Here is a 72,089-nt window from a genome sequence, read left to right as displayed (position 1 = left end):
GACAGCAACAGAAGAGGGGAGACAAGAGAGACAGCAACAGAAGAGGGGAGACAAGAGAGACAGCAACAGAAGAGGGGAGACAAGAGAGACAGCAACAGAAGAGGGGAGACAAGAGAGACAGCAACAGAAGAGGGGAGACAAGAGAGACAGCAACAGAAGAGGGGAGACATGTATAGATATTGGTGTATAGATTCTAATTACTGCACAGTGAGTGTGTGTGTGTGTGTGTGGGGGGGGGGATGTGTGTGTGTGTGTGTGTGGGGGGGGGGGGGGGGGGGGGGGGTGGGGGGGGGGGGATATGTGTGTGTGGGGGGGGGGGGGGGATGTGTGTGTGTGTGTCTGTGAGTGTGTGTGTGTGTGAGAGAGAGAGAGTAAATAATGGTAAAACAGCATTATAATGATAGTCATACAATGTCAAATATTTCTTAAGTATAAACATTCTCCATGATGAAATAACCTTAGGCCTACTATAATACAACATTGAAAACATGAAAAACACGACTACATAACACCATTAAATACAGTTGGAATGTAGTAACAACTATCAAACCGTTTCCATCAAACAGATAAACAACAAGAAAGTTGGATCAACATATTTAGATTTCTTGATGCTGCACTTTGCCGTTGCATTACCCATATACTTGTTTAAGGTCATACAAAGGCAGAGTTCAGTATCAGCATTTTAGGGGTCATAGGTCAGATCAGTGGTTATGGTTGATATGCACGGACATTTGCGTAGACTGCTCTTTGCCTTTGTAGGGCAGTAGTTCAGGTGGCTTCCCTTGCCCTTTAGTCTGCCTCCTGTCCCTCCTATCGCCATGGAGACACCTTCCTGAAAACAATGACTCCATACTTCATGTCCTTAAAGATTAGAATGTTCCAATGTGGTTGGCCAAAAAGATGACAAGATAGATCACACATTCATCATTCAGGGTTACTATCAAACAGAAATGTCACATTTCTGGTTTGTCCATACCTTGTTTCCTGCTTGTAGCAGCGTACGTTTACAGGAATCCTTCTCTCTAACTATAAGTCACATGATTTCATGAGAATATTTTTCTGCAGTAAGAGGGTAATGCAAGTGAAGGTGTCCTTGGATCAACGTCTACAAGAGTTATAACCAGTATTGTTAAATTAACTGTTGGAATTGCAAAAAATATATATGTTTTTATTGTCAGATACACCGGATAGGTGCAGTGAAATGTGTTGTGTTACAGGGTAAGGCATAGTAGTACAGCACCCATGAAGCAAGTTAGTGTTAAGTGCCTTGCTTAAGGGCACATCAACAGATATTCACATTGACGGCTCGGGTATTCGAACCAGCGACCTTTCAGTTACTGGCCCAACGTTCTAACCACTAGGCAATGTGACCATACCGTACCAGGTCCCGCCCTAAAAGAAGACAATGTTTAAGTGTTCAAACGTAGTCCATGAAGAGGTATTAGGATTATGTGCACAGCTATTCTGCCATACAATTGCAAACTGCTGCTACACATTTGGTCAAAGATGAGTTCAGACGTAAATCAGGCTTCATATTATCTGTTATATCTTGTGACAAAGTGTCCTGGTTCAATTATCTTCCGTTTCAGAGAAAATGGAGGGTCAAATTTGATGTAACTACAAAATCCCAGTAAAAACCAAGGAAACAGCAGTAAGTGAGGTTAATGCCATCTGGCTTTGTTCCACCATGTTCTACTGCAGTTACTACGGTTTTCCTTGGTATTCTATCAGGCTCTGAGTTCAGGCCATCCCGACCATGACACTCACCCTCACACACTCCATGAGACAGCCAGTGATCCAGTTATCACCAGAATAAACATGGCACAATTCCGCTGAAAAATGTTGGATAATTTTGGTCATAAAGTCAGTCTTGTCCAAAACTGAGTTTAGTGAGACTTGTGGTTGTGACTGCATCACAACGTAAATGAAGGTTGCCCACATGCCCACACCAAGTAATAATCAATTCAGAATGCAACTGCACCCGACCCAATCGTAATGCCTGTGGTAAATTTGGGTTGAATTTGGATATCCCTATGGGGTTAATTAGGGACCATCAGTAAATTACACCATGTACATGGGACAACATGTTACAATTCCAATAGCTCCAAATTTGGATTGCAAAACTAAAGAGAGACATCAGACAAGACATAGAGACAGCAACAGAAGAATATGATATGATGGAGAGAGACACCAGACAAGACACAGAGACAGCAACAGAAGAATAGGATATGATGGAGAGAGACACCAGACAAGACACAGAGACAGCAACAGAAGAATATGATATGATGGAGAGAGAAACCAGACAAGACACAGAGACAGCAACAGAAGAATAGGATATGATGGAGAGAGACACCAGACAAGACACAGAGACAGCAACAGAAGAATAGGATATGATGGAGAGAGACACCAGACAAGACACAGAGACAGCAACAGAAGAATATGATATGATGGAGAGAGAAACCAGACAAGACACAGAGACAGCAACAGAAGAATAGGATATGATGGAGAGAGACACCAGACAAGACACAGAGACAGCAACAGAAGAATAGGATATGATGGAGAGAGACACCAGACAAGACACAGAGACAGCAACAGAAGAATAGGATATGATGGAGAGAGACACCAGACAAGACACAGAGACAGCAACAGGATAATATGATGTAACTGGTTCTGTTTACATTTTAGTCATTTAGCAGACACTCTTATCCAGAGCGACTTACCGTTAGTAAATGCATACTACAGCATACATGTTTTTATTTTTAATTTTTTTATTTTTCATACTGGCCCCCCGTGGGAAACGAACCCACATCCCTGCCGGCCAAACCCTCCCCTACCTTGGACGACGCTGGACCAATTGTGCGCCGCCCATGGGTCTCCCGGTCACGAACCAGGATGTCTAATGGCACAGCTAGAACTGCGATGCAGTGCTTTAAACCACTGCGCCACTCGGGAGTCGATGGAGAGAGACACCAGACAAGATGAAAGACATCACTAGACGACGCAGAGAAAGTGATGGAAAGAGACAGAGGAGGGGAGAACACACAGTAGACTATCACTAAAAGCTGATATAGGGATTCTAATTACTGCAGAGAGAGAGAGAGAGAGAGAGAGAGAAAAGAGAGAGAGAGAGAGAGAGAGAGAGAGAGAGAGAGAGAGAGAGAGAGAGAGAGAGAGAGAGAGAGAGAGAGAGAGAGAGAGAGAGAGTGTGTTTAGGTACTGTGGGATTATTTAATCAGTTTGGCTCATTGGACAGGTCAGAGTCTATATTTGAAGTTCTTGAGTGGTTTTTGGCAATACACTAGTGTTGTATTCATGGATTTAGCTGTTGAAATTCCTTCCCAGACCCTCCTACTGGCTGTGGGCTAAGCCACCGATGTCTTCACATCCTAGGGTAGAGAGGAGCTGTTACCCCTGGGGAGAGAGGAGCTATTACCCCTGGGGAGAGAGGAGCTGTTACCCCTGGGGAGAGAGGAGCTGCTACCCCTGGGGAGAGAGGAGCTGCTACCCCTGGGGAGAGAGGAGCTGATACCCCTGGGGAGAGAGGAGCTGCTACCCCTGGGGAGAGAGGAGCTGATACCCCTGGGGAGAGAGGAGCTGTTACCCCTGGGGAGAGAGGAGCTGCTACCCCTGGGGAGAGAGGAGCTGTTACGAAGAGAGACTGCAACCCTGCTCAGGAAGAGCTTAACGATTGGTGATTGTTGGGGCACGTTTGGCAGGAGCTTCAGTGATGAAGACTGCTGAACTTGCTGATGTTTCACAATATGCCATGGCCGTCTCAGTCACCAGGTCTCAACCCAATTGAAGGCAACCATCAACAAAACACTAAATTATGGAATTTCTTGTGGAAGAATGATGTCACATCCCTCCAATGGAGTTCAAGCCACTTTTTTATATATATATATATATATATATTTTTTTACCTTGACAATAAACATTTTAACCCTCCTGTTATGTTGTGGGTCAATTTGACCCGTTTCCACTTTTGCGTTGTCTAAAATACTAGTTAACCACTCTTTTTCGCCATGAAATTACATGACTTTTCCTCATTTAGGGTCATGAACCTAACTGCAAAATGTGGACACACTGATGTGTTGTGGAATGTCTGTGTACATTTTGTATACAAACATGATGTTGTGGGTCATTTTGACCCGGAGGCTTTCATGTGTATATATATTTGCACAGGTGCAAAACAAAAAAGTGTCTTTGATGTATTTTGTTTTGACTGGTCCTGGTTGCACTTTTAGAATTGTGTTTGGGTTAAAAAGGGCTTTCCCAAGCTTCTCCTCAGTGTGAGAGCAGCAGGTCCCTGACACAGACACTCAAAAATGAGCTCCAAAAGATTTTCAATCAATGAAGTCTTATCACAAATTCTGGACTGTGACAGTGAAAAAGAAGAAGAGGTTTCAGAGACAGAGGATATTTCAGAGATAGAGGACAATGCTGTTGATGATCCAGATTTTGTCTTCATTGAAGAGGATTCAGAGGAGGAGTCTGCCGTACCATCCCCTACATCAGATGAGAGACAGAGCATGCAACAAGCATCATCAAGAGAAGAGAAGACATGGAAGTCTAAAGATGGTCATATTGAATGGTCACCGTCACCACAACGAGGTCAAGGTAGACTCTCAGCTTCCAATGTAATAAAAATGGTTCCAGGACCTACACGATTTGCTGTCACTCGAGTCCATGACATACAATCAGCTTTTGAGCTCTTTTTACCCCAAGCAATAGAGAAGATTGTTCTGGACATGACCAACTTGGAGGGGAGCCGTGTGTTTCAAGAGAACTGGAAGCCACTGGATCGGATTGACTTGCATGCATACATTGGATTGCTCATATTAGCTGGAGTCTACCGGTCAAACGGAGAAGCAACGGCCAGCCTGTGGAATGAAGAGAATGGAAGGCCAATATTTCGGGCAACAATGTCTCTACAAGAATTCCACATAATTTCTCGGGTGATTCGCTTTGATAACCGTGATACCAGACCGGGTCGACGTGAAAGAGACAAACTAGCTGCAATCAGAGATGTATGGGATAAATGGGTGGAAATTCTACCGTTACTGTACAATCCCAGTCCTCATGTTACAGTTGATGAACGCCTTGTTCCATTCAGAGGACGTTGTCCCTTCAGACAGTATATGCCAAACAAGCCTGCAAAATATGGCATCAAAATATGGGCAGCATGTGATGCCACATCAAGCTATGCATGGAATATGCAAGTTTACACTGGGAAGCCACCCGGCGGAGTGCCTGAGAAAAACCAGGGGATGCGGGTGGTGCTGGACATGAGTGAAGGGCTGCAAGGTCATAACATCACGTGTGACAACTTCTTCACATCCTACCGCCTTGGTGTTGAACTACAGAAGAGAAAGCTGACCATGGTTGGAACAATCAGAAAAAACAAACCTGAACTTCCCAGTGAGCTTCTGAAAATGCAGGGCAGAACTGTGCATTCCTCTAAATTTGCTTTCTCTGAAAATGCAACTGTTGTTTCATACTGCCCAAAGAAGAACAAGAATGTTCTTGTAATGAGCACAATGCACAAAGATGCATCGCTGAGTGCAAGAGAGGACATCAAGCCACAAATAATACTGGACTACAATTCCACCAAAGGAGGAGTTGACAATTTGGATAAAGTCACAGCAACATATAGTTGTCAGCGCATGACTGCCCGCTGGCCTTTGGTGATTTTCTACAACATTGTGGATGTGTCTGCTTACAATGCCTATGTCCTGTGGACTGAAATCAACCAGCAATGGAATGGTGGCAAATTGTACCGACGCCGGCTTTTCCTAGAGGAGCTCGGCAAAGCTCTCATCACTCCCAAGATCCAGAGGAGAGTCCGGCCTCCTCGGTCGACAGCAGCTGCATCTGCCGTCCAGAAAATTCAAGCTGGACCATCAACACATGCCTCCAATCAACCAGAAATGGATCCAGTGGATACAGGCAGTGGCAAGAAACGGAAAAGATGCCAGCTCTGCCCCCCTCGACAAGACAGTAAAACAAGCACCACTTGTGTAGAATGCAATAAATACATCTGCAGAAAGCACACACACACATTGTGTTCAACATGTAGAGAGAAAGACTGAAGGGATAATATGGACCAATAGGGGGGGAAAAAACCTACTTGGGGAAACTGAAAAATCTTGTTTGTGAGAAAGGAAATATGTTTAACAAATAGTTCTTAAATATTGTTTAAAAAAAATAAAAAGTATTGTATTTCTTCTTTCTGAAATGTCTGATAAGACAAAATAAAGTTGTTTCTGTTTTTACTTAATTCTTTGACTGTCTTGAGTGTGTTTAAACTGTGCGGGTCAATTTGACCCGTAACATAATGGATGTCATTTTTTTCCAGCAAAGCACAAGGGTTAATGAACCACAAACACTTGATGTTTAGGGATGGCACACACATAGGGAGACAGTTTGCGTTCCTTCTCATATATGCACCTAGGAAGATGCAGTGTTTCTCAACCTGTCATTTTACATAATGTTGCAAGACACATACCATCAAATTAATCCATAGACTTTTGTCCATATTTACAGAAGGCTGTCATTTCACAAATTGTTCCTATATTGAAAGGACATAGGGAAAATAAAGTCAAACATTTCAATACAAAATAATAAAAACAATCACAGCATTACTCAGTCTTAATGTATTTTAACCATATTAACCAGTTTAATCAAATTGTTTTCATTTGGAACACTAAATCAGAACTACATTTGGAGTTCCAGACACTTGTAGAATGTATTCCAAGGCACATTGTAAGAGCTATAAAGAGACAGGGAGTGGGAGAGAGAACAGGTAGAACCTGATATGGAAATGAGCAGAACAAACTAAAGGAACTTTCCACCACCGAATGATCATTCCAGACTCTACTTCTATTGAGAGACATATAAAAGGTAAGACGACGATTGTTATGTGTATTAATATAGTTGATGATATTGTTATGTGTATTAATATAGTTGATGATATTGTTATGTGTATTCATATAGTTGATGATATTGTTATGTGTATTCATATAGTTGATGATATTGTTATGTGTAATAATATAGTTGATGATATTGTTATGTGTATTAATATAGTTGATGATATTGTTATGTGTAATAATATAGTTGATGATATTGTTATGTGTATTAATATAGTTGATGATATTGTTATGTGTATTAATATAGTTGATGATATTGTTATGATATTAATATAGTTGATGATATTGTTATGTGTATTCATATAGTTGATGATATTGTTATGTGTATTAATATAGTTGATGATATTGTTATGTGTATTCATATAGTTGATGATATTGTTATGTGTATTAATATAGTTGATGATATTGTTATGTGTATTCATATAGTTGATGATATTGTTTTGTGTATTCATATAGTTGATGATATTGTTATGTGTATTCATATAGTTTATGATATGTTTTGTGGACTGTGTTATAATAGGCCTACTCTCCTTAAAATGTTTTGGATATAAATTAGATGCGTGTGGTGAATTCGTTCTGTTTCCATCTGTGTGCCCCAGGGTGATCGCTCCTACACTATCTAGAATCTAAAATGTTTCATTGGCTGTCCCCATAGGAGAACCCTTTGTAGAACCCTTTTTGGTCCTAGGTAGAACCCTTTTGGGTTCCATTAAGAACCCTTTTCACAGAGGGTTCTACATGGAAGCCAGAAGAGTTTTACCTGGAACCAGAAAAAGCGTTCTCCTATGGGGACAGCCAGAGGACCCTTTTGGAACTCTTTTTTCTAAGAGTGTACTGTATCATAGGTCTATAGACTTGTCTTCTCAAAACAGGCTTAAAACACAACAAGCAACAAACAAACATTTACTCTTTCTAATCTACTGTTAACTCTTTTCACTCAGGAAGGTATGTTGTGTGAAAGAGAGACAAATGAATATTGTGGAAAGACTAACAACAACTTACACTTCCTCAAAACAGGTTGCGTGTGTTCATTAGTGCCCACCGTAGCAAAACGTTTGGCAACGGAAACCGTTTAGGTCACGTTGTACAGCGTTTGGAGTAAACTGTTTATGCATTGTTGCAAAACTGTTGGCTGCTTTGTAAACGAATGAACACGACCCAGGTAGTAGCCTACAACTCGGCTGTTGATGCCTGCCTGATGCTGTAACCTGAACTTAGCCTGAGGGGTGGACTATGATGATAGCTAGATATACTGGTTTTCTAAAGTTAGCTAGCTTCAGTTATCTTCACATTCCAGCTCAGGCCTCATCTATAGGAATGTACAGAGTGCCAGTCATCAGGAAGGTGCTCTCAGAACGGAAAATATATAATGACTTGACAGTTTAATCATACAAAATGGCGCTAACTGGACGTGGGCAAGTCAAATTCAATCAGTGGAGGTTGCTGAGGGGAGGACGGCTCATATTAATGATACCATTCCACCTATTCCGCTCCAGCCATTACCACAAGCCCGTCCTCCCCAATTAAGGTGCCACCAACCTCCTGTGAATTCAATATATCAATATTCATTCATCCTAGTTCTACATTTCACATTTCCTATGATAAATGTAATTGTATCATAGTTCTACTATAGTGTAGCGATCTGTGCAACTTCCGGCGTGAGTTTACTGTGAACACTGAGGCTGTACCCACTTTAAGTTACAGTTTTAACAGAGACCAAGTAGGCTATTTGATCATAATGTAAAAAAGGCCTCCAATAACATTAAACATGGAACTGGCTGTTCTATCATTCAGCCTACAGTAGCAGCCAATGTGTGGTGTTCAATGTAAGCCTACATTCCATGAGACATTCCAAAAAACATGCAGAGCTTGACATTAACCTGTTTATCTACTTGTCCTTCACACAAGGAGGAGGTGACTGAAAATGTTGTTGTGTTTGATGCAAGAAACCACTTTACTAAATAAAATGCATCATTATTCCCATGTACTATGATGCAATTCCAACCAAGTAACCCAATTGGCACCAATGGCGCGATGCGTAGGTTGTTTGCCTTTTTACAAGTGCAACCTGGGTTCACTTCCCTGCCCCGCTGTTTGCTACATTGGTGTCAGAAGTAGTATGGTGTCTGTGAGGCCATCAGATTGCACGGCCCAGATGTGTGAGGGGTCTGAGTAGTCGAAGCACGAGACTTGCTTTCATAGGGGGCAGTGTGAGACAGGTTACAATTCCCATCGCAGCAATAGGGTTAACCTAGTTTTGGCCAGCGACCTGGGTTCACTGCCCTGCCCCGCTGTTTGATACAATATTAATATCACAGGCTACCCGACGTCCGTTGAACAAAGAGACACAACAATATGAGTGAAAGGATTTTAGGATAATATCAGTAAGTGTTGATTTAAAGTTGTCTTCTGGTTTCAGCCTTCTAGCTTCCTTTATCAATAGGGTGAAATATAACAAATGACATGGTCTCAGAGTTTGGAGATAACCATTCCCAGTTTAAATCACCCATGATTTCCATTTCATTATTTCCCCAGAGCAGCAAGGGAATCTAGAGACTCAACCTTTGCAGAATCAGAATCACCTTTATTCGCCAAGTACATTTGCATGTACATATGTAGGATCTTAATTTGAGTCAGTTTGCTACAGCAGGAAAATATTCCTGCAGCAACAGGAAATGTGAATTATAATTAATGGACATTTTTGTAGCGGTTGATACATTTTTAGTAAGGGAAACTCAAGTCTGCCATTTCTAAGTGGAAATTACAAACTTCAGAAGCCATTAAAACCTCAAATACACTACAAGTTTTACATTTACTGCGTTGAGGGAAAGTTATTCTGCAGTGGGGGGTGATCAAATTAAGATCCTACATCTGTACACATAATTCTACATGGTGATTTTTTACATTTTAGTCATTTAGCAGACGCTCTTATCCAGAGCGACTTACATACATTGCGAGTGCATACATTTGTATTTTTTATACTGGAATCGAACCCACAACCCTGGCGTTGCAAATGCCATGCTCTACCAACTGAGCTACATCCCTGCCGGCCATTCCCATAATAATTAAAATGTCCTGTTGCTGCAGGATGATTTTCCTGCTGTAGCAAACTGGCTAAAATTAAGATCCTACATCTGTAGCAATACACCTCTCTTTGATTGTCACACTCTGGCTCCAGGACTTGTGTATTTGAGCCAGGGTGTATGTTGTTTTGTTGGGTTTTGGGTGATGTTTTATGGTTGCATGTCTGTCACGTTTATTTCTAGGTGGGGAGTTCTGTTGTGTCTATTTCTAGGTTGTGGTTGTGTTTCCTTGTTTGTATTCAATGACTCCCAATCGGAGGTAACGAGTGTCAGCTGTCGGCTCGTTATCTCTGATTGGGAGCCATATTTAAGATGTAGGTTTTCTTGTGTTAGTTGTGGGTTTTTGTTCTATGTTCAGTCGGTGTACTGAGGACGTTACGGATCGTGTTTTGTTTTGTCGTTATTTCAACATTAAAGTCATCATGTTCACTCCCAACGCTGCGCTTTGGTCCTACTTTATTGGCGATCGTGACAGAAAAACCCACCACAACGAGACCAAGCAGCAGTTGGATAACGGGTGGTGGAGCCAGAAGAGCGAAGGTTGGGAGAGGACTATGGAGGCCTGGTCCACCGAGAGGAGAGACCCCCAGAAAATTTTTAGGGGGGGGCTCACGACGTCGGGGCAGAAGGTGTACGGCCCGGAGGAGTGCAAGAGGTTGGCAGATATGGCCGCCAGTTTAAGGGGGCCACTGGTTACGAAGGGGATGGAAAGTGTGGAGGCACGGAGAGAGGTACTGGGGGGTGTTTCCAGTCCGGTCCGGCCCGTTCCTGATCCCCGTGTAGGGCCAGGGGTGTGTGTCCCCAGTGCGGTTCTGCCTGTCCCTGCTCAACGCCCCGAGCCTACGGGGTGCGTCGTCAGCCCTGTCCAGCCAGAGCCGTCCGCCAGACAGGATCAGCCAGAGCCTTCCGCCAGACGGGATCAGCCAGAGCCTTCCGCCAGACGGGATCAGCCAGAGCCTTCCGCCAGACAGGATCAGCCAGAGCCTTCTGCCAGACAGGATCAGCCAGAGCCTTCCGCCAGCCAGGATCCGCCAGAGCCGTCCAGCCATGAGCAGCCAGATCCGTCAGCCGGCCATGAGCAGCCAGATCCGTCAGCCAGCCATGAGCAGCCAGATCCGTCAGCCAGCCATGAGCAGCCAGATCCGTCAGCCAGCCATGAGCAGCCAGATCCGTCAGCCAGCCATGAGCAGCCAGATCCGTCAGCCAGCCATGAGCAGCCAGATCCATCAGCCAGCCATGAGCCGTCCAGCCAGGATCCGCCAGAGCCGTCCAGCCAGGATCCGCCAGAGCCGTCCAGCCGGGATCCGCCAGAGCCGTCCAGCCGGGATCCGCCAGAGCCGTCCAGCCGGGATCCGCCAGAGCCGTCCAGCCGGGATCCGCCAGAGCCGTCCAGCCGGGATCCGCCAGAGCCGTCCAGCCGGGATCCGCCAGAGCCGTCCAGCCGGGATCCGCCAGAGCCGTCCAGCCAGGATCCGCCAGAGCCGACCAGCCAGGAGCCACCAGAGCCGTCCAGCCAGTATCCGCCATTCAGCCTGGTACTGCCCCTTAGTCCGGTACTGCCCCTTAGTCCGGTACTTCCCCGTAGTCCGGTGCTGCCCCTTAGTCCGGTGCCGCCCCTTAACCCAGTGGGGTGTAGTTGGGGGGTGGTAATGTGGAGGAGGCTAGGGAAGCGGGTGGTGACTAAGGTGGGATGGGGACCACGACCAGGGGCAGAACCGCCACCGTGGACAGACGCCCACCCAGACCCTCCCCTAGACTGTATGCTGGTGCGCCCGGAGTTCGCACCTTTAGGGGGGGGTACTGTCACACTCTGGCTCCAGGACTTGTGTATTTGAGCCAGGGTGTATGTTGTTTTGTTGGGTTTTGGGTGATGTTTTATGGTTGCATGTCTGTCACGTTTATTTCTAGGTGGGGAGTTCTGTTGTGTCTATTTCTAGGTTGTGGTTGTGTTTCCTTGTTTGTATTCAATGACTCCCAATCGGAGGTAACGAGTGTCAGCTGTCGGCTCGTTATCTCTGATTGGGAGCCATATTTAAGATGTAGGTTTTCTTGTGTTAGTTGTGGGTTTTTGTTCTATGTTCAGTCGGTGTACTGAGGACGTTACGGATCGTGTTTTGTTTTGTCGTTATTTCAACATTAAAGTCATCATGTTCACTCCCAACGCTGCGCTTTGGTCCTACTTTATTGGCGATCGTGACATTGATGTACATGGCTATATCAGGATTGACTTTTGACCATTTTACATCTTTTATTTACTGTTGTTTAGGCTGGTTGAATGAGTTGCCTATAAAAGCTACTTCATCTGCAAGAGAACAGGCGGCTGCACCAGCGACTGTAAGAAGTTATGTGATTTCCTCATATGAACTTGAAAGTAAGTGTGTAGCCTACGCAGTTACACAATGGCTGTTGAAACTGTGGCACATATTTCTCGGTAACATTAGAAGTTGGATAAATGTGTTGATATGTAGGAAAGACGGGCAGAGTCTCGTAGGTCTAGGCTAAACTACAAACTATTATAAGGTTAGGTCAACATCAGACATTCAATAGTCAGAGTAGGTTTGAGCTATGATCACTTATCATGCTGACCAACCTGATGGTCTCCATTTGAAATGGTGTGTAAAATACCATGCCTAGGCTACAAGCTCTGTCCTGCTACTGTTATAACGTTATGGGAACTGATCTGAACAGGTTTAGGCTGGTCATCTAGGATATGTAGGCTATAGCTGAGGTATAGACCTCCATCTGTATCAGGACTAGGCTCCTGCTACTGTTACTGTTATAACGTTATGGGAACTGATCTGAACAGGTTTAGGCTGGTCATCTAGGCTATAGCTGAGGTCAGTGGTGATTTTAGCATGTCAATGTTGGTGGGGCAAAACATAAATAAAGGGGGATGCATGCCAGCAAAGCCACTCCACAACACAACACTAAAAAATACATTCATTGCACTATAACGGTGAGAAACGGTGGCCACAAACTGTTAGGGCCTACATAAAGCAGAGTCCCAACAGCAGAGTCCCGACAGCAGAGTCCCGACAGCAGAGTCCCGACAGCAGAGTCCCGACAGCAGAGTCCCGACAGCAGAGTCCCAACAGCAGAGTCCCAACAGCTGTCCTATCATAATATCATTCCTCTTATTATTTCTCTTCATATGACAAGGATTAAAAAGGATTTGCCTGTAGATTGTCGACTTGATTCATGATGATGACTGCTGGCTAAGATTTTGAAAGTACGATGTTGACCTGATCAGTCCAGCTGCCTTACTCAAGAAAACAAAAAAGAGACCATGTTTGTATGCGGCTTTATTAACTCAATTATATATATTTATTTTAATTTTTTTGCAAACTGATATGTGACACGTATTAATGCCAAAATAACATGCAAAACAGGAAAGGCCACCTGCCCTGAATGACGGGTCGCTGGTTGAGAGAATGCCAAGAGTGTGCAAAGCTGTCATCAAGGCAAAGGGTGGCTATTTGAAGAATCTCAAATATGAAATATATTTTGATTTGTTTAACACTTTGTTGGTTACTAAATGATTCCATATGTGTTATTTCATAGTTTTGATGTCTTCACTATTATTCTACAATGTAGAAAATAGTAAAAATAAAGAAAAACCCTTGAATGAGTAGGTGGTCTAAAACTTTTGACCGATAGTGTATATATTTTTTACATTGTTAGCAAACTGATGTATTAATGCCACAATAACATGCAAAACTGGAAAGGCCACCTGCCCTGAATGACGGGTCGCCACTTGCTGAGGTATAGACCTTGATCTGCGTTACACAACAACAAAAAAACTGTTATACATTATAACCTAGCCTACTTTAAATAATATAACATCTCTTAATTGTTGCAAAAAACCTTTCTGTATAGATCACTGATCCCCCCCAGATCAATCAAGCCCGTTTTAGCCCTTCTGTCTACATTCTCAGATATGTTTAGAAAAGAACAGATTCCAAGAAAATAAATGGCAACTTTTAATGAATACAAATAAGTGTGTGACATGGCCATGGGGAAGAGATGTCACAACTACATATTCATGTGATTGCATTAAATCGCCTGACTGTTTCGATATGTCTGTTAGTAAATGTTTTGTAAGAGATAATTAATAAATGATAACAATTCACATTCAAGAATTACTGTGTTAACTACAACCAACATGTTGGATCTCTGTTTAGGGGTCAGTGGTCTAAAATGAGTCTCTCTGGGGAGAGAGAGGAAGGGGGCCCTGCCTCTAAAATGAGTCTCTCTGGGGAACATGACACCAAAGCTAAGAGGTGAGATGACAATTTTGTTTAAGAATTATTAAGAGTTTATTTTCTAAATGCTATTTCCACAATAATCAGAAATGGTTGCTTATGGGTACCTTCAATATTACTGTTCTCAGATGTTTAATTAATAGATTTTAGATGTATATCATTATTATTATTTTTATTGCAAAACGCTATATATCCATTGTTTAGCTGAAATTGAATGTTCGTATCCTGTATATTTGACTGTATTATCTGGTTGTCTCACCTAGCTATCTTAAGATGAATGCACTTACATAGCTCCTGAGTGGCGCAGTGGTCTAAGGCACTGCATGGCAGTGCTAACTGTGCCACTAGAGATCCTGGTTCGAATCCAGGCTCTGTCACAGCCGGCCGCGACCGGGAGACTCATGGGCGGCGCACAATTGGCCCAGTGTCGTCCAGGGTAGGGGAGGGAATGGCCGGCAGGGATGTAGCTCAGTTGATAGAGCATAGCGTTTGCAACGCCAGGGTTGTGGGTTTGATTCACACGGGGGGCCAGTATAAAAAATAAATAATGTATTCACTAACTGTAAGTCGCTCTGGATAAGAGCGTCTGCTAAATGACTAAAATGTAAATGTAAAATGTACTGTAAATCGCTCTGGGTAAGAGCATCTGCTAAACAGGTGGGGCTCTGCCCTGAATGACAGGTCACCACTGCTCCAAAGCAATTACATGTTGCACAGGAACCACTGACTCACTGCATGTTTCTATTATCAAGACACCTGCTGGTACCTCTTAACTGGTTAGGACAGCTCATGAGGTGTCCTAAATATCTGCCAACTAGGTGGGACACTTATGAATAAAGAGGCTTCATGCATAGCTTTAATTTATACCCATAAGAGTAGGACTAAAACTGCTTTATTCTCAGCACTTATACGACACATTTTCTACTCTGAGACGCTTTTTGGATATGGGCCCAGATCTCAAAATATTGTAACGACCCAGTATTAAATGAGTCTATCTGGGGAGAGAGAGTACCAATTTTACTACTCTGAGACGCTTTTTGGATACGTGCCCAGATCTCAAAATATTGTTTTAAAAAACGATTTTATTTTGTTTGACATAATAAAAAAAGAATATTACTAATGTACCCGACTTTAAAGACTGCTTTTAGTTTATTGTGTGGCACTGCTCATGTCCGGTGCTGAAACTGTCCGCGTCCCCGTACAGAACTGTCCGCGTCCACGTACGGTTTGGCGCCAAGCATATTGTCCAGTTACGCGCAGAGTGGGCTGAGGTGATGTTGGGGAACAACGATGGAGTTCGTTACAGTGTTGAGACACCGAAGTTTATTGTTCAATTTGCTTTTTTTGCGTAATGGTCAGTGACAGTATGAGTGTAGCCAGATCCTTTTCACTCGCTATCCTTGTTTCATCTTGTGGTTCACCGGATTCGTCATCATCCTCGAGGGACAGACGAACGACCTGCTAGCTAGCCAAGCTAGTCGGTACAGCTAGCTAAGCTAGCTACTCTTTACCAGCAGCATCCTAGTTATCCTAGCTACCACTACATCATCACCGGCTGCCTGCATTTCTTGTGGACCGATGGAGCTCCCTGGTTGTTTCTTCCACCTGTTAAATACCGTGGAGGGCTTCTCCCTCTCTCGTTGACGGATGCTGGCTACCTACCATCCCTCTGTCCGGTTCTCCTCTCTTCACTAGATGGACGGTAACTTTAGTGTTTAACCCCTCTGTGTCCAAGGACTGAACTTTTTGAGTATTATTTTCGGGGCGCCTCAAGTTACATTTTTTACAACGTTTTTTACAACAACATTACCGTATTTTCCGCACTATAAGGCGCACTTAAAAGCCTTTAATTTTCTCCAAAAACGACAGTGCGCCTTATAATCCGGAGCGCCTTATATATGGATCAATTGGTTAATTGGTTGATCCATGCTGGTTTTACACGCCGCTCAAGGCGCTCTGTCAAAATGTTTCAGTATGAAAAACCAATAAAAACAATTTAATAATAATGAAATGTTTCAGTACGACTGGTAAACTACAAAGCCGCACCGCTTGCAGCATTACGGCTACCGTTGTCAGTAAACACTGGTACTGTGCTTACTCACAGTCCCACACCACTTGTCTGTGTATAAAGACCCCAAAATGGCAGCTTTCAAGAGACACGCTTACGACGCAGAGTTCAAGCTCAAGGCTTTCGGTCACGCAGTAGAATATGGGAATAGAGCAGCAGCGAGAGAATTCAACATTAATGAATCAATGGGTTGATATATCAGTCTCAACTGTGGTCCAAGCTTTCACAAAGGCAGGAATAATAATATGCCATTTAAATAATAATCTCAAAAATAATCTCAAAAATAATCTCTAAACTGCCAGGCAACAGCAGCGACACTGACTCGGATAATGACGAGAGGGAGCCGGGCAGGTTGGATGCCGTAGTCGCCCAACTGTTCAATTCGGACACTGAAGAAGAAGAATTCGAGGGATTCGTGGACGGGGAATGAACTGAAAAAGTGAGCTTTACGTGTTATACGTAACTGAACAATGTTGAGTTATGCACTAACGTTTGATTTAGTGGTATCAGACTGTTTCTTTTACTACGTGTTTACTGAATCAGGGAAAAGTTCCCCTCCACGTTTGGGAGAAGAGTGAGCAAGGCTGGGAGATATTGTTAATATGCACATTAACGTTTGAACAACGTTACCATGGGAGTGAACGGTGTTGTCAGAACGCTTAATCCAGGCTCTGTCGTAGCTGGCCGCGACCGGGAGACCCATGGGGCGGCGCACAATTGGCCCAGCGTCGTCCAGGGTAGGGGAGGGAATTGCCGGCAGGGATGTAGCTCAGTTGGTAGAGCATGGTGTTTGCAACACCAGGGCTGTGGGTTCAATTCCCACGGGGGGTATAAAAAATAATGTATGCACTAACTGTAAGTCGCTCTGGATAAGAGCGTCTGCTAAATGACTAAAATGTAAAATGTAAATGTTAATAAAGTTTGACTTTATCTGACTGTTTTGTTGACATTCCCTTTAGCTCAGCTCCATCTAGTGGATGCATAACGCAACCCCAGTCAATCGTTTGACTGTCTTCTATTCTATGCGCCTTATAATCCGGTGCGCCCTATATATGAAAACAGTTCTAAAATAAGCCAGTCATTGAAGGTGCGCCTTATAATCCGGTGCGCCTTATAGTGCGGAAAATACGGTAGTTCATTGCATCCGCCATGGAGCCCAGTTTCATAATATTACCTTCTGTCCCTGGTTATGAAGTAATCGCGAAAAAACAAGCCTTATTTTAGGGCATTTTTCACCCTACCAGCTCCTATTAGTTCTATTGAGCTCCGTGACACCGACTCGCCTTCAGAACGTTCATTCCCAGTCCATTGTTCTGCGTCACAATGCCAGCTTCACTATTGTTATCAATGAGACCTGCCTGCGTTAACCCTGTAGGTTTACCTCAGGTAACTTATTATTAACAAGGTTACGGCTACTTGGTGAGCGTTAACCCTGTAGGTTTACCTCAGGTAACTTATTATTAACAAGGTTACGGTTACTTGGTGAGCGCGCTCACTGTTAACCTGAGTACATGTTGTGGTGAGCCACATTCTAAGAGGTGTTGTCTGGCGCAAAGTGAAGTGAGAAACTGCATAAGAGGCGATGGCTGGCTGATAGCCATCAAACGTTAAACATTTTCTGGTCATGGTTAAACATATTTGTTTTAAGAAAAAAGTATACAATCTAAACAAAACGCATGTCCCTGTCCTCTTTTTCAAGATGTGGCCGATTTTAAACAGCCAGAAGACATTTTTTAATTAAGAAATAACCATTTTTCTGATGACTTGTTGTTTCTAAATGGCTGCTGGGTAATTTGATATGCATCGAAATATTCGTTCATAAGCATCAAATTGAGCGAATGCTGCACAGGTTCACTGAGTTGCAAACCAAATGGATATAATGGGGTGATTGTTGTCTAATCGGGTGGTCTAGCTAATAGATTTGTAGATCTGACACAGTTGCTACCTCAGATTATGAGCCTAGCAAGTGTCATGTAGCTCAGTTGGTACAGCATGGCGCTTGCAACGCCAGGGTTGTGGGTTCGTTTCCCACGGGGGGCCAGTATGATAATGTATGCACTCACTAACTGTAAGTCGCTCTGGATAAGAGCATCTGCTAAATATGTAAAAATGTAAAAAATATAATGAATGAGTTATGTAGTACCCACAGATGGCCAAAGGGAGGCGCAAGAGTGCTATAAACCCATACTGTTTTTTGCCATAAAAACCCTGAACCTAACAATCAATGAAATGTATTTATAAAGCCCTTTTTACACCAGTAGATGTCACAAAGTGCTATACAGAAACTCTTACCCTACTTATAACCTATTTTAGCCATAACCCTAACCCCTAATTCTAGGGTAGGGTAGCCTAGAACACTTTTAGAAATTATTTTAGTAATAATATTATCTTAGTAAATACAATTATACTATTAAATAGTGTTTTGATTATTTTGTTGTTATTTTATTATATGTATAATTGCAAGACAGAACACTTGATAAATAAGACACATTTGTTTTATTTTTAAAATGTGGTTTGAATTGGGTGACCTAGTAAACTCTGTGTGAAAGTCCAGCAATTGGCGTGGGGCAGGATTGAGACTGATCTAATACACTTTATTTCTCAGCTGCCTCACCAACGTCTGTACGTGAATTAATAACTTTTAATAGCTAAATATTTCCAATAGATTGCAGCATAAGACCACGAAGCATCAGTTATAGGCTACAAGCAGCAATATGATTAACATAAAATAGCATGCAACCAAATACTATATGTCCCATGATTTTCTGAAATGGTCACTCATTACTTTAGCTAGCTATATATCTCGTATTAGGCCTGTGATGCTTTTGGAAGAGCAATTAAATTGTGACTATAGCAGGTGTTGAACCCCGGGTAAATAATCACTAGTCAGATGCTCCAACCTCAACCCTAGGATACATGCATTTTTAAATATCTAATATTACGATTAAACAACCTCGGAATAGATAAGACAAGAGTGCGTCTTCCAGCCCGCCAATAAATTAGATCGTGCAACCCTCCCGGTTAGCAAATGTACCTCAACATGCCCCTCACTTGTGCTAGAAGGCAGAGTGCTCGCTGCTGGTTGATGAATCTGACAATGAATGTACTAGGAAAATATGTTTTTCTCAACCAGAGGTGACTAAATTAATGTTCAGGCTTATTGATAATCGTTATAGTAATGAAGAATAATTTCAAAACATGAGCATAAAAACAGGTAATAATAAACATGAATCATCATTATATTATTTCACAGTAATCTGTTAAATGCTTTTTCAGTCGTTCCTCTTGCGTTAGCAGTGTGGAAAGGGACAGTAAAAAGCGTGTGCAGGAGTTTTCCTGTGAGGGGGAGTGGTGGTGTATCCAGGGAGAAAACTAAACGAATCTTCTGAAATGTCATTCGTGGTCTAATGCTTCCATCTATTGGAATTATTTAGCAGCTGCAGTAGTACTGAATAAAGTATATCCTTACTAAAGTAGTAATTACTCAGAATTGCAAAATATGACATTTTCTAGTTCATTTTACCACTTACAACCATAAAATAACCATTTATAGCATAACAAACAATGAAACTGACATAAACCAAAAGCACCATACATTTAGTTAACTATATATATATATATATATATATACTATTTAGATGGGTGACATTATCTGCCAAAGTAACACCACTGTAGATAAAGAAGAGATCTCCAGTAGGTGTACCAAAACTTTGAAAGACCATTTTCTCAAAATTGAGGTTACAAGTTTATCATCTTTCAAAGCAGAATTACTTTCCCATTGTTCCTCAACTGTAGTGTATGATATACCTTTTTCTAGCTGAGTCTCTACTTTTATCCAATGTAAAAAACACAATTTCAAATTTTGCTACATAAGACCTAATCGAGCCGGTCGGCCACATTTGACTGTGTAAAACCTAGCAGTACTACTTATTTCTCTGAGAGTGAGGCAGATATATAGCATTGTGCAAAAAAACATGATTATTTGTCTCTCTGAAATGAAACCATCAAGTGATAGATTTAAACAAATACATGTCTGTCATTGAACAATCCCATGCCATGATTAGATAGTGAAAAAACACACCAATCTCTTTCATAATTTCTTTAAACAATAAAAGCTAATTTACGAACATTTCTGAAAATGGATATATAGCATTTTGGAATGAAACTCTTCTTATGTTACCCCATCTGAGTTCAGAGTAGATGAGAGACGTAATGTTTGTCTCTGTTGTGTTGAAGCCCAATCAAGCAGGAGAGACCAGCCTCCCCTGTACCCAGCTGTGTGTCCATGAAGAGTGACCAGTCTATGGATCATCCTTTAGGGTTTAGAGAGGGAGACTTTTCTACTGAACAAAGGTAAGAAGAACTCATGGGTCATGGTCAGTGAGTTAAACAACACTGTCTCTAGTCATTTCTCCTCTCCCATTTTCCCATTTATTTTGGTTGTTTTCATAATCCATAGGCTAATCCTTTTTTCCATTTTCATAGTCCTAAAACAATATTAAATAAACACAACACTCCCTGTGTGTGTGTGTGTGTGTGTGTGTGTTTTTGTGTGTGTGTGTGTGTGTGTCTGTCAGTGTGTGTGTGTGCACTCCCTGTATGAAGAGATGAAATCTCTGTCCTGATTGCCTAGTCACTTTTACCCCTACCTACATGTACATATTACCTCAATTACCTCAACTTCCTGGTACCCCTGCACATTGTCTCGGTACTCCTTATAGCCTCATTACTACCTCAACTTCCTGGTACCCTGCACGTTGACTCAGTACTGGTACTCCTTGTATATAGTCTAGTTATTACCTCAACTACCTGGTACCCTGCACGTTGACTCAGTACTGGTACTCCTTGTATATAGTCTAGTTATTAACTCAACTACCTGGTACCCCTGGACATTGACTCAGTACTGGTTCTCCTTATAGCCTCATTATTGTTATTTTATTATGTTACTATTTCCTTTTTTTATTTAGCTAATTTTTGTGACTTTTTAACTGCATTGTTGGGGAAGGGCTCATAAGTAAGCATTTCACGGTAAAGTGTACCACTGTTGTATTCGGCGCATGTTAGAAATACAATTTGATTCGATTTTAAGCTCATGCACAGAAATACGTCATTGGGTCTAATGGTCGTCTTGTGCCGAACTGCACAGGTGCAGGCCATCAAATCAAAGGCACTCCTTCGATATAAAGTTGTTTTTGACTAACATGTGTCAGTTTGTTAAACTACTTAAGACAGAACATTTTCCAAATTTAAAACTAAGGAAGTCATTTTTACCTCTCATTGACTTCCAAACCCCAAACCCTGGCCTGGTCTGCTTCATATGCGTTCCCAGAATACATTTTTAACATCAGCAGTTGTCTCCAAGTGCTTATATAGAAACCCAGTCTAAAACCCCAAAGAGCAAGCAATGCAGATGTAGAAGCACGGTGGCTAGGAAAAACTCCCTAGAAAGGCAGGAACCTAGGAAGAAACCTAGAGAAGATGCTAGGGGGAGATTATAAGAGGATATGGCCATTAAGTTCAGATAGTTTTTCAAGATTTTAAAATTTTCATAGATGACTAGCAGGGTCAAACTGTGGTTATTGAGGGTGCAACACGTCAGCACCTCAGGAGTAAATGTCAGTTGGCTTTTCATAGCCGAGCATTCAGAGGTCGAGACAGCAGGTGTGGTAAAGAGAGAGAGGGAGAGAGAGAGAGAGAGGGTCAAAACAGCAGGTTTGGGACAAGGTTGCACGTCTGTTGAACAGGTCAGAGTTCCAGATCCGCAGGCAGACCAGTAGAAACTGGATCAGCAGCACGACAAAGTATCACATCCGGTGGAGCATGTATCAATACTGATAGGATCGAAAGAAAGGGAGCGTTGCTCTTGGATCAGCTTTCTCCATTCAAATCTTTCCTTAACATTATAATTATTTCACAATACTGACCACAGATCAGCTTCTAGAATGATATTACTGCCTACGGCTGCAAATATTGAGGTAGTTTATTCTAATGCTTACACAATAAAAATGCACTAAATCACAGATTCGGCACATCATTGGGCACATGTTAGGCTATATATCATGAAATATATTGAGACAAATTACAGACAGTAGCCTACAAGTAGCAAAATAAAACTCAATTAATTAAACATTAAATGTATTTCAATATGATTGAAATAGGCCTATAGCCTACTGTTTATATTTTAAAGCAGTCATCTCGGTTTTCATTTGAAGCATCATTTTATACGTCCTTGTTTGCATCAATTGCAAAGACATTTGCAACTTTGTATTTGTAGTCAACTTTGTTCTGAATTGATCAGCATCACAGAGAGACAGATAAACTATGTGATTCTATGTTTAGGGGAGATCTTCTGTGTTTAAAGTGAGACAGGAGGGCAAAACAAGTTTCTAACGATTCACATCTCACTTAGTCTTTCTACGAGTGGTCTGAGGCAGGCGTTAGATTATGAGCGTTTTCAAGTGCAACGTTAATAACAATGGTTTTTTGAAACAGCTCAGAGATTTTACAATGCTCCTACGAATGTTCTAACAATACACTATGATGCTCCTACGAATGTTCTATATATACTCTATGATGCTCCTATGAATGTTCTAACAATACACTATGATGCTCCTATGAATATTCTAACAATACACTATGATGCTCCTACGAATGTTCTAACAATACACTATGATGCTCCTATGAATGTTCTAGTAATACACTCCGATGCTCCTATGAATGTTCTAACAATACACTTTGATGCTCCTATGAATGTTCTAACAATACACTATGATTCTCCTATGAATGTTCTAACAATACACTATGATGCTCCTGCGAATGTTCTAACAATACACTTAGCCTTAAGATGCTTTTGTGAGACTGGGCCCTGTATAAGAACATCCGCTAAATGACTAAAATGTAATGTTTTACGTACAGATCTCATATTACTGTATTTAATTTTTTATTTAAAATGTAGTTATTTGTTACATTTGACTGTGTTAAACCTAGCTGTACTATTTCTCTGAGAGTGAGGTAGATATATATATATTATTACTGTGTAAAACCTAGCAGTACTACTTATTTCTCTGAGTGAGACAGATATATATATATATTATTACCGTGTAAAACCTAGCAGTACTACTTATTTCTCTGAGAGTGAGACAGATATATATTATTACTGTGTAGAACCTAGCAGTACTACTTATTTCTCTGAGAGTGAGGCAGATATATTATTACTGTGTAAAACCTAGCAGTACTACTTATTTCTCTGAGAGTGAGACAGATATATACCATTTGGCAAAAGAACAGCATTATCTGAAATAAACCATCAAGTGATTTTAATTTAAAAAAACACACCCATTTCTTTTATAATTTCTTTCAACAATAAAAGCTAATTTACGAACTTTCTGAAAATGGAAATATAGCGATTTGTAAAGAAACTCTTCTTATGTTTCCCCATCTGAGCTCAGAGTAGATGAGAGACGTAATGTTTGTCTCTGTTGTGTTGAAGCCCAATCAAACAGGAGAGACCAGCCTCCCCTGTACCCAGCTGTGTGTCCATGAAGAGTGACCAGTCTATGGATCAACCTTTAGGGTTTAGAGAGGGAGACTTTTCTAGTGAACAAAGGTAAGAAGAACTCATGGGTCATGGTCAGTGAGTTAAACAACACTGTCTCCAGGCATTTCTCCTCTCCCATTTTCCCATTTCTTTTTGTTGTTTTCATAATCCATAGGTTAATCCTTTTTTCCATTTTCATAGTCCTAAAACAATATTAATCAAACACAACATTCCTTGTTTATTTGTTTATTGTGTGTGTGTGTGTGTGTGTGTGTGTGTGTGTGTGTGTGTGTGTGTGTGTGTGTGTGTGTGTGTGTGTGTGTGTGTGTGTGTGAGTGCACTCCCTGGATGAGGAGATGTAATCTCATGTTTTGTCCACAGAAACCAACAGGAGAGATCAGAGTCAGAGATTCTCAGTGGTCAGTCTTCCCAGAGTCATCAAACAGACCTGGCCTCCATATTCAGTGTATGTGGTCCTGTTATGTACATTTGTTTTTGTTTACCTCAAATAAAGTTGATCTGTCAATCATTCATTAATTTGTTAATGAGAAAGCAATTATTATCTTGCTTAACTTATTTACTTGATTTATTTCAGTTGCTTGAAGAGAATATTATGACATTTGTGAAGAACGAGCTGAAGATGTTCAAGAGGATTCTTAGTCCAGAACTCCCAGAAGGCTTTGAGAGTCAGAAGCAGGATAAGGAAGTGGTGGATGCTGAAGATGAGAAGCAGGAGAGCAGTGCCAGAGAGGGGGCTCTGAAGATCACACTGCACGTCCTGAGGAAAATGAACCAGAAGGAGCTTGCTGACACACTGGAGAAAAGTAAGAGCTGTCTGCCTCATGTTGAATGCTGTTTTAGAACAAATATGTAAAAGCTGTAGCTAAAGTACAGCTAAAGTAGCTGTGTAACGCAATTATATTGTAGCAGCCTTAACACAACACCTAGTGACCTCATCAAGTAGCAGCAGGGATGTGTTGTGTTGAGAGAGAGAGAGAGAGAGAGAGAGAGAGAGAGAGAGAGAGAGAGAGAGAGAGAGAGAGAGAGAGAGAGAGAGAGAGAGAGAGAGGATACATCAGTAATACCTAATAATAATAATAATAATATATAATCAGTCACTTTAAATATTTATACTGTCAGATAAGAGAATAAATTAGAAAAAAACGTTATAACACAGTCTTACAATATTATAGGCATTAAAACATAGGTAATATTAATATCCTCTGTGTTATTTCTAGATTCAGATGAGCTTGCTATGATTTGCCAACGTGAACTCAAATCTAATCTAAAGAAGAAGTTTCAATGTGTATTTGAGGGGATCGCTAAACAAGGAAACCCAACACTTCTCAATAAGATCTACACAGAGCTCTACATCACAGAGGGTGGAACAGGAGAGGTCAATAATGAACATGAGCTGAGACAGATTGAGACAACAACCAGGAAACAAGCAAGACCAGAGACTGCTATCAAATGTAACGACATCTTCAAACCCTTAACTGGACAAGACAAACTTATCAGAACTGTGCTGACAAAGGGAGTCGCTGGCATAGGAAAAACAGTCTCTGTGCAGAAGTTCATTTTGGACTGGGCTGAAGGAAAAGCAAATCAGGATGTCCAATTTGTATTTTCATTCCCTTTTCGGGAGCTGAATTTGATGAAAGCGGAAAAACACACGTTGATTGAACTTCTCAATCAATTCTCAATAGAAACCAAAGAATCAAGAATCTCCAACTACGACAAGTACAAAGTTCTGTTCATCTTTGATGGTCTGGATGAGTGCCGACTGCCCCTAGACTTCCAGAAGAACAAGATTTGTTTCGACGTCACAGACTCAACCTCAGTGGATGTTCTGCTGACAAATCTCATCAAGGGAAATCTGCTTCCCTCTGCTCTCCTCTGGATAACTACCCGACCTGCAGCAGCCAATAAGATCCCTTCAGAGTGTGTTGACCAGGTGACAGAGGTACGAGGGTTCAATGACCCACAGAAGGAGGAGTACTTCAGGAAGAGATTCAGTGATGAGGACCTGGCCAGCAGAATCATCTCACATATAAAGACATCAAGGAGCCTCCACATCATGTGCCACATTCCAGTCTTCTGTTGGATTTCTGCAATAGTCCTTGAACACATGCTGAAACATAAGAGAGAAGAGATGCCCAAGACTCTGACTGAGATGTACTCACACCTTGTGGTGTTTCATACCAAACAGAAGAATGAAAAGTATCTTGGGAAAGAAGAGACAGGTCCACACTGGAATAAAGAGAGCATTCTGTCACTGGGAAAACTGGCTTTTCAACAGCTTGTGAAGGGCAATCTGATTTTCTATGAAGAAGACCTGAAGGAGGCTGGCATTGATGTCAATGAAGCCTCTGTGTACTCAGGATTGTGCACACAGCTCTTTAAAGAGGAATGTGTGCTGTACCAGGACAAGGTGTACTGCTTCGTGCATCTGAGCATTCAGGAGTTTCTGGCTGCTGTATATGTGTTCCTCTCATTCATCAACAACAATGAGAATCTAATGGCCGAACCTCAAGTTACTGAAGTTACCGTCTACAAGAGTGCTGTGGATAAAGCCTTACAAAGTGAGACAGGAAACCTGGACCTTTTCCTCCGCTTCCTTCTGGGCCTCTCACTGGAGTCCAATCAGAAGCACTTACGAGGTCTACTGACAAAGACAAGAAGCAGCTCACAGAGCCATGAAGAAACAGTCAAGTATATCAAGGAGAAGATCAGGGAGAATCCCTCTCCAGAGAGGTGCATCAATCTGTTCCACTGTCTGAATGAACTGAATGACCATTCTCTAGTGGAGGAGATGCAAAGCTACCTGAGTTCAGGAAGTCTCTCAAAAGAAGAACTGTCACCTGCACAGTGGTCAGCTCTGGTCTTTGTGTTGCTGACTTCAGAAAAGGAGCTGGATGTGTTTGACCCAAAGAAATACTCCAGATCAGAGGAAGGTCTTCTGAGGCTGCTGCCAGTGGTCAAAGCCTCCAGAGCTGCTCTGTGAGTAAATACAATTATATTTAAGTACTAATCATCAGGAATAAATATTAAGTTTAGAGAAAAACATGTATTATAATATGTATATAATATATAATATTAAATTGAAAAACTTACTGAATCAGTGCATTGGTGTTCACATTTGTATAACAATATGACCATGCAATTCTAGGAGATGGAAGATGAATCTATATGTTGTTTAAGAGAATAAACCAAATGCATCTGCCATTGTCCTTCTACACTACTGGTGTTAAATTAACAGTGTGTTTTTGAAATCATGATGATCTCTTTGTCAGGCTGTCAGGCTGTGGAGTCACAGAGGAAGGCTGTGCTTCTCTGGTCTCAGCTCTGAAGTCAAACCCCTCACACCTGAGAGAGCTGGATCTGAGTAACAATGTCCTGAAGGATTCAGGAGTGAAGCTGCTCTCTGCTGGACTGGGGAATCCCCACTGTAAACTGGAGACTCTGAAGTCAGTATTCCTGTAGTTGGTCAACAAGTGATAACTGTTCACCAGATCCACATGTGTTTACCAGGCACACATAGTCCACATTATATGTGTTTGGACAGTGAAGCTTACAGTTTTACATTTGGTGCTATGCTCCAGCATTTTGGATTTGAGATAGAATGTTTCATATTAAGTGACATTACAGAATGTTGCCTGTTATTTGAAGGTAATGGTGAGAGGTTAGCATATTTTGTTGTAGCCTCTGTAACTTTCTCATTCATGATTATTCTCAATCATGTCATCATCAGGATTACTTTAGTAGTGTTTAGAAACATGTTATCTACCCACTTAGAAAGAAAATCACTCAACACCAACGAATAGTAGTGTGGTTTTAATATGATTTGACTCTTTGCAGGCTGTCAGGCTGTCTATTCACAGAGGAAGGCTGTGCCTCTCTGGTCTCAGCTCTGAAGTCAAACCCCTCACACCTGAGAGAGCTGGATCTGAGTAACAATGACCTGAAGGATTCAGGAATGAAGCTGCTCTCTGCTGGACTGGGGAATCCCCACTGTAAACTGGAGACTCTGAGGTCAGTATTCCTCAATGAACAAACACACACTGGACACACACACACACACACACACTGGACACACACACACAGACACACACACACACACACACACACACACACACACTGGACACACACACACTGGACACACACACACCACACACACACACACACACACTGGACACATACACGGGACACATACACACACACAATTATTAATTTAGTAGTGTTTAGAAACATGTTATCTACTGTTAATTATTATACATTAATTCATATATATATATACAGTGAGGGAAAAAAGTATTTGATCCCCTGCTGATTTTGTACATTTGCCCACTGACAAAGAAATGATCAGTCTATAATTTTAATGGTAGGTTTATTTGAACAGTGAGAGACTGAATAACAACAACAAAATCCAGAAAAACGCATGTAAAAAATTTTATAAATTGATTTGCATTTTTTAATGAGGGAAATAATTATTTGACCCCCTCTCAATCAGAAAGATGTCTGGCTTCCAGGTGTCTTTTATACTGGTAACGAGCTGAGATTAGGAGCACACTCTTAAAGGGAGTTCTCCTAATCTCAGCTTGTTACCTGTATAAAAGACACCAGTCCACAGAAGCAATCAATCAATCAGATTCCAAACTCTCCACCATGGCCAAGACCAAAGAGCTCTCCAAGGATGTCAGGGACAAGATTTTAGACCTACACAAGGCTGGAATGGGCTACAAGACCATCGCCAAGCAGCTTGGTGAGAAGGTGACAACAGTTGGTGCGATTATTCGCAAATGGAAGAAAGACAAAAGAACTGTCAATCTCCCTTGGCCTGGGGCTCCATGCAAGATCTCACCTCGTGGAGTTGCAATGATCATGAGAACGGTGAGGAATCAGCCCAGAACTACACGGGAGGATCTTGTCAATGATCTCAAGGCAGCTGGGACCATAGTCACCAAGAAAACAATTGGTAACACACTACGCCGTGAAGGACTGAAATCCTGCAGTGCCCGCAAGGTCCCCCTGCTCAAGAAAGCACATACATGCCCGTCTGAAGTTTGCCAATGAATATCTGAATGATTCAGAGGAGAACTGGGTGAAAGTTTTGTGGTCAGATGAGACCAAAATCGAGCTCTTTGGCATCAACTCAACTCGCCGTGTTTGGAGGAGGAGGAAAACTGCCTATGACCCCAAGAACACCATCCCCACCGTCAAACATGGAGGTGGAAACATTATGCTTTGGGGGTGTTTTTCTGCTAAGGGGACAGGACAACTTCACCGCATCAAAGGGACGATGGATGGGGCCATGTACCATCAAATCTTGAGTGAGAACCTCCTTCCCTCAGCCAGGGCATTGAAAATGGGTCGTGGATGGGTATTCCAGCATGACAATGACCCAAAACTCACGGCCAAGGCAACAAAGGAGTGGCTCAAGAAGAAGCCCATTAAGGTCCTGGAGTGGCCAAGACAGTCTCCACACCTTAATCCCATAGAAAATGTGTGGAGGGAGCTGAAGGTTCGAGTTGCCAAACTTCAGCCTCGAAACCTTAATGACTTGGAGAAGATCTGCAAAGAGGAGTGGGACAAAATCCCTCCTGAGATGTGTGCAAACCTGGTGGCCAAATACAAGAAATGTCTGACCTCTGTGATTGCCAACAAGGGTTTTGCCACCAAGTACTAAGTCATGTTTTGCAGAGGGGTCAAATACTTATTTCCCTCATTAAAATGCAAATCAAGTTATAACATTTTTGACATGCGTTTTTCTGATTTTTGTTGTTGTTATTCTGTCTCTCACTGTCCAAATAAACCTACCATTAAAATTATAGACTGATCATTTCTTTGTCAGTGGGCAAACGTACAAAATCAGCAGGGGATCAAATACTTTTTTCCCTCACTGTATATATATATATATATATATATATTACCTGTCAAAAGTTTGGACATTATTCAAGGTTTTTCTTTATTTTTACTATTTTACTATAAGACATTAAAGCTATGAAATAATACATATGGAATCATGTAGTAACCAAAAAAGTGAAAATATATTTGAAATTTGAAATTCTTCAAATAGCCACCCTTTGTCTTGATGACAGCTTTGCACACTCTTGGTATTCTCTCAACCAATTTCACCTGGAATGCTTTTCCAACATTCTTGAAGGAGTTCGCACATATGCTGAGCACTTGTTAGTTGCTTTTCCTTCACTCTGCGGTCCAACTCATCCCAAACCATCTCAATTGGGTTGAGGTCGGGGGATTGTGGAGGCCAGGTCATCTGATGCAGCACTCAATCACTCTCTTTCTTTGTCAAATAGCCCTTGCACAGCCTGGAATTGTGTTGCGTCATTGTCCTGTTAAAAAACAAATGACAGTCCCACTAAGCTCAAACCAGATGGGATGGCGTATCGCTGCAGAATACTGTGGTAGCCATCCTGGTTAAGTGTGCCTTGAATTCTAAATACATCACAGACAGTGTCACCAGCAAAGCACCCCTACACCATAACACCTCCTCCTCCATGCTTTACGGTGGGAACTACACATGCGGAGATCATCCATTTCCCACACCGCTTCTCACAAAGACACGGCGGTTGGAACCAAAAATCTCCAATTTGGACTCCAGACCAAAGGTCTAATGTCCATTGCTCGTGTTTCTTGGCCCAAGCAGGTCTCTTTTTATTATTGGTGTTCTTTAGTTGTGAGTTTTTTGCAGCAATTCGACCATGAAGGCCTGATTCACACAGTCCCCTCTGAACAGTTGTTGTAGAGATGTGTCTCTGACTTGAACTCTGTGAAGCATTTATTTGGGCTGCAATTTCTGAGGCTGGTAACTCTAATGAACTTATCCTCTGCAGCAGAGGTAACTTTGGGTCTTCCATTCCTGTGGTGGTCCTCATGAGAGCCAGTTTCATCATAGCGCTTGATATTTTTTGCGACTGCACTTGAAGAAACTTTAAAAGTTATTGAAATGTATCGTATTGACTGACCGTCATGTCTTAAAGTAATGATGGACTGTCGTTTCTCTTTGCTTATTTGAGCTGTTATTGCTATAATATGGACTTGGTCTTTTACCAAATAGGGCTATCTTCTGTATACCCCTCTACCTTGTCACAGCACAACTGATTGGCTCAAACGCATTAAGAAGGAAATAAATTCAACAAATTAACTTTTAAAAAGGCACACCTGTTAATTGAAATGGATTCCAGGTGACTACCTTATGAAGCTGGTTGAGAGAATGCCAAGAGTGTGCAAACCTGTCATCAAGGCAAAGGGTGGCAATTTGAAAAATCTCAAATATAAAATATATTTTGATTTGTTTAACACTTTTTTGGTTACTACATGATTCCATATGTGTTATTTCATAGTTTTGACGTCTTCACTATTATTCTACAATGTAAAAAATAGCTTTAAAAAAACAAAAACTTGAATGAGTAGGTGTGTTCAACCTTTTGACTCGTACTGTATATATACATAAATCAATAGATATGGCAGGTTTCAGGACTCTGATGAATCTGAATATGTAGAAAAAATATACTGCCACTATTTTCACCACCAAAGAATAGCAGTGTGTTTTTAATATGATTTGACTCTTTACAGGCTGTCAGGCTGTGGAGTCACAGAGGAAGGCTGTGATTCTCTGGTCTCAGCTCTGAGGTCAAACCCCTCACACCTGAGAGAGCTGGATCTGAGTAACAATGACCTGAAGGATTCAGGAGTGAAGCTGCTCTCTGCTGGACTGGGGAATCCCCACTGTAAACTGGAGACTCTGAGGTCAGTATTCCTGTAGTTGGTCAACAAGTGATAACTGTTCACCAGATCCACATGTGTTTACCAGGCACACATAGTGTACCAGGCACACATGCGGAGATCATCCATTCACCCACACCGCTTCTCACAAAGACACGGCGGTTGGAACCAAAAATCTCAAATTTGGACTCCAGACCAAAGGTGTAATGTCCATTGCTCGTGTTTCTTGGCCCAAGCAGGTCTCTTCTTCTTATCGGTGTCCTTTAGTAGTGATTTATTTGAGGCAATTCGACCATGAAGGCCTGATTCACACAGTCCCCTCTGAACAGTTGATGTAGAGATGTGTCTCTGACTTGAACTCTGTGAAGCATTTATTTGGGCTGCAATTTCTGAGGCTGGTAACTCTAATGAACTTATCCTCTGCAGCAGAGGTAACTTTGGGTCTTCCATTCCTGTGGTGGTCCTCATGAGAGTCAGTTTCATCATAGCGCTTGATATTTTTTGCGACTGCACTTGAAGAAACTTTAAAAGTTCTTGAAATGTTCCGTATTGACTGACCGTCATGTCTTAAAGTAATGATGGACTGTCGTTTCTCTTTGCTTATTTGAGCTGTTATTGCTATAATATGGACTTGGTCTTTTACCAAATAGGGCTATCTTCTGTATACCCCCCTACCTTGTCACAACACAACTGATTGGCTCAAACGCATTAAGAAGGAAATATATTCAACAAATTAACTTTTAAGAAAGCACACCTGTTAATTGAAATGCATTCCAGGTGACTACCTTATGAAGCTGGTTGAGAGAATGCCAAGAGTGTGCAAACCTGTCATCAAGGCAAAGGGTGGCTATTTGAAAAATCTCAAATCTCAAATATATTTTGATTTGTTTAACACTTTTTTGGTTACTACATGATTCCATATGTGATATTTCATAGTTTTGATGTCTTCACTATTATTCTACAATGTAAAAAATAGCTTTAAAAAAACAAAAACTTGAATGAGTAGGTGTGTTCAACCTTTTGACTGGTACTGTATATATACATAAATCAATAGATATGGCAGGTTTCAGGACTCTGATGAATCTGAATATGTAGAAAAAATATACTGCCACTATTTTCACCACCAAAGAATAGCAGTGTGTTTTTAATATGATTTGACTCTTTACAGGCTGTCAGGCTGTGGAGTCACAGAGGAAGGCTGTGCTTCTCTGGTCTCAGCTCTGAGGTCAAACCCCTCACACCTGAGAGAGCTGGATCTGAGTAACAATGACCTGAAGGATTCAGGAGTGAAGCTGCTCTCTGCTGGACTGGGGAATCCCCACTGTAAACTGGAGACTCTGAGGTCAGTATTCCTGTAGTTGGTCAACAAGTGATAACTGTTCACCAGATCCACATGTGTTTACCAGGCACACATAGTTTACCAGGCACACATGCGGAGATCATCCATTCACCCACACCGCTTCTCACAAAGACATGGCGGTGGGAACCAAAAATCTCCAATTTGGACTCCAGACCAAAGGTCTAATGTCCATTGCTCGTGTTTCTTGGCCCAAGCAGGTCTCTTATTATTATTGGTGTCCTTTAGTAGTGGTTTCTTTGCAGTAATTCGACCATGAAGGCCTGATTCACACAGTCCCCTCTGAACAGTTGATGTAGAGATGTGTCTCTGACTTGAACTCTGTGAAGCATTTATTTGGGCTGCAATTTCTGAGGCTGGTAACTCTAATGAACTTATCCTCTGCAGCAGAGGTAACTTTGGGTCTTCCATTCCTGTGGTGGTCCTCATGAGAGCCAGTTTCATCATAGTGCTTGATGTTTTTTGCGACTGCACTTGAAGAAACTTTAAAAGTTCTTGAAATGTTCCGTATTGACTGACCGTCATGAGCAAGGCGCTTGTAACGCCAGGGTAGTGGGTTCGATCCCCGGGACCACCCATACACAACAATGTTTGCACGCATGACTGTAAGTAGCTTTGGATAAAAGCGTCTGCTAAATGGCATATTATTAGTATTATTAAAGTAATGATGGATTGTCGTTTCTCTTTGCTTATTTGAGCTGTTCTTGCCATAATATGGACTTAATCTTTTACCAATTAGGGCTATCTTCTGTATACCCCTCCTACCTTGTCACAACACAACTGATTGGCTCAAACGCATTAAGAAGGAAAGAAATTCTACAAATTAACTTTTCTGAAGGCACACCTGTCAATTGAAATGCATTCCAGGTGACTACCTCATGAAGCTGGTTGAGAGAATGCCAAGAGTTTGCAAAGCTGTCATCAAGGCAAAGGGTGGCTATTTGAAGAATCTCAAATATAAAATATATTTTCATTTGTTTAACGCTTTTTTGGTTACTACATGATTCCATATGTGTTATTTCATAGTTTTAATGTCTTCACTATCATTCTATTATGCTATTTGGTCCTCTGTAGCTCAGCTGGTAGAGCACGGCGCTTGTAATGCCAAGGAAGTGGGTTAGATACCCAGCACCACCCATTCACAAAAATGTATGCATGCATGACTGTAAGTCGCTTTGGATAAAAGCGTCTGCTAAACGGCATATTATATATTATTAAATTTGAAGAATCTGAAATATAAAATATGTTTTGATTTGTTTAACACTTTTTTGGTTACTACATGATTCCATATGTGTTATTTCATTGTTTTGATGTCTTCACTATTATACTACAATGTAAAACATTGTAAATAACATTTGACTGGTAGTGTATATATAAATATATGAATAGATATGGCAGGTTTCAGGACTCTGATGTATCTGAAAATGTTGAAAAAATATACTGCCACTATTTTCACCACCAAAGAATAGCAGTGCGGTTTTAATATGATTTGACTCTTTGCAGGCTGTCAGGCTGTCTAGTCACAGAGGAAGGCTGTGCTTCACTGGTCTCAGCTCTGAAGTCAAACCCCTCACACCTGAGAGAGCTGGACCTGAGCTACAATCACCCAGGAGACTCAGGAGTCAGACTGCTCTCTGCTAGACTGGAGGATCCACACTGCAGACTGGAGAAACTCAAGTATGTAGAGGGTTTATGTCAATGTTCATATCAGACATGTTGGAGTTATCAGGCTAGTTAAGACAAACATTCTTACCACCACTTGGACTAAGTTATATACTGACTGTGTGTGTGTGTGTGTGTGTGTGTGTGTGTGTGTGTGTGGGTCCAGTTTGTGTGTGTGTGGGTCCAGTGTGTGTGTGTGTGTGTGTGTGTTTTTGTGTGTGTTTGTGTGTGTCTGTGTGTGTGCACGTGTATCAGTACACACACAGAACACACACACACAAATGCACACACACACATACACACACACACGCACACTGGACACACTCACACACACTGGACACACACACTGGACACACACACACACACACTGGACCCACACACTGGACACACACACACTGGACACAGACACACACACACACTGGAAACACATACACACTAGACACACACACACACACACTGGACACACACACTGGACACACACACACACTGGACACAGACACACACTGGACACACACACACCAAACACCCGATACACCACACACACACACACACACACTGGACACACACACACACTGGACACACAAACACACACTTGACTCACACACGCTGGACACACAAACGCACAGGAGACACACACACAGGATACACACACTCACACACACTGGAAACACATACACACTAGACACACACACACACTGGACACACACACAATGGACACACACACACTGGACACACACACACACACACTAGGATTATTGTAGTAGTGTTTAGAAACCTGTTATCTACTCACTTAGACAGAAGATAAATCCAGTCATCATCCACCATTCAGTTACTATTGGACAAAACATAACCCAAAACACAACCAAAACAAACTGCAAATGCAACCAACGAGTTTGGGACCACATTGTCACGCCCTGGCCTACAGAACTCTAGCTAGTTTGGTCAGGGTGTGAATATTCTAGATTTGTATTTCTATGTTGGCCGATGTGGTTCCCAATCAGAGGCAGCTGTCACTCGTTGTCTCTGATTGGGAATCATACTTAGGCAGCCTTTTGGCACTGTCTAGTTGTGGGTTCTTGTTCCGTGTAAGGTTTGTTGTGTTGTACCTTTGGACTTCACGTTTCGTTTCCTTTGTTGTTTTGTCGTGTGTTTATCGTTAATAAACATGTACGCATATCACGCTGCGCCTTGGTCCGACCCGTCTTTAAACGAACGTGACAGAAGAATCCACCAAACGAGGACCAAGCAGCGTGCCCAGGAGCAGCAGACACCCTGGAAACAGGTGGAGGAGCAGAGAGTATGGACTTGGCGGGAGATAAGAGAGGATCTGGCAAGGCAGATGGAGGCCCTGAAAGGGATCAGGGTGGAGAAGGAGAGACAGCCCCAAGAACAGTTTGGGGGGGGGCTAAAAGGGTGGTCGGGGAGCGAAAGAGAGGAGCCCCGACCACTGCACTCGTAGGGGCTCAAGGAGGAGTCCTCACTGGAGGAGGACGGGGCGCGGAGTGTAAAGGACGGAGACAGTCATAGACCTCCAGCGGCGGTTCCCAGTCCGGTACGTCCCATACCTGCTCCTCGCACCAAGCCTGTGGTGCGCGTCGCCAGTCCGGCCCGGCCTGTTCCTGTCCCTCGCACCAAGCCTGTGGTGCGCATCGCCAGTCCAGCCCGGCCTGTCCCTGTCCCTCGCACCAAGCCAGTGGTGCATGTTCCCAGTCCGGCCCGGCCTGTTCCTGCTCCTCGCACCAAGCCGGTGGTGCGCGTCGCCAGTCCGGCCTGTTCCTGCTCCTCGCACCAAGCCAGTGGTGCGCATCGCCAGTCCGACACGGCCCGTGCCCGTTCCCCCCGTGCCTGGTCCGGCACCGGTCAGCGGCTCCACTCTGGAGCCAGAGCAGTCCGCCCCACCGGTGCCCAAGCCAGCTCCGGGCAGCTGCTCCACTCCGGAGCCGGAGCCGCCACCGATGCTGGAAGCCCACCCGGACCCTCCCCTATTCAGTCAGGTTTGTGCGGCCGGAGTCCGCACCTTTGGGGGGGGGGGGGGGGCTGGGGGGGTGCTGTCACGCCCTGGCCTACAGAACTCTAGCTAGTTTGGTCAGGGTGTGAATATTCTAGATTTGTATTTCTATGTTGGCCGATGTGGTTCCCAATCAGAGGCAGCTGTCACTCGTTGTCTCTGATTGGGAATCATACTTAGGCAGCCTTTTGGCACTGTCTAGTTGTGGGTTATTGTTCCGTGTAAGGTTTGTTGTGTTGTACCTTTGGACTTCACGTTTCGTTTCCTTTGTTGTTTTGTCTTGTGTTTATCGTTAATAAACATGTACGCATATCACGCTGCGCCTTGGTCCGACCCTTCATTAAACGAACGTGACACAAATACTAAACTTTTGACTACTTTAATACACTATAAGTGAATTGGTCAAAATACTTATGACTTCTTCAAATAGTGGGAATAGATACATAAAGTGATTTCATTTCTAATGGTGAATCAGATATGTATTACAATACCCTCAAATAAAAGTTGACATATACTGTCACCTCATATGAAACAGTTGATCTCAAATCCTAAATGTATAGAGCCACATTTAAAATGTTAGCTTCACTGTCAAAATAGATATGGTGTGGACTGTATACTCAATACAATCTAAATCTGATACCGCACTGTCTGTCTTTTGACTGATACTGCTTTTTAAACTGCTCTGGTCAGTCTACTCAAATATTTGTACTATACATGTTTCTATCTACAAGCTACATTATGATAATTTGTCATATCTAATAATGATACATTCATTCATTTATGAATATATATGTTAAGTTTCAGGACACTGATATATCTGAAAATGTTGAAAACATATACTGCCACTATTTTCACCACCAAAGAATAGCAGTGTGGTTTTAATATGATTTGACTCTTTGCAGGCTGTCAGGCTGTCTAGTCACAGAGGAAGGCTGTACTTCTCTGGTCTCAGCTCTGAAGTCAAACCCCTCACACCTGAGAGAGCTGGATCTGAGTAACAATGACCTGAAGGATTCAGGAGTGAAGCTGCTCTCTGCTGGACTGGAGTATCCCCACTGTAAACTGGAGACTCTGAGGTCAGTATTCCTGTATCACACAATGAACACACACACACTGGATACACACACTGGACACACACACACAGGACACACACACGCACAATGGACACACACACTGGACACACACACTGGACACACACACACTGGACACACACACACATCCACACAATGGACACACACACACACACACACACACACACACACACACAAGGATTAATTTAGTAGTGTTTAAAAACATGTTATTTACTGTTAATAATGATACATTCATTCATTTATATACAGTAAAAGTCAAAGGTTTGGACACACCTACCCATTCAAGGGTTTTTCTTTAATTTTACTATTTTTTACATTGTAGAATAATAGTGAAGACATCAAAACTGTGAAATAACACATCTGGATTCATGTAGTAACCAAAAAAGTGTTAAACAAATGAAAATATATTTTATATTTGAAATTCTTCAAATAACCACCCTTTGCCTTGATGACAGCTTGCACACTCTTGGCATTCTCTCAACCAACTTCACCTGGAATGCTTTTCCAACAGTCTTGAAAGAGTTCCCACATATGCTGAGCACTTGTTGGCTGCTTTTCCTTCACTCTGCCGTCCGACTCATCCCAAACCATCTCAATTGGGTTGAGGTCGGGTGATTGTGGAGGCCAGGTCATCTGGTGCAGCACTCAATCACTCTCCTTCTTGGTCAAATAGAGGTGTGTTGAGTCATTGTCCTGTTAAAAAACAAATGATAGTCCCACTAAGCCCAATCCAGATGGAATGGCGTATCGCTGCAGAATGCTGTGGTAGCCATGCTTGTTAAGTGTGCCTTGAATTCTAAATAAATCACAGACAGTGTCACCAGCAAAGCACCTCCAAACCATAACACCTCCTCCTCCATGCTTTACGGTGGGAAATACACATGCGGAGATCATCCGTTCACCCACACCGCTTCTCACAAATACACGGCGGTAGGAACCAAAAATCTCAAAGTTTGACTCCAGACCAAAGGACAAATGTCCACTGGTGTAATGTCCATTGCTCGTGTTTCTTTGCCCAAGCAGGTCTCTTCTTATTATTGGTGTCCTTTAGTAGTGGTTTCTTTGCAGCAATTCGACCATGAAGGCCTGATTCACACAGTCCCCTCTGAACAGTTGATGTTGATGTGTATGTGACTTGAACTCTGTGAAGCATTTATTTGGGCTGCAATTTCTGAGGCTGGTAACTCTAATGAACTTATCCTCTGCAGCAGAAGTAACTCTGGGTCTTCCATTCCTGTGGTGGTCCTCATGAGAGCCAATTTCATCATAGCGCTTGATGTTTTTTGCGACTGCACTTGAAGAAACTTTAAAAGTTCTTGAAATGTTCCGTATTGACTGACCGTCATGAGCAAGGCGCTTGTAACGCCAGGGACCACCCATACACAACAATGTTTGCACGCATGACTGTAAGTCGCTTTGGATAAAAGCGTCTGCTAAATGGCATATTATTATTATTATTAAAGTAATGATGGACTGTCGTTTCTCTTTGCTTATTTGAGCTGTTCTTGCCATAATATGGACTTAGTCTTTTACCAATTAGGGCTATCTTCTGTATACCCCTCCTTCCTTGTCACAACACAACTGATTGGCTCAAACGCATTAAGAAGGAAATAAATTCTACAAATTAACTTTTCTGAAGGCACACCTGTTAATTGAAATGCATTCCAGGTGACTACCTCATGAAGCTGGTTGAGAGAATGCCAAGAGTTTGCAAAGCTGTCATCAAGGCAAAGGGTGGCTATTTGAAGAATCTCAAATATAAAATATATTTTCATTTGTTTAACGCTTTTTTGGTTACTACATGATTCCATATGTGTTATTTCATAGTTTTAATGTCTTCACTATTATTCTATTATGCTATTTGGTCCTCTGTAGCTCAGCTGGTAGAGCACGGCGCTTGTAATGCCAAGGAAGTGGGTTAGATACCCAGGACCACCCATACACAAAAATGTATGCATGCATGACTGTAAGTCGCTTTGGATAAAAGCGTCTGCTAAACGGCATATTATATTATTATTATATTTGAAGAATCTCAAATATAAAATATGTTTTGATTTGTTTAACACTTTTTTGGTTACTACATGATTCCATATGTGTTATTTCATTGTTTTGATGTCTTCACTATTATACTACAATGTAAAAAATTGTAAATAACATTTGACTGGTAGTGTATATATAAATATATGAATAGATATGGCAGGTTTCAGGACTCTGATGTATCTGAAAATGTTGAAAAAATATACTGCCACTATTTTCACCACCAAAGAATAGCAGTGCGGTTTTAATATGATTTGACTCTTTGCAGGCTGTCAGGCTGTCTAGTCACAGAGGAAGGCTGTGCTTCACTGGTCTCAGCTCTGAAGTCAAACCCCTCACACCTGAGAGAGCTGGACCTGAGCTACAATCACCCAGGAGACTCAGGAGTCAGACTGCTCTCTGCTAGACTGGAGGATCCACACTGCAGACTGGAGAAACTCAAGTATGTAGAGGGTTTATGTCAATGTTCATATCAGACATGTTGGAGTTATCAGGCTAGTTAAGACAAACATTCTTAACACCAATTGTACTAAGTTATATGCTGACTTACACAAACACTCACACACACTGGACACACACATTGGACACATACACACACACGCTGGACACACACACACACACAAACACACACACTGGACACACACACACTTGACACACACACACACACACTGGACACACACACTTGACACACACACACACACTGGACACACACACACACTAGACACACACACACACACACACACACACTGGACACACACTGGACACACACACACAGGACACACACACTGGTTACACACACCCTCACTGGACACACACACACTGGACACACACAAAGTTATATGCTGACTGTTAGTGTGTGTGTGTGTGTGTGTGTTTGTGTGTGTGTGTGTGTGTGTGTGTGTGTGTGTGTGTGTGTGTGTGTGTTTGTGTGTGTGTGTGTGTGTGTGTGTGTGTGAGTTCTGGTGTATCACTCAATGACTGTCTGTTCTTCTGCTTACCACTACAGTGTGGAACATGGTGGAGAGAACACAATGAAACCTGGACTTAGAAAATGTGAGTGTTGACTGCTGTGAAGAATATGACTAAGAATAAGTCTTAATTCAAGTTAAGTAAAAGTCAAAGACCACCATCATTACTTACTTGGTCATATTAAATATCAGCTGTAGTTCTACAGAAGCACAAATCAGGGACAGCAAAGTTTACAAAGAGTTGCTTTGACCATATGTGTGTGTATGTGTGTGGCGTGTTCGTGTTACGTTAGAAATGTGTGTGTGTGTGTGTGTCCAGTGTGTGTGTGTGTGTGTGTGTGTGTGTGTGTGTGTGTGTGTGTGTGTATGTGTGTGTGTGTTTGTGTGTGTGTGTGTGTGTGTGTGTGTGTGTGTGTGTGTGTGTTTTCATGCTTGCATGCATTCAGGTGTTCTGGTTATGTGTGTGTGTGTTCAGGATGTGTGTGTGTGTCCAGTGTGTGTGTGTGTGTTAAGGATGTGTGTGTTTGTGTGTGTGCGTGTTCAGTGTGTTGTTGTGTGTGTGTGTTCAGGATGTGTGTGTGTGTGTAGTTAATGGGAATATGTGTGTTTTATATTACCATACAGTATAACATATGATCACTGAACAAATGTGTGTGTGTTCAGGTTTTGTGTATGTGTGTTCAGGATGTGTGTGTGTGTGTCCAGTGTGTGTGTGTGTCCAGTGTGTGTGTGTGTGTGTTCAGTTTGTCTGTGTGTGTGTGTGTGTTCAGGATGTGTGTGTATGTGTGTAATTAACAGGAATACGTGTGTTTTATATTACCATACAGTATAACATATGATCATTCAACGTCAAAGTCTCAAGTTACTTTAACTTCTCCTTTTGATACCTAGAAACATCTACATTAAATGAATTAGTGAAAAGTGAGTTAAAATTCTAATGTGAATGATGATGATTTCTAATATTGTGTCTGGTTTCATCCATCAGATGTCTGTGATCTCACACTGGACCTAAACACAGTAAACAGATGCCTCTCTCTGTCTGAGGAGAACAGAAAGGTGACATGTAGGAGAGAGGAGCAGCCGTATCCTGATCACCCAGAGAGATTTGAGGACTATAGACAGGTGCTGTGTAGAGAGGGTCTGACTGGGCGCTGTTACTGGGAGGTAGAGTGGCGTGGGAGTTGGGCTGGTATAGGAGTGACATATAAAGGAATCAGCAGGAGAGGAGGGGGTTGTGGGATTGGATGTAATGACAAGTCCTGGAGTCTGTTCTGCCATGACAACCGTTACTCTGCCTGTCACAATAGAAAGTCCACTACCATAGACGTCCCCTCCTCCAGCTCCCACAGAGTAGGAGTGTATCTGGACTGGCCAGCCGGCACTCTGTCCTTCTACAGAGTCTCCTCTGACACACTGACCCACCTGAACACATTCCACTCCACATTCACTGAGCCCCTCTATCCAGGGTTTAGGGTTAATGATGACTCCTCGGTGTCCCTTTAAATAATAACCACTGTAACACTGGACACAAACACACACACACACACACACACACACACACACTGGACACACACAAACTGGACACACGCACACAGACACACACTGGACACACACTGGACACATACACACACAGAATACACATAGACACACACACACACACACACACACACTGGACAAACAAACACACTGGACACACACACACACACACACTAGACACACACACACGCACGCAAACACACTGCACACACACACACACACACACACACACACACAGGACACACACACACAGGACAAACACACACACACAGGACACACACACACACACACTACACACACACACACACACACACACACACTGAACACACACACACACACACTGGACACACACACACACATACACTGGACAAACACACTGAACACACACACACTAGACACACACACACACACACACACACTGGACACACACACGCTGAACACACACACACACACACACACACTTAACACACACGCGCTGGACACACACACTGAACACACACACACAATGAACACACACACTGGACACACACACAGTAGACACACACACACTGAACACACACACACACACACACACTGGACACACACACACACTGGAAACACATGCTGAACACACACACACACACACACACACACACACACACACACACACACACACACTTGACACACACTCACACACACACTGGACACACACACTCACACACTTGACATTTCTAACATGTCCTGATCTAGTGTTTCACCCCTGACCTCCTCACACCGTCTCTCTGTCCATGTCTGCTTTTAGCTCCCACCTCTACTTCACTGTGTTATAATGGACCTTATGCTTGTTATGTCACCTCTGGAACCAGTTATCAAACATACTGACCTTTCTGACCCTATCCCATGGCCCTACTTTCTACAGCTGAACATTTAAATTCCTCTATGAGTTTTGTTTCGTGTCCATTTACTTATCTATGTATTTGTTGTATATTGGGGTTGTGCTGCAGAGCATCATGGGGGTTTGTATGTGTTGAGATGATCACGTTCCAGATAAATGGTTGAACTGATTCCTGTCTCCCGTCTCATCATTATTGAATTGTTATACAGACGTGGTTATGAAACCCACGAGACATAACAAAATATTGGCTTTAGTAATTCTGAACCTATAGGAACCATTCTGTCTGGAAGAAGTGGGTTTTTACAACTTTTTAAAACTGTTATTTTCTGTGGTCCAGTCTAGGCTAATGTTAGCACAGTGTATTGCTAGCAGAGGAAAGTACATAGTCGAGCTAGCTAAGAGAGAGAGTTAACATCGTCATGGACGGCAGAAAAGGAGTTGAGACGGACGTTGGAGCGGGAAAACAACGTGATTAAAAGGGAGGAATATACAGTGATTAAAGAATAGGACATTTATTCAACTGTGAAGACAAACCTTTTAATTAAAACTGCTAAATGAGCTAACTTAGGAGGAAACATCAGTGAGTGAAGTGAATGAAGATCACGTGACTGAGGAAAATATTGCTGTGGTTGAGGACAATACTGAAGTGAGAGACAATCAGGAGCCTGTTGAGAAATGAAAAATGGCTGGAATTGTTGGACACATTGGACAGTTTGATGAAAGTATTGAGTAGTGGAGCTCATATACAGAACGGTTTGAATATTTTGTTCTTGCAAATTACATTGATGAGGACAACTGTCACGACTTCCGCCGAAGTTGGTGCCTCTCCTTGCTCGGCGTCCACCCAAAATACGTTTATTTTTCTATTTGTTTTGTCTTGATGGTTCGTTATGATTATTTCCCTATTTAACCCTCTGCTTCCCTCATGGTTTTGTGCGTGTTTGTTCTTTGTTTTGTGAGCTGGAGATTAGTATTGTTTATTTTTCGAGTGAAGTCATTTGCTCAGTTCTCTGTCCTGCGCCTGACTCTGCTGTATATTTGACAACAACATAGTGCCAACATGTTTAAGTGTATTGGGGCAAAATACATTTAATTTACTAGGCAGCCTGCTACAGCCAGACTGTAACGTGAACGCTGGGAGTCAGGAAGCAAGTACAGGAAGTGAATTTAATAATACATAGAACAAAACAAGAAACAGGAGTAGCGTACAGACATGAAACACTGAAACAGAATCAATAACGCCTTGGGAAGGAACCAAAGGGAGTGACTGATATAGGGGAGGTAATCAGGAAGGTGAGTCCAGGTGAGTCTGATTGGTTGCAGGTGGCGTAACGATGGTGACAGGTGTGCATAATAATGAGCAGACTGGTGACCTGGAAAGCCGGAGAGGGAGTATACGTGACACAGACAGAACAGGTAATAAGACGTGTGGGGATATTGTGGAGATACTTAAGTAGAATTTACCTGGTCCTGACTTCAATTAAACTCTGTCTGGGAAAACGCCCCTCAGTCTCTCATCTACTCTGAGCTCAGATGGGGAAACATGAGAAGAGTTTCTTTCCAAAACGCTATATATCACTTTTCAGAAGTTTTGGTAAATTAGCCTTTATTGTTTAAAGAAATTATGAAAGAGATTGGTGTGTTTTTTCACTATCTAATCATGGTATGGGGTTGTTCAATGACAGACATGTATTTGTTTAAAATCTATCATTTGATGCTTTCATTTCAGATAGACAAATAATCAAATATATGTCTGCCTCACTCTCAGAGAAATAAGTAGTACTGCTAGGTTTTACACAGTCAAATGTAAAAAAATAACTACATTTTTAATAAAGAAGGTCTCTCCTGCTTGATTGGATGTCACGGATTACAAAGCCAGAACCCAGAAGCAGACCAGGACAAGGTAAGTTGAAACGAAGGTGAGTATTTATTAAACAGATTCAAGAGTGATGCTGAATGATCCAGGGAACAGAGCGGGCGGCGTGGAAGAGTTGTTGGAGGTGCAGTGGTAAATCCAATAATGGCTCGGCAGCCGCCGACCACCAGGCAGGGGTTGGGTGAAGGTTCCGGACGAGTGACTGCAGATGGAACAAAACGGAGGTAAGTACACAACAAACCAACAAGGTGCAAAACAACAAAACTAATGCTAGAAGTTCTAAGGCTGATACTCTGATAAACATACTGTTCATGGCTAACGATCCGGCAGGGAATGGATGTCAGGACAGAGCCTAAAAAGGGTGATGATCAGGACCAGGTGTGCAGATTGCTGATGGGATGCAGGTGCGGTAAATCATGAGAGCTCCCGCCTAGCAACGTCGCCCGGCAACCAGGCAGGGAGCGTTCCAGAACCCTCGGGAAACTGGAGATCCCGAGCAGAAAACTGACAACACAGAGAGGAACCGACTCAGGATGCAGGGTTCGTTACAGTACCCCCCCTCCGACGAACGCCACCGGGCGGACTCCCCGGAGCGCCAGGATGGAGGCGGTAGAAGTCACGAAGGAGGTCAGCATCAAGGATCTGTCGCCGCGGAATCCAACTCCTCTCTTCAGGACCATACCCCTCCCAGTCCACGAGATACTGGAACCCCCGGCCCCGCCATCTGGAATCCATAATGCGTCGCACCGTGTAGGCAGGACCACCTCTGATCATCCGAGGAGGAGGAGAAGGAGGCGGAGGAGGCAACAGAGGGCTGAGGAGGACAGGCTTGAGGCAGGAGACGTGAAAGGTGGGATGGACTCTGAGCGTACTCGGTAACTTGAGTCGAACAGCAACCGGATTGATCACCTTCTCCACCACAAACGGACCAATGAACTTCGGTGACAACTTCCTAGACTCAGTCCGTAAAGGAAGATCCCGTGTGGCCAACCAGACCCTATCTCCGATGGTATAGGTGGGAGCGGGAATCCGGCGACGATTCGCCTGGAGCTGATACCGGTCAGAAACTCTAAGGAGTGCCTTTCTGGCCCGATGCCAGGTCCGGTGGCAACGACGAATGTGGGCCTGAACAGAGGGCACTGAGAGATCCTTCTCCTGAGAAGGAAACAAGGGAGGTTGGTAGCCATACAGGCACTGGAAGGGAGACATCCCAGTGGCAGATGTAGGGAGAGTATTGTGGGCATACTCAACCCAAGGCAACTGAGAGACCCAGGAGGTGGGGTTGGAGGAGACAAGGCAGCGTAGCGTGGATTCCATCTTCTGGTTGGCTCTCTCCGCCTGACCATTAGCTTGGGGGTGAAAACCAGATGTGAGACTGACTGTAGCTCCAATGGCCAAACAGAAGGACTTCCAGACAGCAGAGGTAAACTGAGGGCCACGGTCGGAAACGATATCACTAGGCAACCCGTGGACCCTGAAAACCTCCCTAACCAGGATCTCGGACGTCTCAGAGGCAGAGGGAAGCTTGGAAATGGGCACAAAGTGGGCGAACTTGCTGAATCTGTCCACGATAGTCAGAACGACCGTGTTCCCCTCAGAAGAGGGCAACCCAGTGACAAAGTCCAGAGCCAGATGCGACCATGGTCGCCGGGGAATAGGAAGGGGGTGAAGTAGTCCAGAGCTGGGCCGATTGGCACTCTTATTCTGCGCACACACTGGACAGGCAGCAACAAAACCCCGAGTATCCTCTCCCATGGCAGGCCACCAAAATCGTCTGCGAAGAAACGCCATCGTCCGAGCCACGCCAGGGTGACAAGCCATCTTGCTGGCGTGGGCCCATTGGAGGACAGCAGAACGAACCGACTCAGGCACAAACAACCGACCGGGTGGACCGTTACCGGGACCGGGTTGCGTCCGAAGGGCCGCCATAACCTCCTCCTCAATCTTCCACATAACTGCTCCCACGACACAGTTCCGGGGAAGAATCGTCTCTGTCTTGGCCCCACTCTCCTCCGTCTTGGAGAACATCCGGGACAAGGCGTCCGCCTTGCCGTTCTTAGATCCAGGTCGGAACGTCAGGGAAAAATTGAATCGTCCGAAAAACAACGCCCACCTGGCCTGACGGGAGTTGAGACGTCTAGCCGATTGTACGTAAGCAAGATTCTTGTGGTCAGTCCAGACAATAAACGGTTGCTCCGCCCCCTCCAACCAGTGGCGCCACTCCTCCAAGGCAAGCTTCACCGCGAGAAGCTCCCGGTTACCCACATCGTAGTTCCTCTCCGCAGGCGAAAGACGACGAGAGTAGTAGGCGCAGGGATGGAGTTTACCGTCAGTAGAGCATCGCTGGGACAGGATGGCGCCAACCCCTACATCAGACGCATCCACTTCAACGACGAACTGACGGGCCGTGTCAGGTTGAGAGAGAATCGGTGCGTTGGTGAATCGCCTCTTCAAATCCAGAAACGCTCGATCCGCCTCCGGATTCCAATTGAAGGTCCTGGTACTGGAAGTCAAGGCAGTTAACGGAGCGGCCACACGGCTGTAATCCCGGATGAATCTGCGGTAGAAATTCGCAAACCCCAAAAACCTCTGGAGCTGCAATCTCGTACCGGGCTGGGCCCATTCCAGAACCGCTCTAACCTTCTCCTGGTCCATCCTAATCTCTCCCCTGGAGATGATGTACCCGAGGAAGGATGTCGTGTGGGCGTGAAACTCGCACTTCTCGGCCTTCACGAACAGGCGATTCTCCAACAATCGCTGCAGAACCTGCCGGACATGCTGGACGTGGTTGGAAGGTTCCTTCGAGAAGATCAGAATGTCATCCAGGTAAACAAACACAAAGAGACCGATCATATCTCTCAGGACGTCGTTCACCATACTCTGGAATACCGCTGGAGCATTGGTCACTCCAAACGGCATCACCTGATACTCGAAGTGTCCCATCGGTGTATTGAAACCCGTCAACCACTCGTCCCCCTCTCTGATCCGGACCAGGTGATACGCATTGCGTAGGTCTAGCTTGGTGAACACCGTAGCACCCTGTAAGGAGTCGAAGGCAGAGCTCATCAAGGGCAGGGGATACTTGTTCTTGACCGTGATATCATTCAACCCCCGATAATCAATACACGGTCGAAGAGAGCCATCCTTCTTACCCACAAAGAAGAATCCTGCCCCCAGGGGTGATGACGAGGGACGAATGAGGCCAGCAGCTAGGGACTCCTTGATGTAGGTCTCCAAAGCCTCACGTTCAGGTCGGGAGATACTGTATAACCGTCCCTTGGGATAGACAGCTCCAGGGAACAGGTTGATGGCACAATCATATGGTCGGTGGGGAGGAAGTGACAGAGCCCTCTGCTTACTGAACACTTCCCCCAAATCGTGATATGTCTCGGGAACCAGTGACAAATCTGGGGGTTTAGCCTCAATCACCTGACTGGGAACCGAATGGGAACAGGCAGTCTTGAGACAGTTAGCATGACAATCAAGGCTCCAACTCGTTACCTTGCCCGTCACCCAATCGAACGTGGGATTGTGTTCCTTCAGCCAGGGATATCCAAGGACCAGAGGGACATGGGAAGACGGCAGAATGAAGAATGAGATCACCTCAGAATGATTCCCCGACAACAGCATCTTGACCGGTTCAGTCCTCATCGTGATACGTGCCAGACTACTGCCGTTCAGAGTGGTAGCTTCAATGGCTTCCGGTAATTGCTCCTTGGAAAGCCCCAGCTGTTCCACCACTTCGGCATCCATAAAGCTTCCATCGGCACCTGAATCGACAAAAGCGTTAATCGCTAAGCTCTGATTCCTGTTCATGAGGGTAGCCGGGAAACGGGGTCTGACAGAGGTATTGAGAGGTTGAAACTGGCTCGCTAAAAGTCCTCCCAACTTTAGCGAGCCGAGCAGTTTGACGACCGCCGGGAACAAGTGGAGATGTAATGTCCCGAACTACCACAGTAGAGGCAGCAGTTGGTCTTACGTCTATGTTGGCGCTCCTCCTTGGTTAACCCGTGCCGCCCCACTTGCATGGGTTCAGAATCGGGAGACAGGACCTCTCCACTAATCCTGTGTGGTGGATAATGATCGACGTGTTCTGGTCCACCACCCGACCCGACTGGGAACTGAGAAGCTGATCGATTGGACGGGCCCCATTGCTTCTCCCTCCTTCGCTCTCGAACTCGGTTATCCACCCGAATAGACAAGTCTACCCAGCTGTCCAGGTCACTAGGCTCCGGATAGGAGATCAACTCATCCTTGAGCTGCTCCGACAGGCCCTGGTAAAAGGCCGCTTGCAGAGACTCCTCATTCCACCCACTCTCCACAGCCAACGTCCTGAACTCGATCACGAAGTCGGCAACGCTGCGAGTTCCTTGGCGAAGTGAAAACAGGCGCCTAGCTGCGTCCATACCTCGGACGGAATGGTCGAATAGCTTCCTCATCTCGGCCGTGAACTCCTGGTATGAAGCCATGCAGGTGTCCTGTCGTTCCCAAACGGCTGAAGCCCACTCCAGCGCTCGACCACGCAGCAACTCAATAACAAAGGCTATCCTAGCCTTGTCTGTGGCATAAGAGTTGGGCTGTAGATCGAACACTAAGCCACACTGCATAAGGAAAGAACGGCATCTTCCCAGCTCCCCCTCATATTTATCCGGCGTCGGAACCTTGGGCTCATGGAAGGACACAGCTCCAGAAGCGGCAGGCGAGATGGGTGAAACCGGTAGTGGATTCTCCACCGGCAAACTGAGCTGGGCCTGGATCTCCGTCAGCCCGGTGGAAAGGTTCCGAACTGACAACGCTATCTCCTGTAGTGCCGTGCTATGTTGTCCCAACATCTTCTCCTGATGGGAAATGGCATGGCGAACAGAGTCCAGGTCCGCTGGGTTCATTACTGGCCGGATCGTTCTGTCACGGATTACAAAGCCAGAACCCAGAAGCAGACCAGGACAAGGTAAGTTGAAACGAAGGTGAGTATTTATTAAACAGATTCAAGAGTGATGCTGAATGATCCAGGGAACAGAGCGGGCGGCGTGGAAGAGTTGTTGGAGGTGCAGTGGTAAATCCAATAATGGCTCGGCAGCCGCCGACCACCAGGCAGGGGTTGGGTAAAGGTTCCGGACGAGTGACTGCAGATGGAACAAAACGGAGGTAAGTACACAACAAACCAACAAGGTGCAAAACAACAAAACTAACGCTAGAAGTTCTAAGGCTGATACTCTGATAAACATACTGTTCATGGCTAACGATCCGGCAGGGAATGGATGTCAGGACAGAGCCTAAAAAGGGTGATGATCAGGACCAGGTGTGCAGATTGCTGATGGGATGCAGGTGCGGTAAATCATGAGAGCTCCCGCCTAGCAACGTCGCCCGGCAACCAGGCAGGGAGCGTTCCAGAACCCTCGGGAAACTGGAGATCCCGAGCAGAAAACTGACAACACAGACAGGAACCGACTCAGGATGCAGGGTTCGTTACATTGGACTTCAACACAACAGAGACAAACATTACATCTCTCAACTATTCTGAGTTCAGATGGGGAAACAAGAATTTCAATCCAAAACGCTATATATACATTTTCAGAAATGTTAGTAAATTAGCTTTTATTGTTTGAAGAAATTATGAAAGAGATTGGTGTGTTTTTTCACTATCTAATCATGGCATGGGGTTGTTCAATGACAGACATGTATTTGTTTAAAATCTATAATTTGATGCTTTCATTTCAGAGAGACAAATAATCAAATACATGTCATTTCAGACAAATAATCATGTTTTTTTTGCAAAATGCTACATATCTGCCTCACTCTCAGAGAAATAAGTAGTACTGCTAGGTTTTACACAGTAATAATATATATCTGCCTCACTCTCAGAGAAATAAGTAGTACTGCTAGGTTTTACACAGTAATAATATATATATCTGCCTCACTCTCAGAGAAATAAGTAGTACTGCTAGGTTTTACATAGTAATAATATATATCTGCCTCACTCTCAGAGAAATAAGTAGTACTGCTAGGTTTTACACAGTCAAATGTAAAAAATAACTACATTTATAATAAAGAACTGTACAAATATAATATTTGTGAAATCAATACTTACATTTTTTTCCCCAAAAATACAGTAATATGATATTTGTGTTTAAAACCTTACATTTGACATTTTAGTCATTTAGCAGATGGTCTCATCCAGGATCCGGTTTCCCAAAAGCATCTTAAGGCTAAGTTAATCATTAGAACCTTTGTAGGAGCATCGTTAAATCTCTGAGCAGTTCCCCAAAACCATCGTTATTAACGTTACACTTGAAAACGCTTGTAATCTAACACCTGCCTCAGACCATTCGTACTCGTAGAACAGCCACATCTCAGGGGTTAAAGCAAAACAAAATATCCTTACGTAGACCTCAGATTGATTGTCTTGTGCTAAATGAATCTCCCCTTTCACGTAAACAAGTCGTGACCGTCATGCTTTTAGGAAAAGAGGATCATTTTTGTAAATGTATTAAACTGCAAATTTGACCAATTCCAGTCAGGGTTCCCAGGGTGCTCCTGGGGAAACTTCTTGAGAAGCTCAGTTCTAAGAAGCTCAGTTCTGGTGACAAGAAAAAGGCAGTTCTACTCCAGAATGAATGAAAATACAATGATGCTGACACCATCTAAAATATCATTTACACCTCCATGAATGAGCCCAATAAGATATTGGTAAAGATTATGTTAAATGATTTTAACATGTTGAACCATATAGCCTGTATGCATGGTCTATTATCAGATGTTAAATGATTTTAACATATTGAACCATATAGCCTATATGCATGGTCTATTATCAGATGTTAAATGATTTTAACATATTGAACCATATAGCCTGTATGCATGGTCTATTATCAGATGTTAAATGATTTTAACATATTGAACCATATAGCCTGTATGCATGGTCTATTATCAGATGGTAAATGATTTTAACATATTGAACCATATAGCCTGTTTGCATGGTCTATTAGCAGATGTTAAATGATTTTAACATATTGAACCATATAGCCTGTATGCATGGTCTATTATCAGATGGTAAATGATTTTAACATATTGAACCATATAGCCTATATGCATGGCCTATTATCAGATGTTAAATGATTTTAACATATTGAACCATATATCCTGTATGCATGGTCTATTATAGATGTTAAATTATTTTAACATATTGAACCATATAGCCTGTATGCATGGTCTATTATCAGATGGTAAATGATTTTAACATATTGAACCATATAGCCTGTATGCATGGTCTATTATCAGATGGTAAATGATTTTAACATATTGAACCATATAGCCTGTTTGCATGGTCTATTAGCAGATGTTAAATGATTTTAACATATTGAACCATATAGCCTGTATGCATGGTCTATTATCAGATGGTAAATGATTTTAACATATTGAACCATATAGCCTATATGCATGGCCTATTATCAGATGTTAAATGATTTTAACATATTGAACCATAAATATCCTGTATGCATGGTCTATTATAGATGTTAAATGATTTTAACATATTGAACCATATAGCCTGTATGCATGGTCTATTATCAGATGTTAAATTATTTTAACATATTGAACCATATAGCCTGTATGCATGGTCTATTATCAGATGGTAAATGATTTTAACATATTGAACCATATAGCCTGTATGCATGGTCTATTATCAGATGGTAAATGATTTTAACATATTGAACCATATATCCTATATTCATGGTCTATTATCAGATGTTAAATGATTTTAACATATTGAACCATATATCCTGTATTCATGGTCTATTATCAGATGTTAAATGATTTTAACATATTGAACCATATAGCCTATATTCATGGTCTATTATCAGATGTTAAATGATTTTAACATATTGAACCATATAGCCTGTATTCATGGTCTATTATCAGATGTTAAATTATTTTAACATATTGAACCATATAGCCTGTATTCATGGTCTATTATCAGATGTTAAATGATTTTAACATATTGAACCATATAGCCTGTATTCATGGTCTATTATCAGATGTTAAATGATTTGAACATATTGAACCATATAGCCTGTATTCATGGTCTATTATCAGATGTTAAATGATTTTAACATATTGAACCATATAGCCTGTATGCATGGTCTATTATCAGATGGTAAATTATTTTAACATATTGAACCATATAGCCTGTATGCATGGTCTATTATCAGATGTTAAATGATTTTAACATATTGAACCATATATCCTGTATTCATGGTCTATTATCAGATGGTAAATGATTTTAACATATTGAACCATATAGCCTATATGCATGTATTATCAGATGTTAAATGATTTTAACATATTGGACCATATATCCTATATTCATGGTCTATTATCAGATGGTAAATTATTTTAACATATTGAACCATATATCCTATATTCATGGTCTATTATCAGATGGTAAATGATTTTAACATATTGAACCATATATCCTATATTCATGGTCTGTTATCAGATGTTCTATTAGCAATAACCATGATCCCCTGTAGCCCAACGGATGCAGCATAGTGGCTATAAATGAAGCATGGGGTTTGTACATCTGCATTTACCCCATTGGACACAACTTCCTGATTATTATTATTATTTATTATTATTATTATTCACTCAGAATTGTTGTTGGGGGGGTTTCTATTACAAAGTGTTTAATTGCCCTTTTAAGATGCCGTTGCCCCTTTAAGAGCTCTGTTGCAAATGTGCCTAAACCATGCTTGATACTCCAGTTTTAAGATGTCGTTGCCCCTTTAAGAGCTCTGTTGTGAATGATCCTAAACCATGCTTGATACTCCGGTTTTAAGATGCCGTTGCCCCTTTAAGAGCTCTGTTGTGAATGATCCTAAACCATGCTTGACACTCCGGTTTTAAGATGCCGTTGCCCCTTTAAGAGCTCTGTTGTGAATGATCCTAAACCATGCTTGATACTCCGGTTTTAAGATGCCGTTGCCCCTTTAAGAGCTCTGTTGTGAATGTTCCTAAACCATGCTTGATACTCCGGTTTTAAGATGCCGTTGCCCCTTTAAGAGCTCTGTTGCAAATGTGCCTAAACCATGCTTGACACTCCAGTTGTAACTGCATCTTTAAAACAATGCATTAGCGCAATTGTAGGAGTATAGAAATAAACGTGTTATCAATGGAAAGATTGGATCCCCCTCTTTTTTTAACAAAGGTCAAAACTGCTTTCAAAAGTGTTTTCCCCGTGATTGCATTAAGAGTTGTTGTCCGTTGACTGCTTGAATAAACGGCCCTACAAAGGCAAAGAGCATCAACTAGAAAACAGTCCAACTGAAGACAAAAAAGGACTTTAAAGTTGTTTTTGCTGTTCAGCCAAATATGTCGTAGGTAGATACGTGTAAATGCACTGATGTATCATCTTATTATGACCACTGATCTGACCTATGACCCCTTAAATGCTGATACTGCACTCTGCCTTTGTATGACCTTAAACAGCTGTATGGGTCATGCAGAAGCAAAGTGCAGTATCTATAAAATCTAAATGTGTTCATCCAGCTTTCTTGTTGTTTTTAATGGTGTTGTGTAGTTGTGTTTTCATGTTTTGAATGTTGTATTGTAGCAACCCTCAAGCTGTTTTTATCCATAAGGTTAGAACTATTTCATCACGGAGAATGTTTATCCTTATGTGACTTTGTATTACTATCAATGCTGTCCTTTTCTTTATGTTAGCGAGCGTTTCAATATTTTGTTTGCTATCTTTCTTACCATTATCTGGGTATTTGCATTTCAATGCAAGTTAAACCATAATGTTTCTGCGTGATTGTGCCGTGTTTATTCTGGTGATAACTGGATCACTGGCTGTCTCATGGAGTGTGTGAGGGTGAGTGTCATGGTCGGGATGGCCTGAACTCAGAGCCTGATAGAATACCAAGGAAAACCGTAGTAACTGCAGTAGAACATGGTGGAACAAAGCCAGATGGCAGTAACCTCACTTACTGCTGTTTCCTTGGTTTTTACTTGGATTTTGTAGTTAGAGCAAATTTGACCCTCCATTCTCTCTGAAACTGAAGATAATTGAACCAGGACACTTCGTCACAAGATATAACAGATACTACAAAGCCTGATTTAGGTCTGAACTCATCTTTGACCAAATGTGTAACAGCAGTTTGCAATTGTACGGCAGAATAGCTGTGTACATAATCCTAATACCTCTTCATGGACTACATTTGAACACTTGAACAGTGTCTTCTGTTAGGGTGTGAACTGGTATGGTAAGATTACCTAGTGGGGCTAGTAACTGAAAGGTTGCTGGTTCGAATACCTGAGCCGTCAAGGTAAAAATCTGTCTGTGCCCTTAAGCAAGGCACTTACACCTGATTTGCTCCAGGGGGCGGCGTACTACTATGACCCTATAAAACAACACATTTCACTGCATCTATCCGGTGTCTGTGACAATACATTTACAAATATTTTATTTATTTATTACAACAGTTAATTTAACAATGCTGGTTATAAATCTTGTTGACATTCATCCAAGGACACCTTGACTTGCATTACACTCTCAATCCAGAAAAATATTCTCATGAAATCATATGACTCATAGTTAGAGAAAAGTGAACGTGGACGTGGCCTGCTATCTTGGCATCTTTTTGGGGTAACCACATTGGAACATTCCAACATTCATCTTTAAGGACATGAACTGGCAGAACAGGTTTCAGCAAAGTATGGAGTCATTGTTTTCAGGAAGGTGTCTCCATGGCGATAGGAGGGACAGGAGGCAGACTAAGGGCAAGGGAAGCCACCTGAACTACTGCCCTACAAAGGCAAAGAGCAGTCTACGCAAACAGTGAATCTGAGAGAAATGGCTTTAAAGTTGGGTTTTTTGGTCCATGCATATCAACCATGACCACTGATCTGACCTATGACCCCTTAAATGCTGATACTGCACTCTGCCTTTGTATGACCTTAGACAGCTGTCTGGGTAATGCAGAAGCAAAGTGCAGAATGTAGAAATCTAAATGTGTTTATCCAGCTTTCTTGTTGTTTTTCTGTTTGATGGAAACAGTTTGAGAGTTGTAACTATATTCCAACTGTATTTAATGGTGTTATGTAGTCGTGTTTCCATGTTTTCAATGTTGTATTGGAGTAGGCCTAACCCTCACCAATATGTATGTTGATGGAGAGAGACACCAGACAAGACACAGAGACAGCAACAGAAGAATAGGATATGATGGAGAGAGACACCAGACAAGACACAGAGACAACAACAGAAGAATAGGATATGATGGAGAGAGACACCAGACAAGACACAGAGACAGCAACAGAAGAATATGATATGATGGAGAGAGACATCAGACAAGACACAGAGACAGCAACAGAAGAATAGGATATGATGGAGAGAGACACCAGACAAGACACAGGGACAGCAATAGAAGAACAGGATATGATGGAGAGAGACAGAACAGGCCATAACAGAAGAAAATAGACACAGGAGACAGTAACAAACTGTAACCTGAGACAGCAACAGAAAAGACACAGATAGAAACAGACAAGACACAGATTGAAACAGACAAGACATAGACAGCAACAGACAAGACACAGACAACAGACAAGACACAGACAACAACAGACAAGACACAGACAACAGACAAGACACAGACAGCAACAGCCAAGACATAGACAACAACAGACAAGACACAGACAGCAAAATACAATTTACAGACAGCAACAGACAAGACACAGAGAAAGTGACAGAAGAGGGCAGATGGAGAGAGAACCAAGGTTGGTTGAGCAGAAGAGGGGAGACAAGAGAGATAGCAACAGAAGAGGGCAGACAAGAGAGATAGCAACAGAAGAGGGGAGACAATAGAGACAGCAACAGAAGAGGGGAGACAAGAGAGACAGCAACAGAAGAGGGGAGACAAGAGAGACAGCAACAGAAGAGGGGAGACAAGAGAGACAGCAACAGAAGAGGGGAGACAAGAGAGACAGCAACAGAAGGGGGGAGACAAGAGAGACAGTAACAGAAGAGGGGAGACAAGAGAGACAGCAACAGAAGAGGGGAGACAAGAGAGACAGCAACAGAAGAGGGGAGACAAGAGAGATAGCAACAGAAGAGGGGAGACAAGAGAGACAGCAACAGAAGAGGGGAGACAAGAGACAGCAACAGAAGAGGGGAGACAAGAGAGACAGCAACAGAAGGGGGGAGACAAGAGACAGCAACAGAAGAGGGGAGACAAGAGAGACAGCAACAGAAGGGGGGAGACAAGAGAGACAGCAACAGAAGGGGGAGACAAGAGAGACAGCAACAGAAGGGGGAGACAAGAGAGACAGCAACAGAAGACAGAGAAAGTAATGGAGAGAGGCAGAGGAGGGGAGAGCAGACAGTAGACTGTATCACTTAAAGCTGCTCTATAGATTCTAATTACTGCACAGTGAGTGTTTCTAGATGCTGCACTTTGCTTTTGCATTACCCATATAGTTGTTTATGGTCAAACAAAGGCAGAGTGCAGTATCAGCATTTTAGGGGTCATAGGTCAGATCAGTGGTTATGGTTGAAATGCACAGACAAAAAAACAAACTTTAAAGCCATTTTTCTCAGATTCACTGTTTGCGTAGACTGCTCTTTGCCTTTGTAGGGCAGTAGTTCAGGCGGCTGCCCTTGCCCTTAGTCTGCCTCCTGTCCCTCCTATCACCATGGAGACACCTTCCTGAAAACAATGACTCCATACTTCATGTCCTTAAAGATTAGAATGTTCCAATGTGGCTGGCCAAAAAGATGACAAGATAGATCACACATTCATCATTCAGGGTTACTATCAAACAGAAATGTCACATTTCTGGTTTGTCCATACCTTGTTTCCTGCTTGTAGCAGTGTGCGTTTACAGGAATCGTTCTCTCTAACTATAAGTCACATGATTTCATGAGAATATTTTTCTGCAGTAAGAGGGTAATGCAAGTGAAGGTGTCCTTGGATCAACGTCAACAAGAGTTATAACCAGCATTGTTAAATTAACTGTTGGAATTGCAAAAAATATATATGTTTTTATTGTCAGATACACCGGATAGGTGCAGTGAAATGTGTTGTGTTACAGGGTAAGGCATAGTAGTACAGCACCCATGAAGCAAATTAGTGTTAAGTGCCTTGCTTAAGGGCACATCAACAGATTTTCACATTGACGGCTCGGGTATTTGAACCAGCAACCTTTACGTTACTGGCCCAACATTCTATCCACTAGGCAATGTGACCATACCACACCAGGTCCCGCCCTAAAAGAAGACAATGTTTAAGTGTTCAAATGTAGTCCATGAAGAGGTATTAGGATTATGTGCACAGCTACTCTGCCGTACAATTGCAAACTGCTGCTACACATTTGGTCAAAGATGAGTTTAGACCTAAATCAGGCTTCATAGTATCTGTTATATCTTGTGACAAAGTGTCCTGGTTCAATTATCTTCTGTTTCAGAGAAAATGTAGGGTCAAATTTGATGCAACTACAAAATCCCAGTAAAAACCAAGGAAACCGCAGTAGGTGAGGTTACTGCCATCTGGCTTTGTTCCACCATGTTCTACTGCAGTTACTACGGTTTTCCTTGGTATTCTATCAGGCTCTGAGTTCAGGCCATCCCGACCATGACACTCACCCTCACACACTCCATGAGACAGCCAGTGGTCCAGTTATTACCAGAATAAACATGGCACAATTCCGCGGAAAAATGTTGGATAATTTTTGTCATAAAGTCAGTCTTGTCCAAGACTGAGTTTAGTGAGACTTGTGGTTGTAACTGCATCACAACGTAAATGAAGGTTGCCCACATGCCCACACCAAGTAATAATCAATTCAGAATGCAACTGCACGCGACCCAATCGTAATGCCTGTGGTCAATTTGGGTTGAATTTGGATATCCCTATGGGGCTAGTTAGGGACCATCAGTAAATTACACCATGTACATGGGACAACATGTTAATATTCCAATAGCTCCAAATTTGGATTGTAAAACTAAAGAGAAACACCAGACAAGACACAGAGACAGCAACAGAAGAATAGGATATGATGGAGAGACACCAGACAACACACAGAGACAACAACAGAAGAATGGGATATGATGGAGAGAGACACCAGACAAGACACAGAGACAGCAACAGAAGAATAGGATATGATGGAGAGAGACACCAGACAAGACACAGAGACAGCAACAGAAGAATAGGATATGATGGAGAGAGACACCAGACAAGACACAGAGACAGCAACAGAAGAACAGGATATGATGGAGAGAGACACCAGACAAGACACAGAGACAGCAACAGAAGTATAGGATATGATGGAGAGAGACACCAGACAAGACACAGAGACAGTGTCACGATTGTCGAAAGGAGTGGACCAAGGCGCAGTGTGATATGCGTACATCTTACTTTAATAGTGTACTATACAACACGGTACAAACAACAAAACGAAACGTGAAGTCCTCGGTTAACAAACAAACCAACACGGAACAAGATCCCACAAAACACAACTGCCCAAACGGCTGCCTAAGTATGGTTCCCAATCAGAGACAACAAGCAACAGCTGATTCACGTTGCCTCTGATTGAGAACCACCCCGGCCAACATAGAAACACATGAACTAGAAACTGAAACATAGAACACAAAACATAGACTCTACACACCCTGGCTCAACATATGAGAGTCCCCAGAGCCAGGGCGTGACAGACAGCAACAGAAGAATAGGATATGACGGAGAGAGACACCAGACAAGACACAGAGACAGCAACAGAAGAATAGGATATGATGGAGAGAGACATCAGACAAGACACAGAGACAGCAACAGAAGAATATGATATGATGGAGAGACACCAGACAAGACACAGAGACAGCAACAGAAGAATAGGATATGATGGAGAGAGACACCAGACAAGACACAGAGACAGCAACAGAAGAATAGGATATGATGGAGAGAGACACCAGACAAGACATAGAGACAGCAACAGAATAATAGGATATGATGGAGAGAGACACCAGACAAGATGAAAGACATCAATAGACGACACAGAGAAAGTGATGGAGAGAGACAGAGGAGGGGAGAACACACAGTAGACTATCACTAAAAGCTGATATAGGGATTCTAATTACTGCACTGTGTGTGTGTGTGTGTGTGTGTGTGTGAGAGAGAGAGAGAGAGAGAGAGAGAGAGAGAGAGAGAGAGAGAGAGAGAGAGAGAGAGAGAGAGAGAGAAGGGTGAGAGAGAGAGAGAGATAGAGAGAGAGAGAGAGAGAGAGAGAGAGAGAGAGAGAGGGTGAGAGAGAGAGAGAGAGAGAGAGAGAGAGAGATGAGAGAGAGAGATGAGAGAGAGAGAGAGAGAGAGAGAGAGAGAGTGAGAGAGCCAGAGTGAGAGAGAGAGAGAGAGAGAGAGAATGAGAGAGAGAGAGAGAGAGAGAGAGAGAGAGATAGAGAGAGAGAGAGAGAGAGAGAGAGAGAGAGAGAGAGAGAGAGAGAGAGAGAGAGAGAGAGAGACAGAGACAGAGAGAGAGAGTGTGTTTAGGTACTGTGGGATTATTTAATCAGTTTGGCTCATTGGACAGGTCAGAGTCTATATTTGAAGTTATTGAGTGGTTTTTGGCAATACACGAATGATGTATTCATGGATTTTGCTGTTGAAATTCCTTCCCGGACCCTCCTACTGGCTATGGGCTAAGCCACCGATGTCTTCAAATCCTAGGGGAGAGAGGAGCTGCTACCCCTGGGGAGAGAGGAACTGCTACCCCTGGAGAGAGAGGAGCTGTTACCCCTGGGGAGAGAGGAACTGCTACCCCTGGGGAGAGAGGAACTGCTACCCCTGGGGAGAGAGGGGCTGTTACCCCTGGGGAGAGAGGAGCTGCTACCCCTGGGGAGAGAGGAGCTGCTACTCCTGGGGAGAGAGGAGCTGTTACCCCTGGGGAGAGAGGAGCTGCTACCCCTGGGGAGAGAGGAGCTGCTACCCCTGGGGAGATAGGAGCTGATACCCCTGGGGAGAGAGGAACTGCTACCCCTGGAGAGAGAGGAGCTGTTACCCCTGGGGAGAGAGGAACTGCTACCCCTGGGGAGAGAGGAGCTGTTACCCCTGGGGAGAGAGGAGCTGCTACCCCTGGGGAGAGAGGAGCTGCTACCCCTGGGGAGAGAGGAGATGTTACACCTGGGGAGAGAGGAGCTGATACCCCTGGGGAGAGAGGAGCTGCTACACCTGGGGAGAGAGGAGCTGTTACCCCTGGGGAGAGAGGAGCTGCTACCCCTGGAGAGAGAGGAGCTGTTACCCCTGGGGAGAGAGGAGCTGCTATCCCTGGGGAGAGAGGAGCTGTTACCCCTGGCGAGAGAGGAGCTGTTACCCCTGGGGAGAGAGGAGCTGCTACCCCTGGGGAGAGAGGAGCTGCTACCCCTGGGGAGACAGGAGTTGCTACCCCTGGGGAGAGAGGGGCTGTTACCCCTGGGGAGAGAGGAGCTGCTACCCCTGGGGAGAGAGGAGCTGCTAACCCTGGGGAGAGAGGAGCTGTTACCCCTGGGGAGATAGGAGCTGATACCCCTGGGGAGAGAGGAGCTGCAACGAAGAGAGACTGCAACCCTGCTCGGGAAGAGCTTAACGATTGGTGATTGTTGGGGCACGTTTGGCAGGAGCTTCAGTGATGAAGACTGCTGAACTTGCTGATGTTTCACAATTTGCCATGGCCGTCTCAGTCACCAGGTCTCAACCCAATTGAAGACAACCATCAACAAAACACCAAATGATGGAATTTCTTGTGGAAGAATGATGTCACATCCCTCCAACAGAGTTCCAGACACTTATTTTCTTATTTTTTCTTTATTCAACCTTGACAATAAACATTTTATTGAACCACAAACACTTGATGTTTAGGGATGGCACACACATAGGGAGACAGTTTGTGTTCCTTCTCACATATGCACCTAGGAAGATGCAGTGTTTCTCAACCTGTCATTTTACATAATGTTGCAAGACACATACGATCAAATTAATCCATACACTTTTGTCCATATTTACAGAAGGCTGTCATTTCACGAATTGTTCCTATATTGAAAGGACATAGGGAAAATATAGTCAAACATTTCAATACAAAATAATAAAAACAATCACAGCATTACTCAGTCTTAATGTATTTTAACCATATTAACCAGTTTAATCAAATTGTTTTCATTTGGAACACTAAATCAGAACTACATTTGGAGTTCCAGACACTTGTAGAATGTATGCCAAGGCACATTGTAAGAGCTATAAAGAGACAGGGAGTGGGAGAGAGAACAGGTAGAACCTGATATGGAAATGAGCAGAACAAATTAAAGGAACTTTCCACCACCGAATGATCATTCCAGACTCTACTTCTATTGAGAGACATATAAAAGGTAAGACGGCGATTGTTATGTGTATTAATATAGTTGATGATATTGTTATGTGTATTCACATAGTTGATGATATTGTTATGATATTAATATAGTTGATGATATTGTTATGTGTATTAATATAGTTGATGATATTGTTATGTGTATTAATATAGTTGATGATATTGTTATGTGTATTAATATAGTTGATGATATTGTTATGTGTATTCATATAGTTGATGATATTGCTATGTGTATTCATATAGTTGATGATATTGTTATGTGTATTAATATAGTTGATGATATTGTTATGTGTATTCATATAGTTGATGATATTGTTATGTGTAATAATATAGTTGATGATATTGTTACGTGTATTAATATAGTTTATGATATTGTTATGTGTATTAATATAGTTGATGATATGTTTTGTAGACAGTGTTATAATAGGCCTACTCTCCTTAAAAGGTTTTGGATATAAATTAGATGCGTGGGGTGAATTCGTTCTGTTTCCATCTGTGTGCCCCAGGGTGATCGCTCCTACACTATCTAGAATCTAAAAGGGTTCTTTGGCTGTCCCCATAGGAGAACCCTTTGCAGAACTATTTTTGGTCCTAGGTAGAACCCTTTTGGGTTCCATGAAGAATCCTTTCCACAGAGGGTTCTACATGGAAGCCAGAAGGGTTCTACCTGGAACCCAAAAGCGTTCTCCTATGGGGACAGCCAGAGGACCCTTTTGGAACTCTTTTTTCTAAGAGTGTACTGTATCATAGGTCTATAGACTTGTCTTCTCAAAACAGGCAACAACATTTTCTCTTTCTAATCTACTGTTAACGCTTTTCACTCAGGAAGGCATGTTGTGTGAAGAGAGACAAATAAATAGTGTGGAAAGACTAACAACAACTTACAGTTCCTCAAAACAGGTTGTGTGTGTTCATTAATGCCCACCGTAGCAAAATGTTTGGCAAAAGAAACCGTTTAGGTCACCTTATACAGCGTTTGGAGTAAACTGTTTATGCAACATTTTAAAACTGTTGGCTGCGGTGTAAACTAATGAATACGACCCAGGTAGTAGCCTACAACTCGGCTGTTGATGTCTGCCTCATGCTGAAACCTGAACTTAGCCTGAGGGGTGGACTATGATGCTAGCTAGATATACTGGTTTTCTAAAGCTAGCTAGCTTCAGTTAGCTTCACATTCCAGCTCAGGCCTCATCCATAGGAATGTACAGAGCGCTAGTCATCAGGAAGGTGCTCTCAGCAGAACGGAAAATATATAATAACTTGACAGTTTAATCATACAAAATGGCGCTAACTGGACGTGGGCAAGTCAAATTCAATCAGTGGAGGTTGCTGAGGGGAGGACGGCTCATATTAATGATACCATTCCACCTATTCCGCTCCAGCCATTACCACAAGCCCGTCCTCCCCAATTAAGGTGCCACCAACCTCCTGTGAATTCAATATGTCAATATTTTAAATTTTAGTAGATGCTCTTATATTATATTCATCATAGTTCTACATTTCACATTTCGTATGATAAATGTAATTGTATCATAGTTCTACTATAGTGTAGCGATCTGTGCAACTTCCGGCATGAGTTTACTGTGAACACTGAGGCTGTACCCACTTTAAGTTACAGTTTTAACAGAGACCAAGTAGGCTATTTGATCATAATGTAAAAAAGGCCTCCAATAACATTTAACGTGGAAATAGCTGTTCTATCATTCAGCCTACAGTAGCAGCCAATGTGTGGTGTTCAATGTAAGCCTACATTCCATGAGACATTCCAAAAAACATGCAGAGCTTGACATTAACCTGTTTATCTACTTGTCCTTCACACAAGGAGGAGGTGACTGAAAATGTTGTTGTGTTTGATGCAAGAAACCACTTTACTAAATAAAATGCATCATTATTCCCATGTACTATGATGCAATTCCAACCAAGTAACCCAATTGGCGCCAATGGCGCGATGCGTAGGTTGTTTGCCTTTTTACAAGTGTAACCTGGGTTCACTTCCCTGCCCCGCTGTTTGCTACATTGGTGTCAGAAGTAGTATGGTGTCTGTGAGGCCATCAGATTGCACGGCCCGGATGTGTGAGGGGTCTGAGTAGTCGAAGCACAAGACTTGCTTTTATAGGGGGCAGTGTGAGACAGCTTACAATTCCCATCGCAGCAATAGGGTTAACCTAGTTTTGGCCAGCGACCTGGGTTCACTGCCCTGCCCCGCTGTTTGCTACAATATTAATATCACAGGCTACCCGACGTCCGTTGAACAAAGAGACACAACAATATGAGTGAAAGGATTTTAGGATAATATCAGTTAGTGTTGATTTAAAGATGTCTTCTGGGTTCAGCCTTCTAGCTTCCTTTATCAATTGGGTGAAATATAACAAATGACATGGTCTCAGAGTTTGGAGATAACCAGTCTCAGTTTAAATCGCCCATGATTTCCATTTCATTATTTCCCCAGAGCAGCAAGGGAATCTAGAGACTCAACCTTTGCAGAATCAGAATCACCTTTATTTGCCAAGTACATTTGCATGTACATATGTACATGAGTGGCGCAGTGGTCTAAGGCACTGAGTGGCGCATGTACATGAGTGGCGCAGTGGTCTAAGGCACTGCATCGCAGTGCTAACTGTGCCACTAGAGATCCTGGTTCGAATCCAGGCTCTGTCGCTGTCGGCCACGACCAGGAGACTCATGGGCGGCGCACAATTGGCCCAGCGTCTTCCAGGGTAGGGGAGGGAATGCTCTACCAACTGAGCTACATCCCTGCCAGCCAGTCCTATAATAATTAAAATGTCCTGTTGCTGCAGGATTATTTTTCTGCTGTAGCAAACTGGCTAAAATTAAGATCCTACATCTGTAGCAATACACCTCTCTTTGATGTACATGGCTATATCAGGATTGACTTCTGCTGTGTAAACTAATGAATACGACCCAGGTTGTAGCCTACAACTCGGCTGTTGATGCCTGCCTCATGCTGTAACCTGAACTTAGCCTGAGGGGTGGACTATGATGCTAGCTAGATATACTGGTTTTCTAAAGTTAGCTAGCTTCAGTTATCTTCACATTCCAGGTCAGGCCTCATCCATAGGAATGTACAGAGTGCCAGTCATCAGGAAGGTGCTCTCAGCAGAACGGAAAATATATAATGACTTGACAGTTGAATCATACAAAATGGCGCTAACTGGACGTGGGCAAGTCAAATTCAATCAGTGGAGGTTGCTGAGCGGAGGACGGCTCATATTAATGATACCATTCCACCTATTCCGCTCCAGCCATTACCACAAGCCCGTCCTCCCCAATTAAGGTGCCACCAACCTCCTGTGAATTCAATACATCAATATTCATTCGTCATAGTTCTACATTACCCATTTCGTATGATAAATGTAATTGTATCATAGTTCTACTATAGTGTAGCGATCTGTGCATCTTCCGGCGTGAGTTTACTGTGAACACTGAGGCTGTACCCACTTTAAGTTACAGTTTTAACAGAGACCAAGTAGGCTATTTGATTATAATGTAAAAAAGGCCTCCAATAACATTTAACATGGAAATAGCTGTTCTATCATTCAGCCTACAGTAGCAGCCAATGTGTGGTGTTCAATGTAAGCCTACATTCCATGAGACATTCCACAAAACATGCAGAGCTTGACATTAACCTGTTTATCTACTTGTCCTTCACACAAGGAGGAGGTGACTGAAAATGTTGTTGTGTTTGATGCAAGAAACCACTTTACTAAATAAAATGCATCATTATTCCAATGTACTATGATGCAATTCCAACCAAGTAACCCAATTGGCGGCAATGGCGCGATGCGTAGGTTGTTTGCCTTTTTACAAGTGCAACCTGGGTTCACTTCCCTGCCCTGCTGTTTGCTACATTGGTGTCAGAAGTAGTATGGTGTCTGTGAGGCCATCAGATTGCACAGCCCGGATGTGTGAGGGGTCTGAGTAGTCGAAGCACGAGACTTGCTTTTATAGGGGGCAGTGTGAGACAGGTTACAATTCCCATCGCAGCAATAGGGTTAACCTAGTTTTGGCCAGCGACCTGGGTTCACTGCCCTGCCCTGCTGTTTGCTACAATATTAATATCACAGGCTACCCGACGTCCGTTGAACAAAGAGACACAACAATATGAGTGAAAGGATTTTAGGATAATATCAGTAAGTATTGATTTAAAGTTGTCTTCTGGGTTCAGCCTTCTAGCTTCCTTTATCAATAGGGTGAAATATAACAAATGACATGGCCTTAGAGTTTGGAGATAACCAGTCCCATGATTTCCATTTCATTATTTCCCCAGAGCAGCAAGGGAATCTAGAGACTCAACCTTTGCAGAATCAGAATCACCTTTATTCGCCAAGTACATTTGCAAGTACATATGTAGGATCTTAATTTGAGCCAGTTTGCTACAGCAGGAAAATATTCCTGCAGCAACAGTAAATGTGATTTATAATTAATGGACATTTTTGTATCGGTTGATACATTTTTAGTAAGGGAAACTCAAGTCTGCCATTTCTAAGTGGAAATTACAAACTTCAGAAGCCTTTTAAAACCTCAAATACACTACAAGTTTTACATTTACTGCGTTGAGGGAAAGTTATTCTGCAGTGGGGGGTGATCAAATTAAGATCCTATATCTGTACACATAATTCTACATGGTGATTTTTTACATTTTAGTCATTTAGCAGACGCTCTTATCCAGAGCGACTTACATACATTGCGAGTGCATACATTTTTATTTTTTATACTGGAATCGAACCCACAACCCTGGCGTTGCAAATGCCATGCTCTACCAACTGAGCTACATCCCTGCCAGCCATTCCCATAATAATTAAAATGTCCTGTTGCTGCAGGATTATTTTCCTGCTGTAGCAAACTGGCTAAAATTAAGATCCTACATCTGTAGCAATACACCTCTCTTTGATGTACATGGCTATATCAGGATTGACTTTTGACCATTTGACATATTTTATTTACTGTTGTTTAGGCTGGTTGAATGAGTCGCCTATAAAAGCTACTTCATCTGCAAGAGAACAGGCGGCTGCACCAGCGACTGTAAGAAGTTATGTGATTTCCTCATATGAACGTGAAAGTAAGTGTGTAGCCTACGCAGTTACACAATGGCTGTTGAAACTGTGGCACATATTTCTCTGTAACATTAGAAGTAGGATAAATGTGTTGATATGTAGGAAAGACGGGCAGACCCTGGTAAGTCTAGGCTAAACTACAAACTATTATAAGGTTAGGTCAACGTCAGACATTCAATAGTCAGAGTAGGTTTGAGCTATGATCACTTATCATGCTGACAAACCTGATGGTCTCCGTTTGAAATGGTGTGTAAAATACCATGCCTAGGCTACAAGCTCTGTCCTGCTACTGTTAGGTCTATAACGTTATGGGAACTGATCTGAACAGGTTTAGGCTGGTCATCTAGGATATGTAGGCTATAGCTGAGGTCAGTGGTGATTTTAGCATGTCAATCTTGGTGGGGCAAAACATAAATAAAGGGGGATGCATGCCAGCAAAGCCACTCCACAACACAACACTAAACAATACATTCATTGCACTATAACGGTGAGAAACGGTGCCCACAAACTGTTAGGGCCTACATAAAGCAAAGTCCCAACAGCAGAGTCCCAACAGCAGAGTCCCGACAGCAGAGTCCCAACAGCAGAGTCCCAACAGCAGAGTCCCAACAGCAGAGTCCCGACAGCAGAGTCCCAACAGCAGAGTCCCAACAGCAGAGTCCCAACAGCAGAGTCCCGACAGCAGAGTCCCAACAGCAGAGTCCCATCAGCAGAGTCCCAACAGCTGTCCTATCATTTCTCTTCATTATTTCTCTTCATATGACAAGGATTAAAAAGGATTTGCCTGTAGATTGTCGACTTGATTCATGATGATGACTGCTGGCTAAGATTTTGAAAGTATGATGTTGACCTGATCAGTCCAATCAAAGCTACTGTAGATATAATGTGATTTGACGTCATTTTATCTGTTGGCCAATGACCTTCTTGGATGGGCACTTCTAATGTAACTCTGTGGCAGCACCCAATGGGCTTGAATTTTCTAGCTCTACCCTTAGACTTGGCGGTGACGTAGTGTCCCCATGAGTGACAGAACACTGAGCCAATCACGAAGCAATGCTCTGTATTGTCTTCTGGCTTGACCCACCACCCCAGAAAGCACTGAGCTAGGCTGCCCCACCACCACAGAAAGCACTGAGCTAGGCTGAAACACCTGCATTTTGGAGCTGCCTTACTCAAGAAAACAAAAAAGAGACCATGTTTTTTTGCGGCTTTATTAACTCAATTCTATATATATTATTTTTAATTTTTTTGCAAACTGATATGTGACACGTATTAATGCCAAAATAACATGCAAAACAGGAAAGGCCACCTGCCCTGAATGACGGGTCGCCACTGGCTGAGGTATAGACCTTGATCTGCTTTACACAAAAAATTACTGTTATACATTATAACCTAGCCTACTTTAAATAATAAAAAATCTCTTAATTGTTGCAAAAAACATTTCTGTATAGATCACTGATCCCCCTGCAGATCAATCAAGCCCGTTTTAGCCCTTCTGTCTACATTCTCAGATACGTTTAGAAAAGAACAGATTTAAAGATAATAATTGGCTGACTTTTAATGAATACAAATAAGTGTGAGACATGGCCTTGTGTTGCTGCACTGTCTATAACTACCTTAACAAACAGTGATTTATTATTATTATTGACAGTTAACATGGAGAAGAGATGTCACAATCAGATGTTCATTTGATTGCATTAAATAGCCTGACTGTTTCAATATGTCTGTTAGTAAATGTTTTGTAAGAGATAATTAATAAATGATAACAATTCACATTCAAGAATTACTGTGTTAACTACAACCAACATGTTGGATCTCTGTTTAGGGGTCAGTGGTCTAAAATGAGTCTCTCTGGGGAACATGACACCGAAGCTAAGAGGTGAGATGACAATTTTGTTTAAGAATTATTAAGAGTTTATTTCCTTAATGCTATTTCCACAATAATCAGAAATGGTTGCTTATGGGTACCTTCAATATTACTGTTCTCAGATGTTTAATTAATAGATTTTAGATGTAGATAATAAGTATTATTTTTATTGCAAAACGCTATATATCCATTGTTTAGCTGACATTGAATGTTTGTATCCTGTATATTTGACTGTATTATCTGGTTGTCTCACCTAGCTATCTTAAGATGAATGCACTTACTGTAAATCGCTCTGGGTAAGAGCATCTGCTAAACAGGTGGGGCTCTGCCCTGAATGACAGGTCACCACTGCTCCAAAGCAATTACATGTTGCACAGGAACCACTGACTCGCTGCATGTTTCTATTATCAAGACACCTGCTGGTACCTCTTAACTGGTTAGTACAGCTCATGAGGTGTCCTAAATATCTGCCAACTAGGTGGGACGCTTATGAATAAAGAGGCTTCATGCATAGCATTAATTTATACCCATAAGAGTAGGACTAAAACGGCTTTATTCTCAGTACTTATACGACACATTTTCTACTCTGAGACGCTTTTTGGATATGGGCCCAGATCTCAAAATATTGTTTTAAAAAACGAATAATTTTGTTTTCCATAATAAAAAATTAATATTACTAATGTAAGCCACTGTAAAGACCTGGTTTAGTTTATTGTGTTGCTCTGCTCATGTCCGCGTTCTGGAACTGTCCGCGTCCACGTACAGAACTGTCCGCGTCCACGTACGGTTTGGCGCCAAGCATATTGTCCAGTTACGCGCAGAGTGGGCTGAGGTGATGTTGGGGAATAACGAGGGAATTCGTTACAGTGTTGAGACACCGAAGTTTATTGTTCAATTTGCTTTTTTGCTTAATGGTCAGTGACAGTATGAGTGTAGCCAGATCCTTTTCACTCGCTAGTCTTGTTTAATTGTGTGGTTCAACGGGTTCGTCATCATCCTCGAGGGACAGACGAACGACCTGCTAGCTAGCCAAGCTAGTCGGTACAGCTAGCTAAGCTAGCTACTCTTTACCAGCAGCATCCTAGTTATCCTAGCTACCACTACATCATCACCGGCTGCCTGCATTTCTTGTGGACCGATGGAGCTCCCTGGTTGTTTCTTCCACCTGTTAAATACCGTGGAGGGCTTCTCCCTCTCTCGTTGACGGATGCTGGCTACCTACCATCCCTCTGTCCGGTTCTCCTCTCTTCACTAGATGGACGGTAACTTTAGTGTTTAACCCCTCTGTGTCCAAGGACCAAACTTTTTAATAATATTTTCGGGCGCGCCAAGGTTTTTATTGTTTGTAAAACTTTAGTGGAGAGCTCTCAATTTGCCGGATTTTAGGTATATAAAGTGCCTTCAGAAAGTATTCACACCCCTTGACTGACATTTTCCACATTTTGTTATGTTAAAGCCTGAATTTAAAATGCATAAAATTCAGATTTATTTGGTCACTGGCCTACACACAATACCCCATAATGTCAAAATGGAATTATGTTTTACGAAGTCTTTACAAATGTAATTAAAAATAAAAAGCTGAAATGTCTTGAATCAGTAAGTATTCAACCCCTTTGTTATGGCAATCCTGAAAAGTTTCAGGAGTAGAAATGCGCTTAACAAGTCACATAATAAGCAGTAGGAGTGCGTGGGTCAAATCACTGGGGAAGACAAGCCAGAAAAATACATATTACAATCTACAGTTGAAGTCTGAAGTTTACATACATCTTAGCCAAATACATTTAAACTCAGTTTTTCACAATTCCTGACATTTAATCCTAGTAAGAATTCCCTGTCTTAGGTCAGTTAGGATCACCACTTTATTTTAAGAATGTTAAATGTCTTTCATCACATTCCCAGTGGGTCAAAAGTTTACATACACTCAATTAGTATTTGGTAGCGTTGCCTTTAAATTGTTTAACTTGGGTCAAACGTTTCGGGTAGCCTTCCACAAGCTTCCCACAATAAGTTGGGTGAATTTTGGCCTATTCCTCCTGACAGAGCTGGTGTAACTGAGTCAGGTTTATAGGCCTCCTTGCTCGCACACGCTTTTTCAGTTCTGCCCACACATTTTCTATAGGATTGAGGTCAGGGCTTTATGATGGCCACTCCAATACCTTGACTTTGTTGTCCTTAAGCCATTTTGCCACAACTTTGGAAGTATGCTTGGGGTCATTGTCCATTTGGAAGACCCATTTGTGACCAAGCTTTAACTTCCTGACTGATGTCTTGAGATGTTGCTTCAAAATATCCACATAATTTTCATTCCTCATGATGCCATCTATTTTGTGAAGTGCACCAGTCCCGCCTGCAGCAAAGCACCCCAACAGCATAATGCTGCCACCCCTGTGCTTCACGGTTGGGATGGTGTTCTTTGGCTTGCAAGCAACACCCTTTTTCCTCCAAACATAACGATGGTCATTATGGCCAAACAGTTAAATTTTTGTTTCATCAGACCAGAGGACATTTCTCCAAAAAGTATGATCTTCGTCCCCATGTGCAGATGCAAACCGTAGTCTGGCTTTTTTATGGCGGTTTTGGAGCAGTGGCTTCTTCCTTGCTGAGCGGCCTTTCAGGTTATGTCGATATAGGACTCGTTTTACTGTGGATATAGATACTTTTGTACGCGTTTCCTCCAGCATCTTCACAAAGTCCTTTGCTGTTGTTCTGGGATTGATTTTCACTTTTCGCACCAAAGTACGTTCAT

At 42.7% G+C, this 72,089-nt stretch overlaps 1 protein-coding gene across 1 annotated transcript; it reads left to right on the top strand.

The window, feature by feature from the left end:
* Positions 1 to 14,202: 14,202 nt before the first annotated feature.
* Positions 14,203 to 39,662, top strand: LOC311126561 (NLR family CARD domain-containing protein 3-like; the record flags this gene model as incomplete). The annotated part of the gene is made up of 7 exons (XM_084200554.1): positions 14,203 to 14,289; positions 23,829 to 23,945; positions 24,258 to 24,342; positions 24,472 to 24,700; positions 25,115 to 26,876; positions 37,552 to 37,729; positions 39,651 to 39,662. Exons 1-7 carry the CDS (start codon positions 14,207 to 14,209, stop codon positions 39,660 to 39,662), a joined length of 2,466 nt encoding a protein of 821 aa, XP_084056680.1. The 5' UTR covers positions 14,203 to 14,206.
* Between the last annotated feature and the right edge of the window lie 32,427 nt (positions 39,663 to 72,089).

Source organism: Coregonus lavaretus (assembly GCF_964263955.1).
Source record: "Coregonus lavaretus genome assembly, contig: HAP1_SCAFFOLD_458, whole genome shotgun sequence".
In the NCBI taxonomy this organism is placed as follows: domain Eukaryota; kingdom Metazoa; phylum Chordata; class Actinopteri; order Salmoniformes; family Salmonidae; genus Coregonus; species Coregonus lavaretus.
This window is presented reverse-complemented; position numbering and strand designations above follow the sequence as displayed.